The 72,089-nt window shown below is 33.8% G+C and overlaps 2 protein-coding genes across 25 annotated transcripts in view; both read left to right on the top strand.

The window, feature by feature from the left end:
- Positions 1 to 15,829, top strand: part of LOC131144184 (putative disease resistance protein At4g10780) — a 114,458-nt gene extending 98,629 nt beyond the window's left edge. Inside the window, exons 1-3 of one of the 7 annotated variants that reach the window (XM_058092691.1) lie at positions 2,450 to 2,699; positions 2,851 to 2,900; positions 12,491 to 15,829. In XM_058092691.1, the coding sequence (XP_057948674.1) occupies positions 12,508 to 15,654 (3,147 nt within the window). In that variant the 5' untranslated portion in view covers positions 2,450 to 2,699; positions 2,851 to 2,900; positions 12,491 to 12,507 and the 3' untranslated portion in view covers positions 15,655 to 15,829. Of the gene's footprint in view, positions 1 to 2,449; positions 2,750 to 2,850; positions 2,927 to 12,459 lie in introns of those variants that run through there. The other 6 variants (XM_058092674.1, XM_058092650.1, XM_058092667.1 and 3 more) reach the window with 6 other exon arrangements.
- Positions 15,830 to 43,094: 27,265 nt separating this feature from the next.
- LOC131144117 (disease resistance protein RFL1-like) lies at positions 43,095 to 71,698 on the top strand. 18 transcript variants are annotated; one of them, XM_058092516.1, is made up of 6 exons: positions 43,104 to 43,581; positions 43,676 to 43,751; positions 44,082 to 44,199; positions 66,722 to 66,805; positions 66,902 to 66,970; positions 68,373 to 71,698. In XM_058092516.1, exons 1-6 carry the CDS (start codon positions 43,488 to 43,490, stop codon positions 71,433 to 71,435), a joined length of 3,504 nt encoding a protein of 1,167 aa, XP_057948499.1. In that variant the 5' UTR covers positions 43,104 to 43,487; the 3' UTR covers positions 71,436 to 71,698. The 18 variants fall into 18 exon arrangements, with proteins under 18 accessions (XP_057948507.1, XP_057948499.1, XP_057948601.1 ...); XM_058092618.1 differs by lacking the exon at positions 43,104 to 43,581 and adding an exon at positions 63,959 to 64,062 and having other exon boundaries at positions 43,671 to 43,755; positions 44,082 to 44,195; XM_058092611.1 differs by lacking the exon at positions 43,104 to 43,581 and adding an exon at positions 63,965 to 64,062 and having other exon boundaries at positions 43,671 to 43,755.
- The last annotated feature ends 391 nt before the right edge of the window (positions 71,699 to 72,089 follow it).

Here is a 72,089-nt window from a genome sequence, read left to right as displayed (position 1 = left end):
TGTGGGTCTCACAGGGTCTTGTGAGCCCCACTCAACTTTGAGACTCAAAGTGGTTCCTACGTAATTTTATTAGTTCTCATACGATTTTATGAGTTTACATAATTTCAGGACTCATGTGAACCCCACACGACTTCAGGACTCATATGGGCCCCACATAGGAAACATTTATTATTTTACCATTATTTCTACAAATTATGTCTGTCAAAACATTATTTTATATATATGTACTTACTTACGTGTACAAACAATATTTATCCTGTTTATCTTATGAAATTTCATTTTAACCAGGTCGACTTCTAGGGAGTGACTGAGTCGCAATGGTCTCTAAGCACTCGCTAAGATAAGGTCTTATTTAGGCATCAAACGTGGAATCAATGATCCTATAGAAAAACACTTCTGTATTGATATTAATTTAATGACCATTTTTATTATTTTATTATTATTATTATTATTATTATTATTATGCTTTAATCGTATATATATTTTTGGGTCATCACGTGTTTGATTTTAACTATTTATTGTAATTTCAAAATCAATTATACGTTCAAACTGAACATTTAAATCAATTATTATTCATAATTAACAATTAATTTTATTTTGATAAAAATTAAGACATATTTTCATTTTTAAAATGTGGGATGATAATGTTTGGTAAATAGTTGAAAATGACTAAATTTAAGACGTACTAAAGCTTCTCTAATATTTAGAAATTTTGATTTATTTTAGGCTAAAATAAAGATGGTATGTTTTCTAAAATATGTGGAAACAAAAGTTAAAATAACAAATTTAATGCCATGTCCACAAGCAATTCTCATTATGTATACATATATTTTAATAGTGGATGAATATTTTGAATAAAACTTTTTGTACCTTGTATTCTAATGTGAAATATTTAAAATTGCAAAAATACTTAGCACATAATAATTCACTTAGATTGTATTAACTGGGTTGCGGAATATTTATTCTAAGAATAAAATGATAATAGTATAAAAGTTTATATATGTACAAAAAATAAAATATTGTAATTATAAAACAAGTAATATTGTAAAGGTTTCTATTATTCTATCATGAAATAGAATATGATAAAACCGATATTCCAATGGTGAAATTTGAGAATAATACTTTATTATTTATTTTAAGTTGTGGACTTGCATAATTTTATGTTGACAACACCTTTTGTTCAATTTCAAAGTATAAAATCCATGTATTATGATCATTTTGTACCCAACAAACAGATATTTTGTAGATTATTTTATGTCATAATTTTGTTTGTGGTGAATAAAATAACAAATATGGCAATATCTCAATCTGCTTATATAGTTACTAACCTATAAGTCTATTCATTATGAGCACAATCATGCTCATAAGATCCATTTATATCATTTAAATATCATAATGTTGAAGTACTTGCCAATTTTTATAATTTTTTTTTGTAGAAAATAATAATATGAACAAAATTGAAGGCTTTAATATAATGTTTTGTGATTAAAATTTAAAAATATTTCTAAAATTTTGTAATTTGTTCCATTAAATATTGAGGATTAATATATAAAGTTTTTGATTAACTTACTGAGTTTTTTTTTTTAATTAAAAATACATATGTTTTTAATGTTTATGTTGCGTTTACTCGCAAGTTCTTAATTGAATTTACTCTCTTAATGTTTAGGAAACTTATTTGTGGGTTGGGTTGGATTTGGTTGAACACAAATTTTTAACCAAACCAACTCACACTCAATTGTAAGTTATATTGTATTTGAAGAAATGTGTAGTGCACTAAAAAGGTACATAGGTTGGTAAGATTCAATTATTTGTATTTGAGAGAGATATTGGATTTGGATTCATGTGAGTTTGGATAGAATATAATATTAAATTTTATTTAAATTCATAAAAGAATAGACCAAAAATTCAAAATTTATGTAGATTTGTGGGTTTTGCTATTTTTTTTTATTACAATTTTTTCAGATAATATTTCATTTTTGAGACTTTATCCTGATTAGCGAGATCTAAGGGGAGGACGCTGATCCGCAGATTTAGTGCTACATCAAGGGGTCCGAAGGACTTGTTGGTGGTTGGAATTCTTATGTAATAAAAAAAAATCGATGTCTTTTAGATCTTGTACAAAATTTAGAAAATAATTAATAGGGAAGTAAAAGAAATATGAAAATTTTATTTCTTTATTTATTTTACCATGTTTGGCTATCAAAAAAAGTGAAAAACAAAATGAAATATATATTAAATCAATGGAAAGAAAATTTAATTATGCATATGATTGATATTTAATTTTATTAATTTTTAAGCATATAATATCAAGTTTTTAAAAAAAAATTATTTCTTGAAATAAAATCTTTATTTAAACAGGAATTTTAGGTTTTGTAAAAAAACGCAAAAATTTTTTAAGGTTCTAAAAATTCAATTCATACTTATTATTGTCCAGTAGTCATTGTCATGCATTTGACATGAAATTCAAATATAAGACCTTATCAAGAAGTCGGTGCTCACAAAGTGTGAGAGGCTCTTTCGACGCGCGCGCATCAGACCAGAGCTCTTTTCTCCTCTCTTGTTTGATTTTAGCATCGCTCTGTAATTTGAAATTAGCGATTCATTTTTAACTTAGATCTCATCCCTCACTGGCTTTAATTACTGCTTGCACTCAACAAGGGGCTCTGCCTACTCCCATCTTCTCGCTCGCTGATACATTGGTAATTCCTCTTGTATCGAGTTTTATATAAGCCCTACCTCAATTTCAGTTGTATGTCTGTATGATTAATTTGATCTATGCTGATTATTTTTACCTTTACATCCTCTTTTCAAATCAATTGACAATTTTCTTGCTTTGTTGTGCAAATTCAGCAAAGGTGCTCGACCTTCTTCTATCTGGCTGCCTCCTTGATACCTTGCTGGTAATTAGTTTCTCCTCTTTCGAGTTGTAAGCCCTAGTCAGCTTAATTCATTCCTGATATGTCTCTGTGTATTTTATTATTACTAATTTGATCCTGGCTGATCAATTCATTCCCACCTCTTGATCTACTTATCAAATAAATACCCTCGCTTAATTTACCCAAGTCTTCATGTGCACTTAGTTTAATATCATGCTTAATTCATTTTTTCTTAATTTTTTTAAAAATATGTTATCCAAATTGTGTGGACCTGCAGTATATTGAAATCAAATGCTCATGAGTCTAACAAAGTATATGTCGATTCTGTTCAAATAACAGATATTCAGATATAAACGTGAATAAAAAAGAACTCTTAAACTTCCAATTAAGATTGCCATGGTGGCTCCTCCTCCATCTCTCCTTTTCCCCGATGGAAGAGTTGCTTCTCATTGATGTTGGATCATGAATATTACTGACCCCTGCCTCACCAATCCAAGACAAGCTAGTGTCATGTTTGGTTTCAAAGATTAAAATTTCACCATGACCATATAAACATAAGTTATCTAGATTATTATTATTAACATGACCATATAAACATAAGGAATGGAGTTTGATAAGACTCTATACTTCTTTATAAACTGTGTGATTGTTGTCAACAGCTTTACCAGGCTTAGAATTTGGTGTATCAGAACCTGTATCGGTGGATTTAGTGTCAAGAGAGAGTTTGATCAGGCTAGCTTCTTTGCTGTCTGTTCAAAACATGTTACAGATCCAGTTTCTGATTTAGCCTTTGAAGTTTCTTTGAAATGAGTCACGGTCAAGGGCTCTTGCTAGGTTGAACATCAACAGAGGGAGTTTTAGGAGTGATCTGGAGGGATCTTGAGGGCACATCTCTAGAAATATCTCTCCTTCATTTCCAGTAGTTTTCAAAGGATCAATAGTTCTCAAAGGAATTTTTTTTTAATTTTTTTTTGTTTATTTGACAAGCATTGATAGTGATCTCTCAGCCTCTTGGTATCAGGTAGCAATGGATGTCCTAGAGTTGTGCTGAAGGGTTAGTCAAATGCATGAGCCTTGACAAAAGCATGCAAACTCTCAAAGGAAAGATGGGATTTGTTAGAAGTTCACAAGGCTGACAAGATTACAGAACTTCAAATTTTGGAGTTTTAAACAGGAAGAAAAAAAATTAAGAAGTTGGAAATTGGTTGAGAAATGTAAAAATAAAAATAATGTGAAGCTCAAAGTCTAAAACATGAATTTCAAAGGAGCAAATTACTTTCATACAAAGGAAAGATGGGATTTGTTAGAAGTTCACAAGGCTGACAAGATTACATAACTTCAAATTTTGGTGTTTTAAACAGGAAGAAAAAAAACTAAGAAGTTAGAAATTGGTTGAGAAACGTAAAAAGCAGAAAAGGTGAAGCTCAAAGTATAGAACATGAAGTTGAAAGGAGCAAATTACTTTCATGCTTAGGTGGAAGAACTTATTAAGGTAGGTTTCCTGGAAGGCATTTTATTGCTGGTGGACTCAGATAAAATGTATAGTAGGCCAGTAGATATTGACATGGGCCACTCTGTATTATTGATCTGGAAAACTCTTACTAGGAAGTATGACAAGGAGCTGTAATGTGAAATACTATTGAAGGTAGTTAAGACGCATGATTTGGTGAGAGACATGGTGCTACAAGTAAGTTCAAGGAGTTGTTGTATGATTGGAGCTGGTACTTGATTCGTGGTGAAAGCTAGCCTTGGATTGAGCGTGATAATACAGGAGGAAGAGTGGACAGAGGAAGAGTTTCCTTAATGAGGAACCATATTACAGAAATTGAGCCAGGGAGATCTCCAAGATGCTGTAGACTTCTACCCTTGTTGCTGCGGGAAAATTTTTTGAAAAAAATTCTGCAGTCTTTCTTTGTGCAGGTGTGTGCCTTAAAATTGTTGATTTATCCTTTGATGAGGGCATGGAGAAACTACCAAATTCCATATTAGACTTGGAGAACCTGACCACTTTATTGCTGAGAGGCTGTGAGAGATTAAAACATGTGCCCTCATTAGCAAAGCTTTCAGGCATTAAAGGAGTTAGACCTTGGAGGTAGTAATATAAAAGAAGCAATGGAATGCATAAATCTTCCCAGCCTATGTACTATTCATAACAGGTTTTATTGCCCATATAGATCTTCCTTTACTCTGTAAGTATGAATCAATATGACCCACAGAAAATTTTTAGAGTAGCAAATAAACCATAAAAAGCTATAAAGGTGTGATTTCCTTCCATTCAGAAAGATACTTCAGACCAAGGCCTCGTTCCCAGAGTTTACATACATCAGCTCAGTTCACCTTACGATAATGAGTATTCCAGTCATAGCCCTCTAGAGAAATGCTTTAAATTTTCCTTCCAAGTCCTGAATTATGGAATTTGGGAGGAAACGAGCAGAAGCCCAAAAACCTTGTATATTATTCAAGACATATTTGATGTGCTGCAGCCTAACTGAATAAGTAAGAATTTTGTTGGTCCAGGAAAAAATCTTTTTAGAAACATCTTCTAGTAGAATTATTATTATTATTATTATTATTATTTTGATAACAGAAGAAAGTATATTAGATAGAAAGAATAGAAGGCACAACGTGCGTGGACAAGGAGTCCACCAAACGAAAAAAGAAGAAAAATAAAATAAAAAAACACTAGATCCCATAAAAGAACTAAACAAAATTAACCGGGAAACCCCCTTTTCAAACCCTTTCCATCATAATTTTCTGAACTTTTCAGATTTGCTAATTCCCTTTGACCCTTCACCTTTCAAATTTTTCCACCATCCAAACGCACTACATTTCCTCCTATATAGCTCATCTTTAAGTCCATTTTATTCATAAGAATTTGGGAAAAGGAGTTGTAATACATTCCTTAATCCATTGAATAAACCGTTGAGTTCCAATGCATTTCAAATCTGAATAACAAACTCCCAGTTTACTGAATCAAAAGTTTTCTTCATATCCACCTTCAAGGCAAATCTTGCTGGTTTTTGATCAAGATGATAAAGATGAAGCAGTTCTTGAGCAACAAGAATTATTAATGATATTTTTCCCTTTTATAAATGCAGTTTGGTTCAAACTTATTAAAGAAGGCAGACAATGCTAAAGTCTGTTATCAAGTATCTTGGTAATACATTGAATAAACTGTTGAGCATCAATGCATTTCAAAATCTGAATAACAAACTCTCAGTTCACTGAATAAAAAGCTTTCTTCAAATCAACCTTCAAGGTAAATCTTGCTGGTTTTTTATCAAGATGATAAAGATGAAGCAGCTCTTGAGCAACAAGAATTATCAATGATATTTCTCCCTTTTATAAATGCAGTTTGGTTCAAACTTATAAAGGAAGGCAGACAACGCTAAAGTCTGTTATCAAGTATCTTGGTTGTACATTTATATACAATGTTGAAGCAAGCAATTGGCCTTAAATCACTTGGGTAAGCTGGATTTTTAACAATAGGAACTAACACCAAAAAAGTAGCAGTTTCTTTAGCAGTCTTGAGTCTCTAAAGGAAGATTTCACAGCATCACAGACATCCTTCCAGGCATTACCCCACAGTGTTTATAGAATTTTGTGTTAAATCCATCCGGCCCAGGGGATTCCCCATCCGAAAAGGGGAAAATAGATATCTTAACTTCATCATCATCAACAGTTTTGCTTAAAGCATTCCTAGCATTATTGTCCCAAGAGAAATTAAGAACATTTTCGAGATAATCAGAGTTGCAGGGAATTACTTGTTCCATTTACCCAATAAATTTGAGAAGAAAGCCAGCAATTATTTTGAAATATCATCAAAACCCAGAAGTCTCTTTCTGTTTGTATCAATAATGAATCTTATTTGACTCTTTACCCTTCTGGCCTGGCAGACTTTGGACAAAAGACAGTTATTTGTCCCCCAGACTCAGCTGGTCAGCCTTAGATTTTTGCTATAAAAACTCTTCCTCAGTCTACAACAACTCAAGATAGTAATGAAATTTAGAATTTAAAGCTTGAATATCCAAAGATCCTTCAGGAAAGTTAGAGTGAGCTGAAACTAAATCTGCCTTCTGATTTTTTAAGTATACTGTCCTTACCAGCAAAGTGCATCATATGAAACTCCTTTAAGGAGACTTGGAGAAGTTTCTACTTCTTGCAAAGGTTATACATGGAGATCCAAGAAAACTGCAATTCCAAACTTTAGACGCCAATCCCAAAAAAGCCTTGTGTTTGGTCCAGCAATTATGGAATCTAAAAGGCTTTTTAGGAAGCTTAGCCATTTCTTGAATCTGAATGTTAACAATACCAGCAGGTCCAGCACAGTAATCTGATATAGCTCGGCCAATGAATTCAGAGCTCAGATGAGAGAAGTTAAAGAAAATGAGACTAGAAGCAGGAGTTCTATCCAACTTTCTGGCTACGGAACCCTGATCTCTTTTCTTAGACCAGGAGAAAAGAGGGTCAATTCATGGGACATCTTCAAGGCCAGTTGATGACAAAAACTGATTGAAATCTTCAACCCTTAACCAATTACCAGCAGTAATTCCTATTGAACTTTCTGAATTTTTTTTATTGTGTTAAAATCTCAAAACCAACCACAACATATCCATGGTTCTGCTTCCCAAGGCAACTGATTCTGTCCGATCTACTCTCTCAGATTGAAAATTTGACCCATTGATGAACGAGAACCAAATTAGATATGAATTGAACCTTATGCTGAGTACTTGAGACTACCTCAACTACTGTTATAGTGTTTGTGTCATATCCAACCCATATTCTTCCAAACTCCATTGATCTACTGTAATTATGCAAAAAGCACCAGTCTTTTTGAACGATCCAAGTAACTTTAGAAAAATAATCAGCCTGAGTTTTATGTTCCAGCAAACCAACTGAATGTCAGCAGACTTAATAAAATTTCTTTCCTCTTTCTGCTTCAAAGGTCATTTAAGCCCTTAATATTCCATACTGCAACTTTGATTCTTTTGGTTCAGGCACATTTTGTCTGACCTTTAGCAGGTCTATCCTTCTTCTTACCTTTTTGATTTTCCTCTTTGACAGAATTCTTCCTCCCCATTTTAGAATCATATCTGGCATCCGCAGAAAATTCTTGGACTATCTCACTCTTGTCTTTAGTTTTCTAAATACAATTCATCCTTTTTGAATTGGAAGAAGACATTATAACCTCATGGTTTTCTTCATTTTCCTCCATTATTTCCTCAAGAATGGAAAAAGAGTTTTCACCATTTACTCTTAGCTGCTTCCATAATACATTTTCAGAAAAATTTGAACATTAATCTTCCTCATTATCTGCAGGTAAATCAGAGAATTATTTTTTCTTTTGATCTCCCAGTTTGATCTTCTTTGTCTTCTACTACTAGCTCTGTTTACTGTTATCAGCTTGTACATCTGTATTCATGCAATCTTTATTATCTACCTTGAGTTTCTCATTTCCATTTTTCATACTCTCTTCTCTCAATGTCTCCTGAGTAATAGTTGTTAGGAGTTTTCCTCATCCAAACATTTTTGGCTTTACAACTCTTCAAAGAATGCCAGGAATTAGAACAGTTTGAACATTTTTTAGGTTTCCAAGCATATTCTATATCAATCTTAACAAGTTGCCCTGATGGGACTCTAATTTCAACAAACTCAGGCTAGATCATCATTGAAATTTATCTCAATGCAAATTGTTGCATAAGAAAGATTTTTCATCTTTTTATTATTAGAATCCAAGAACAAAGGGATTCCCACTACATTTGCTATATAGCTCAATCTCACATTTGTCCCGAAAATAGCGGGTATATCAAAAAATTTTACACACATAAGAATTTTATTCAACTGAATTTTCTTGCCTTCAGCCGAAGGATCCCAAGGGCAAAGAAATAATTGCGAATGAAGCATGGACCATTCTCCAAAACCAATGATTTTCCTTCATTTCTGGGAAATTTAAACATGAAACCCCTGCTGCCAGAGAAAAGATTTCAATTTCACCTGCTTTCATCCAAATTTTTTCAATTATTGGTTTCACATAAGAATATGGATTGGATTTGCCCAAGAAACTTCCTTCCAACTAAATCTCCCCATTTTTCAGAACCCATCTTGTATAAAATCTATAGGAGGTTCAACAATGATTCTACCATTATACAAGAAGGCTTGAAATACTGAAGATTCAAATCATTCGAAGAAGATGTATCAAATAATTTCCTCCAACTTTCTTCCTTTAGTAGCAGTAGGACCAGAATTTTTTTTGCATCTTCTTTTGAGGTTGCCATCAGCTCACGTACATCAACACGAGTAAATTTCAACAAATCTTCACCAATATTTTCCAGTTGAGCATCCAAACAGATCATTCAGCTAGCAAAATGATCAAAGATCAGCAGACAAATATCAGAAACAGTGAGAAAAAATAATCAAGACCAAGATCGATATTCTCCGGCGCAAGTTAACTCAAGAACACTAGCACATGCGCTGAGAAAGAATTAGAACTCTTCCCGCACAGTTAATGATAAATTTTATTTGGTAGATTTCACTAATGGTAAATAAAATTTAGGTCATATTTATATTTTTAAAATGTAAGATAATAATGTTTGATAAATAGTCAAACTTGACCAAGTTCAAGACTAAAGCTTCTCCAATATTTCAAACTTTTGATTTATTGTAGGTAGACTTGTTAAATGGGTGGGTATGTTAAGATGGGTAGGATCATTTATGACCCATTGATCCATTTATGATCGATTTATATAAAATATTTGACTCATTTATGACCCATACCCATTTAGACATGGATAAACCCATTTAGAGACAGCTAAACTCATTTGCTCATTTAATTTTAAAGCATACGAAATCAATTGTTGAAATCTTTTGAAACTTATAATTATGTTCAAACATTATCATATGAATTAAGTACATGCATGCATTCATATGAATTGATTTGCATAATCGAATCAATCAATTGAGTATGCTCATAATTGCGTACATATTTGAAACAACATGTCAATAATTACGAACTTATGTAAAAATTTATGAGCTATAATTTAGGCAATAAATTATATAATTTAATTTCAAATGATAATTATAGAAAATACTATAATTACGTGTCAATATAATTATAGACATATCTTAACCAATGAGTTACGTAATTACGTATATGCATGCATGTATATTAATTGGTTGCATAACCGAACTCAACCAATTTTATATACTCATAATTGCATAATTACATAATGTATATTTAAATTGATGTATCCAGAATTACAAAATTATGTATATTGATTTCCAAAGTATAATATTGGTTTTGTAATCAATTATATAGTTTAATTTTAAGAGTTAGTTGTAACCAATACTAATAATTATGTACATATTTATAAATTATGGATATATCTTAATCAACTAATTATGTAATTACGTACATGCATGCATGCAACATGCATATTAGTTGGTTTCCATAAACAAATCAAACTGATTGTATACACTCATAATTGCATAATTACGTACACTTATAAGTGAAAAAAAACCAATTATGTGTATATAATTATGTAAGTACTTGCATATTTGGGCCAAACTATTACCATATTTCAAAATTATATACTTAGATATCTGAATTATAGAATTCATTATGCACTTATGAATATTAATTTCAAATGGTATGTGTAACTAATACTATAATTACATATTTATATAATCAAGGAGATATCTAAATTGTATCAATTACGTTATTACATACATACCTACATATTAATTGGTTTGGAAAACCAAACCAAATCAATTATGTATATACATAATTGTGCCATTACGTACATTTTCAAATAGAATTGTCCATGACTATAAACTTATGTTCATACATTTTCAAATTATAGTATTAATTAACAGTTTAATTGTGTTGTTTAATTACTTGACTACATAATTATGAACATATTTAAACCGAACCAGACATGCATGCGTATGAACCAAACTAATTGTATACATTTATAATTGCTCATAAATACAAAATTATGTACATAGATTTTTGAATAACGGTATTAATTACATAATTATGTGTTAAATTTCAAATAATAAGCATACTCAACAATTGATATAATTGCATACCAATAAACTTATGGACATTTAAATTTATTTTATTATGTAAACTACGTACATGCATGCATATTAATTGGTTTGAAAAATAAAAGTAAATCAAATTACTAACATATACCGATATACATAATTGTATACTTACGTACATATTGTAGCCGAGTTTTTCATAATTATAAATTTGCATGTAGATTTATTAATTATAATATTAACTACATAATTATATAATTTAATTATAAATAATTAATATAGACAATACCATAATCACATACTAATATAATTACGGACATGTATAAACCGAACTAGTTATGCAATTACGAACATTCATGAATATTAATTAGTTTGAAAACCAAGTTAAATTATGTACGTAACTATGTAAATATTCAAAGTGACCAATGCATAATTATGTTATGTACATAGAAATTCAAATTATAATATTAATTATTTACTTGTAGCATATTTTTAAATGTGATAAATTAAATAGATTAATTAGGGTTATAAATTTATATTGATTAATAGTTGGATATTTTTTACAGCTTGGATTCTAAAGTGAATTATTGAAAGTTGTAATATTACAGAAGAGATACAAATGCTAATATTGTAAAAATACCTTGGGCAAATTATTAAGGGTTGCACAATGTTTATTCTTAGAATAGAATGATAGCAATATAAAGATCTGATATCTTTATACAACAGAAAATATTGTAATCATAAAACAACTAACATTTGGTAAAATTTGATAATAGCAATTCATCCTCTATTCTAACTTATGAACTAACAAAAGATTTTGCACTGTTGCTTTATGATGACAACACTTTTTGTTTAATATAAGCTATCAAATCCATATGCTATGACCATTTTGTTCCTAATAATATTTTGCAGATTATTTCCATTAGGGTAATCTATACTTTCATGAGATAAGTTCATACTTTTTACTACATAATTCGTTAACTTGTTGTGAACAATATTACAAGTATTTAGCTTAATTTATTTAGATTGTTATACTACTATACTAGCATATAATTCTATTTATTTGGAGTACAATCATGCTGATAAAATCTATGTATTTATATCATTAAAATATTATAAATGTTGAAATACTTGAAAATTTTGACAATTTTATTTTGTTTTTTGTAGAAAATAATAGCATGAACAAAATTGAAGACTTTATAAAAATTATTTTTTGTAATTTTTTAAATTTTTTCGATTAAATATTTAATTATGATTTGTATTTAAATTTTATGAATAATTCATACTAAATATTATATTTTATTATAATGCATACATATTTATTTTTGTGTTGCATCTCCCACAATTATGAATCAAATTTGGTCATTTGATTTTTAGGCCGTCAAATTACTTAATTCTAACTCCGCTATTGTAATTCTATAACATGTATATATAACAAAATTTTCTAAATTTAAATGGTGTTAACTTATTAATAGTTCTTCATGGATTTTTTTTAGTTTATTTGATTAAATATGATAGTGCCTCACTCTTTTGTTGTCAGGTAGTAATGAATTTCTTATGGAGTTGTGCAGAAGGATTAGGCAACTACATGAGCCTTGGCAAGAGAATGCATACTCTCAAACGAAAGATTGAATTGTTGGAAGCTTGTGAGGCTGACAGAAAAACAGAACTTCGAAATTTGGAGTTTCAAATGGGAAGGAAGCGAAGGAAAGAAGTTGAAAATTGGTTGAGAAATGTACATACCAAAAAAGATGAATTTCAAAGAACAGAACAAGAAGTCCAAGGGAATGCATTTCTTTCACGCATACATCTTGGCATTGGGAATCAAATTGAGAAAATCAGTCGGGAGGTGGAAGAACTTATTGAGCAAAGTAAGTTTCCTGAAGGTCTCACACTTGACGGGGATGAACCGAAAGAACTGCTGACAATGAAATTAGTGGGTCGAAAAGCAGAAGAGAGCATGAAAAAACTCTGGGTATGCATAATGGATGATAGGGTATTCAGCCTTGGCATCTATGGAATGGGGGGTGTTGGGAAAACCACACTGGCAATGCATATCCACAATCAACTCTTAAAAAACCCTGGAACATATAATCATGTTTACTGGGTCACTGTATCCCAACAATTCAGCATTTACAAATTGCAAGGTGACATTGCAAAAGTAGTTGGCATTACAAATCTTCTTGTAGAAGAGAACGATGAGAGGAAAAGAGCAGCCATGTTGTTCAGAGCATTGGCGAATAGGAAGCGAGCTGTGCTCATTTTAGATGATATGTGGGAGCATTTTACTCTGGAAAAGGTTGGGATACCTATTGGGCCGGATGAATGTAAGTTGATTCTAACCACACGATCATTATCAGTATGTCTCAGGATGGGTTGCCAAAGAAAAATCAAAGTGGAGCCTTTAAGTGAGGATGAAGCTTGGGACTTATTTATGGAAAAGCTCAAGCCTTATGATGAGATTTCTCCTGATGTGGAAGTGGCTGCAAGGCATATAGCTGGGGAGTGTGGGGGTTTGCCACTTGGGATAATTACAATGGCCAGAAGCATGCGAGGAGTGGATGATATTCGTGAATGGAGTACTGTTTTGAAAGAACTTAGAGAGTCGAAGGCAGGGCGAACTGACATGGACGAGGAGGTCTTCTCTATACTGAGAATCAGCTATGGTCGCCTGAAGAATCTGATAATGCAGCAGTGTTTCTTATATTGCGCATTGTATCCCGAAGATCATGTAATCAGAAGGGAGGAAATAATTAGGCATTTTATTGCCGAGGGACTAATAAAGAATGGAAAGGACAGCAGGAAGGCAAAGTTTGACAAGGGTCACAACATATTAAATGAACTGGAAAATGTCTCATTACTAGAAAATCCGACAACAAATAGGGATAAACTTTGGGTGAAAATGCATGATTTGGTAAGAGATATGGCGCTATGGATAAGTGGAGAGAATAGTGGTACTGATGGAGCTGCAGGCCCTCGATTCATGGTAAAAGCTGGGCTTGGATTGAGAGAAATACCGGAGGAGCAGGAGTGGACAGAAGATCTTGAGAGAGTTTCCTTAATGAGGAATAGTATAACAGAGATTAAGGAAGGGAGATCGCCAAGATGTCCTAGACTTCTAACCTTGATGCTGGGGGAAAATCGTGGTTTGAAGAAAATTCCAGACTCTTTCTTCGCGCAGATGCGTGCCCTTAAAGTTCTGGATTTATCTTGTAATGTGTACATGGAGAAACTACCAAATTCCATTTCGGACTTGGAGAATCTGACTGCATTATTGCTGGAAGGCTGTAGGAGATTAAAACATGTTCCTTCATTAGCAAAGCTTCAGCCATTGAAGGAGTTGGACCTTGGAGGAACTGCGATAGAGAAAGCACCTGAAGGTATGGGGAAGTTGGTCAACCTTAGAAGGTTGTCAATGGCTGTTGACAATGAGAATGTAGTTGTAGAAGGAGAGACACTACATCAAATGAGGCATCTTGAAGAATTTTTTGGCCGATTCTACGATTCGAGCTGTTTTACTGGATTTCCTGAAGAGATGGATGTCTACTATATTGAAGTTGGATGCGTAAATTCTGGTAATTGGCGGCGACCTCCTCCATTTAGAATTAGAATTTTTTCTAAAGAGGTAAAATTAGATGGGTGTAGTGTGAATATGAGTGGGGATGGGGCAGAAGTCCTTGTTCATTCAATACTCCCCAATGTCGAGTGCCTAACGCTTAGCAAGTGGAGCAATTTATGTGCACTTTGGAGCAGTGTATGTGAACTTTGTCCACCATTGCTGCGAGTTGCTGGAAGCATTGCGCTTCGACATGGTACATTTTCCAGCCTCAAAGAGTTGTATATCATTGACTGCCCGACAATAAAGAACTTATTCCCACATTGGTTGGTTCAGCAGTATCTCTACAGTCCACTAACAGTTAGAGTCCGGGGCTGCAGGCAACTGGAGGAGATAATAGCGGGTGATGAAGGAGGAGGAGGAACCAGTACTATCCCAACTTTACACACACTGTTTCTGCAAGACCTACCAGAATTGAAGAGCATCTGCAGGAGAGCAATGTCTTGCCATTTTCTTGAAGTAGTCAGATGTCCAAAGCTAAAGAGGCTTCCTCATCTACCATGTATTAAGAACTTGCAACTTTATTCATTAGTGAATTTATCTGTCCTTTATGGGGAAGAAAAAGGAGGAGAAGTCGATGGCTTCACAACCACACATGTTTACTTTTCTGCTCTCAAGGTCTTAAGAATCGAAAATTGTTTGCAAATGAAAAACCTGTTCAGCGCCGGGTTAGTTCACCATCTCCAAAACCTGGAAGATCTTGTGATCGGCCATTCTATTCTAATGGAGGAGATAATAGTAGAAGCACAGGACGACGACAGAGGGACAACTGCTCAAACTGCCGACTCTAGTTCAACTTCAAACAATATCCATAATGATTCTAAAACAATCAGCCTCCAAAAATTAAAGACTTTAGAGTTGATGCACCTACCAGAATTGCAAATCATCTATGGGGGAAAGATGATATGTGATTCTCTTCAAATTGTTAAAATAATGCAGTGTCCGAAGCTGAAGATGCTTCCTCTCCATCTTCCTCTGCAGCTGGATGGGCAACCATCTCCTCCCTCAACTCTCAAAGAAATCAGTGTTGGAGAAAAAGAATGGTGGGAATCATTGGAGTGGGATCATCCCAATGCTAAAACTGTCCTTCAGCCCTTCCTTGCAATAGTCACTTGTTAAAAGAGTGAGAACTAAATTAAACCTGGGGAAACATTTTTATCATGTTGTATTTGTAGACATGCCTTTCCCTTCTCTTTTCTGTATACCTCTTTGAACTTAATTATGTATTCCACTGCATTCCTGTAATCAGCTGCCAAACAATATTGCATCAATAGATTATATATCATTTTCATAATCTTTTTTGGAATTTCACTTGACACCTCGTAATTATTTTTGTGGAAATGTAGTAGATATAGAGAGCAAAATCAGTTGCATTTCGGATTAAACATTCAGAGGAGCATGTCTGCATGAAGCAGAATAATATACCCAACTTTAATTTGTTTTCCTGTGGGAAAATCAATTTCCTCTGACTATCTTTTAAAGCTAATCTTGCTCATACCGTCAAGTGAAATTTTTTATTTTTGGTTATTAACGCGAAGATTGATTTCTGCCCCTATTTATTTCTAAGTTGGTCTTGAGGTTAATAATTAAGATATTTCCATTATGAAATTTAAGAATAGTCATTTTTTGCACATTCCTTGTTATTAATTTCGTAAGAAAAAAAATTGTATTATTGTTTGATTTTTTAGAGTAATATATTTTTCTATGTAAATTATTGATTTCTTTTATAATAATTACTCTATTTTCAGGATATTCTACCGATAATCTTGAGCTTGATAATCTGTGTAATTTAGTCTTCTGTGTTCGCCTCAATGGCGGTCAATTGGGCAAATAAATAAATAGTTAACAAACTGTTGAAATTAGAGGGAGAGAGCGAGAGAGAGAGAGAGAGAGAGAGAGAGAGAGAGAGAGAGAGCGGACAAGTGCAGATGTATCTGGCGTCGGAGAAGATGTAAGCTCCTCGCACGTGTAAATTGTAATGTTCCGTTGTCATTCAATTCCTATTTTTAGCTGTGAATTTTCCGCCTCCATTTTTTTTTGTAATTCTCAGGAAACGTTATTATTAGCGATTCAATTTGACTCAATTATTTCGGTTCTGATGAATCCTTGGTACGTTCCTCCTGTCTTCCACTATTCATTCCTTTTCCTTTTGATATTTATTCGTGTCAATGAATTAATTTCGTTATTTATTCAACAAACTGTTGAAATCTTCACCTCAATAAACTGAGTCACCTGTAAGAAAGAAGAATGATCTTTGTAGAACTTATTTCTAGATTACATTTTCATTGTATTTTGCTTTATTTTTAGTAATAGATATTTTGCGAAGGAATGTGCATCATGAATCTTTGATGTTGCCTGGTATGAATATGTATTTTAATTTGTTTTATTTAGAATGTCACCACATTGTGGACTTATCTATTGATAAGTATTTTCTTTTGCTTTTGAGGAGAAGTGAAATCAAAAGCATTTGATGCAATTGAAATTTCTGCAATATAATTAGAAGCCTTTGATGTGGAATTGACCCCCTACTTTTTGTTTTCAAGTGTTGGGGGTAAAGACACCTTGTTTTGCAATGGTGCCCTAGTCTTTGAATGCATAAGATTTTGATACCTAATGCATAAAGATGTAATTTAAATGGTTTTGCATAATTTAATTCATGTTAATATTGTAATATTATATATCAAAATCTTAAACCTGCAAAATACGAGAATACGGAGGATTTGTAGCAAAAGATTTTTTACTTGCCCTTTTGCATAGAGTATTTCCTTGCACGGTATAGGTACATGGATAAGTAAGATTCGTTTATCTTGTGTTTGGAAGATGTTTTGAGCTCAAAATTGCTTAAGTTTTATTCAAATTCATAAAAATTTAGATCCAAAACTTGAAATTCATGCTATCAAACAATGCAGACTTGTGGTGGTCGTTATTTTTTGGTTACAAAGATCTTGTAATTTTTTAAGATGAAATAACTATTATTTCATGTTTGAGAGTTTGGAATTTGAATTTGTGTCGATTTGAGAAAGAAAATGTGACATATATTAAATCATCAGACAACATTTGATTTTTTATATGATTAATATTTAATTTAATTTTTTTTAATCCTATAAGATTAATTTTTCTTTTTTTAATAATATTTTATATAGAGAGAATACAATGAACTTCTTATATTTCTTTCCTTTCATTTTTTGAAATAAAATCTCTTTAAATGAAATTTTAAGATTTTCTAAAATAGATGCCTATCTTTTTTAAAATTCTAATAATTTTACATGCATTGTTGAATATTTGATTTTTAAAAAACTAATGCCTCTAATAATTTGTTATCAAGTAGTTATTATCTTGCATTTGAGACTATAAAAAAAATTTGTGCCCTCAATATGAATTTGTATAGATTTAAATAAAATATATTACAAAATAATATTTATTGTTAAAAACAAAGTGTTGATTATAAAAAACTATTTGTGTATAAACTCTCTTGTAAATATTGTGTGAATACATTAAATTATAGTGAGTGCTGAGTTAGAAAAATATTGAAAGTCAAAAAACGTGTCGATCATAAATATTATTTGTGTATCACTTTTCTTGCAAGTATTGTATAAATAAATATATATATATATATTTATAATTATCGTATTAATAATACAGTATATTTCACGATATATTTAGTTTAATATAATACATAACAAAATAATATATAATTATTAAATTATTTTCACATTTTTAAGTAATATTTCCAACTAATATTTATTATAATTTCTAAAATATTTAATTAAAAATTAATTAACGTTTAAATATTTATTTAATTATTAAATTATGTTAACAATTTTAATGTTGTCTTCTAAATAATATTTGCAATTAAAATTTTAAATTTTTTCTAATTAATTAATTAAATAAGATTTATATTAGCTAAAATTTTAAATGGAAATTTAATATTATCTAATTAAAAAATTAACTAAAAATTTCAATGAACATTTTAAATATTTTCTAATAAAAATTAGTTAATTTTAATTACTAATTTCTAATGAATATTTTTATTAAAATTTTAGTATTTTTAAAACAAATTAATTAATATTTATGGCAATGAAAATCTTTTATTGAACTTTTTAATATTTTCTATTAATGAATTATTTGAAGTTCTAAATATCATCGAACTAACAAATTAATTGATTTTTAGTTAAAATTGTATAATTGAATATTAATTAAATATTTTTCTAATTAAAAATAATTTAACAATTAGTTTTAACATTTTTAATTGACATTTTAAATATATATGATGATTATTTTCTAGTTAACAATGATATTATTATTATTATTAATTTATGCATATAAAATTATTACCTTTTTTTAAAATAATTTGTCATTAATTCTTAATTAATAAAAAAAATGTCATGTCCATGAGTTGTTTAAATTTATAAGTATTCTACCATTATGAGCAGTGTCTACTTATTAGTAGACAGATTGTTTCTTAAAAAACATTCGTTTGGCTCCAAAAAAGTAATTCCACAAAAATAATTTTTGCAACCTGTATTTATTTAACTACAAACCGAATAATACTTATTTAATTATTTTTATAGAAATACTTGTTTTAAGTACTTTCTATAATAATAATAATAATAATTTATTTTCATTAAGCCGTTGCAAAGAGGGGCAAAGTCCATTAGATTGTAGGTTTGTAGGGCTTATAGGTTTCTCTACACACTAAAATCGGAGCTTGTGTTGATTGCATTATTTGTGTTATGTGATTTACAGAGCAAAGCACATACATTAAATAATTAATATTTCAAAATGATTTGTTAAGTTGGTGATGTTTGACTTATTAAGTTTTCAATAGTGGATTGAAAGATTAACACTATTCTCATATGTTGTATAGGTGAATCAAGCAAAAGATCAGAAATAAAAGATATAGGATAATAGATATTAGTTTTCCTTAAAATTTGATAAAAGGATATAAATCTCTCACAAGATATCAAAAATGTTACAGATTCTCGAAGTCTTTCAAAAAGTAAAGCTCCTATTAGATTTGACAAAAACAGATCAATTTGAGAACTATTGTCTTAAAAATTAAATGTCAGTAGTATGAGATTTATGAAATCTTAATATAATTTTGCATTATATCTTATTTAAATTTGATATACCCAAAATTGATAGAAACGCTTATAGGTTTGGACAGTTATAAGACTAACATTTAAGTCTCATATAACTATCCTTAAGTTATCTATAACCCCCTAAGCTTAATGGTATGGTTATAAGAGAGTTACTATTGATGTCTTGCACAACCTCCCCTAAGTTACCTATAACTCATTAGTATAATGACACACTCATAAATGTTAAGTTAAAGAAGGTTTTGTCTCCACCACTATAAAAAGAGATTTTATGAAGAGATAAACATTTCATTCTCACTCATTGACCCTTATTCACATTTACTATTATAATTTTAGTCTCTCATTAGTCTCTTACTTAGGCATCGGAGTGATTCTCAAGGGTATACTCCAAGTCTTCTAAGTCATTTTTTTTTTTTTTTTTTTTTTAAGATAGTCATGATTAAAGAACGGTTCGTGAAGGTCGTTCGATTTTCAAGCAACAATAAAATTTAAAGGAAAAGTATGAAAAATTTTATATCTTTTTTCTACATGCTTGCCTTTCCACCTTCTTCGAGTCTTAATTATTCACTACTGAACACAAGGGAAGAGAAAGTAAATTGTTTGTTGCTCTTTCATCTTCCTGAAAAGTGGAATTATGAATCCTCACCAACGAAGACTTTTGTGTTGACTATAAAAAGTAACTGCACAAATAGTTTCTCCTCAGCTTCTTGGGAAGCTCTAAAACTTCACGACATGCCGGGGAAGAAACTTGAAAGTCGTATAACTTTGTAACTCTATTTAGCCGAGGCAAATCTCGCTGGATGGTCCAACGATATTTGCTTGCCACGTGTCAAAATTTCAACTGCTTTGATCCTTTAAATCTTGTTACTTGGTCCAGCGAGATTACGTTAGAATCATTCTGAGAAATATTTTCTCAAATAGGATATTATTTAATATATTATTTTAAAATAAAGATCAACGAAAAAAAACTCCTTCGTTCCGTCTTCTAGATCAAAACTAAAACGGCTGCCTAGCTAGTGGCTACTTTGGGTGGCTTTAATTTAATTCAAAGTTAATTTCCACTCATTGGCCACGCTTTGGAGTTGGTGTATTTATATATAAAGAATTGAGAAAAGGTTGAGTGTGCTTTCTTAGGGTAAACATAGAATACTAAAAAGGAAAAAAAAAAAAAAGGGGAAGTGCACAAGTGTTTTGTTATGTATACTCCTCATCTCTTCAAATTTATTAAAGCCAACCTCACTCATCCAGGCCAAACACAAGGGAAGAAGAGAAGTAAATTGATTTATGCTCAAGTCAAAGTGGGTGCCATGATAAATGAATCCTCACCATTGAAGTCTTTTGCGTTGACTGTAAAAAGGAAGTGCACATATGGCTTTCTCTTAACTTCGTGGAAGCTTGCTTCTCTGGTATCGGTCCACTCCATTAAACCTCTCTCTCTCTCTCTCTCTCTCTATATATATATATATATATATATATATATGCATACTCTCAATGTTGGGGGTGGATCTAGAAGTAACAAATGGAACACCAGATTTACATGGTTTGGTCGAATCTACCTACATCCACGGAGCACACACCAATTCACTATAACCAGGAGAATAATACAAGGAGGAGGAAGCTACTGCTTTCAACTCAACTCTCTCTCTCTCTCTCAGACACACACACAACGCACACAACACATAGCTCATAGCTTTACTCATGTAAGAACCCGACCCGAGAATTTTGGATTAAATGAATGAGAAAAGGAAAGGGAAATTAAAAAGGTTAAAATAGCAGGGCTCGTCGACAAGGCTCCTTCACTCATTGACGAAGTCTCTTCTGTGGCTCATCAGCGAGATTCAGAAGATCGTCGACGAGAGGATACCGAGAGATTTCTAGAATTTTGGAATCTCGGGCTCGTCGATGATGCCAACTCCATCATTGACGAACGCCCTTCTTGTGCTCATCAACAAGCGTTCCAATTCATCGGCGAGTCTTGCCAGGTCAACTAAGTTATAAATATCTTATTAATTACTTAATGGAGAAGAAAACTCAAACTCTCTCTCTTTCTCTCTCTAGAACTTGAAGGAGACTGTAACGACCTGAAATTTCCATCCATTTTTTTTTCCTTTTTCTATATTAATAAATGAGCTCTGAAACCTTACATGAACATAGCTAACGTCATCATGGCCCGAAGTGGGACCGTGGTATCCTGTGCATTTCATATAACACCTAACCAGCAGAAGTACATACACATCCCACATATACCAAAGTACAATACCAGAGTACTATATACCTAGTTGTACACATACACTCATATATACATAACACTTCCCAAAAAGTCCCAAAAACATTGTAGGCTTCACAGACCAGCCCAAAACTCACCCCAAAAGCTATGCCGACTCAACACCACCTCTACCTCTGAGTTGGCCCTGCTCGCCTCTTTGGATTACCTGAAATGTTTAATAATTTTGGCGTGAGACACCTCTCAGTAAGGAGAGACATGTTATCACCAATGTATGGTATATGAGTTAGTTGGCAACATATCATTTAATTAATATTGTATACGATATACATCAAGAAAAACATATGTATAGTAACACATGCTTATGTTATATAGAATATGAAAATTTATGAGTTATCTATTCAAAAGAACTACTATCTATAATACATAATTTTTGCTTTCTGTGTGTACTATACATAACCATATATCTGTAAATTTTACCCTAAATTGCTATATGTCATGACTTACCCTCTCATGACTAGGTTGTGAGGCCCGTAGGTGGGGCTAAACACTGGTTGGCCCTCCAGTGTTAGCCTAACTATATGCCTATCTAGATGCCTATAGCACAAAAGGCCCGCTCCACATGGTCTAGACGCCAAGGAGCTCACAACTCTACTAGAGGGCACAATCGGTTGTACCATACTCTATTTGAGATGTATGGTTGCACTATTTATACTGTAATGCAACGGTACCATGCTCTATAAACTGCTATATTCCATCGGGGTCTGATACTGTATAATATTTCTATATAAATCTAGCAATTTTACCATGATTCTGTATTTCTGTATTAACCATGATCCTATATAAACTGTATAACCATGACGCTATAATAATTGTATATCTGTATATTCTGTAATTCTGTAATTGTAATTCTGTATGTCATGACTCTATATTCCGTATAATTTGTATTTTTGTATATCATGGTTCTATATTCTATATATCATGGTTCTATATTCTGTATATCATGGTTCTGTATATTTCTGTATGATCATGGTAAATAAAAACACTGTATAATCACTCTGTAAAATACTGTACAATTATGCTCTGAAATTTACTACGGAATCATAATTCTATAAAATACTATATAAGCATAATTCTGTAAAATACTGTATATCATATAAGTTGTATTTCTATATAATTATGTATAGTTGTAGCTCTGTATATAAAACTGCATAGGTTGTGTTTTATAATTCTATAGACTATATAATCATGCTTCTGTAAAATTGTATAACATATTCTATAATATACCAGTATTTCTTAAGCCACACAATTCAATAAAACTTTATACATATGTTATGTAAAACTGTATAATTTTCATGCTCTGATCAAATACTATATTATACTGATAAAATGTCTAATAATGTTGGCATAACATGTATTCCCCTTACTTGGTTATCTAGCTTTAAATACTACTCATAATTTCACATATGCGGCGTTCACAATTTTCAATTCCCTGAAATAACACTCATATAATTCCCAGTCAAACAACTGAATTTATCGTAATAACTATCACATTCTCATTTTCCCCAACTCCACATATTCAGTATTTCTAAACTATAATTTACCTGAGTTCCTAGGAATATACCCGCTGAGGTCCTCAACCCATATCTGTAAGGTCCCAAAAACACCCCATTCCTGAAAACATAATACCCTAGTTTTACTTCACAAAACACTAGTATCTTCTCATACAACATAGAATCTAAACTCAGATAAACTTGATAATTTTAAAAATACCCAATTAATCAACTTACCCTGATTTTGGGATGGTGTTCAAGTTGGCCTAACCAACAATCTACTCCAGCAGATTTGAAGAGAATCTTCCCAAGAGTAGCGTGGCGTCGAACCGATGAAGAATGAAGCCGGATTCGCAGAGAGAAGGAGGAAGAAATAAATTCTAGAGAGAGAGAGTAATTTTTTTTGCATGAATTTCTCGCTAAAAATTGAGTTAGGCCTATTTATAAAATGCGGATTCATCGACGAGACACGTCACCTCGTCGACGAGTCCATGAGAGAGTTTGTCGATGAACTTGAATCCTTTATTGACGAACATCAAGCTCTACTAAATCCCCTCTCAGTAAGTTCTCGTCAACGAGACACGTGTCCACATTGATGATTCGAAGAAGGTTGCTCGTCGACGAGCGCATCTTCTCAAAATTTTCCTTTTCCTCTCATTTCTTTTATTATTTAATTACTATAATTCTTCGGGTCTCTACATTCTTCCCTTTATAAAATTTCATCCTGAAAATTTACTATCTGTATTGAACATCATCCATTTGAGGAAAATAGACTACTTATTTTAGTAATTACCCTCACTTATAGCTGAGGAATATCGTGGTTACATTCAAGGTTCAGGGAGATTACAATTATACCCATAAAATAAAAATTCTCTCAAAACCAAAACACAACCTATCCTATAATCTAAAATACAACTATACATTTATCACTCTATACTGAAAAAAATAAAATTGTTGTTATTTGAACATTATTGACTATTATTGTATCTCACTAAATAAGTGTGGGTATTTTTGTCTGATTTCCTCCTCAAGCTATAATAACCTAGGAAAATTTACACAGGGTCTCGTCGACAAACACAGGGAGTTCGTTGATGAGCACATAAAGGGGCCTCATCGACAAAGTCATGTCTTGTCGATGAGAAGATACCGAGAAAGGTTTTTAGGCAATCTGAAATTCATCAACGAGGGAGGAAGTTTGTCGACAAAATTCCTTAAGGACTCGTCGATGAGATGACGTGTCTTGTCGACGAACTCGGGGCTATAAATTGCCAAAACCCAGATTTTTCATGCAAAACTTGCGCAGGAAACCCTCTATTTCTCTCTCTACGCCCCTCTATCCTTCTCTCTTCGATTCCCTTCCCGGCCCCGTTTCTCGTCGGATCGACGATCTGAGGCCACCACGATGCTCCTAAAGAAGTTCTCTACAAGTCTGCCGGAGTAGATCATTGGTGGAGTTGGTTTGAAATTCATCCCAAATTCAGGGTAAGGCGTTTTATTCAGAATATGCTATTCCTACAGTTATAAGAAATGTAGTATGCAAAGAAATACTGATGTTTGGTTTTGGGGGATGTTGTTTTCAGGAAGTTGAGCGAGGAACTCTACGGGTATAGAGTGAGAGTACAATAGGGACTTTTCAGAAATAAAGTAAGGGAGATATGCTATGCTAGGAGGTTTTAATTATATTATTTGAGATTTTATGTATATGCATGTATACCAGTTATTATGCAGTTTTGCCAGAATAAAAGTATTAAAGTATGTGTGGCTTGAGTAGATATTATCCGATATAGAATTTTATACAGTTTTCCATAATATCATGTTGAACAGCACATACAGATATACGTACATATGCAGTTTTATTCAGATCAGTATAATTAGATATTTACACCGACAAATATATATACATATACACAGATGTTTATTCAGATAGTATATACAGTGTTTACAGAATGTCATGTTTTTCCTAATGCCATAACACTCAGTTTATACAGACAGATTATATAGTTATAGCATCAAGATGTTACAGATATGTTATTCAGATATTCCAGTATTTATAGTACAAAATTATAGTGTTATGGTTATTTTTGGAAACATGATGAAAACAATAGAAATATTATGGTATTATATGTGTATATATATATATGATATCAGATCCCTATGAAAATATTTCAAACAGATACAGTTTATAGATCACGGTACCGATGCTATATACATAATATAATGCAACCACATATCTGAGATAGTGTGTGGGTATCGTCAAACCGTGCTCGAAGAGGATGACGCTCCCCAATTGGGTTGAGGGGGGCGATTTGATGAGGTAGTAGCCAATCCTGAGCTTAGGAGAGAATGTAGTTTGGTCGAACTGAGGTAGTGTACAGTATATTAACTTACCTGGAGGGCTGACCAGAGTTAAGTCCCGCCTACAGGCCGCACAACCCTGTCATGAGGGGTCAAATCATGACATACAGATTTTTAGGAAAAAACACAGATATATATATATGTGTGTGTGTGTGTGTGTGTGTGTGTGTGTGTGTGTACAGTTTTACAGCATTTGATGTATTTAACATGATATTAGCAGTATGAAAGATAGAAAGTTTTAATGATACAGTTATATTTTAAGCTACGATAAATGTAAAATAACATTTTACTAATTTTCCATCTTTACAGCTTCAAATGTTGATATTATCATTATACGACTTAGTTGCCACACACTATTAATAACATATTTCCACTTATTGAGTATCGACTCACCCCATTATTCTAATATTTTCAGGTGAACCAGTTAGGCGAGCTGATTAGGCTCATAAATAAAGAGAGACCCTTTTGTTGCCCTGTATATAGGGTATGTTTTTGTAGGAAGTTGGGTTTGGGGAAAAATGATACCTGTAAATGTAATGATGATATGGGATAAATACTAAATTATGGTATTGTATGTATATATTTGTGGTTACGTGATTTATGTTTTCCCACTGCATAGGCATGCTCACTATTTACAGAAATACTTCAGTGCCTATCTAAGGTATGAGAGACTATAGTAAGGGTATTAAAATATATAAATTAAAAAAAAAAAAAAAGAATTTTGGGTCTTTAAATTTGTGGTATCAGAGCCTAGGTTGTTAGGTTCTATAGACTCTAGAGTGCAGTAGGAAACAATACCAGAATATAGGAATAGAATTTGAGGTTTTGTCTTGTGATCTGAATACATGATTTTCATGGTGGTTTCTGTGTTTTCCTGGAGTGACGATTCCAAGAAATCCATGGTAAACTATCAACGAGTCATGTGTTTGGGTTGCAGGATTTGATTTGGGGATAGAAATAGGAGGGAATGTTAATAGAGAATCTGAAGTTTTAGTTGAATAGAAAAGTTAGGTTTGTATGGGAAATATGGTTCTGAAACGGTGTTCTATATATTTGCAGGATGGACCCAGGAGACAATAGCGCTCACACTAGTGGGACGATGGTGCTGGGCCTTCTGACGTAGGAGGGGCAGATTGAGATGCTGTGCTACGCAATGTGGCTCAGCAAGTTATGGCTGAGATAGCGCGGAGCTCTAGAGAACAATGAGGTCCATCTCCAGCTCATTGATGTACCATAGAGAAATTTATGAAGATGAACCCACCAACATTCTCTAAAGCAGCTGACCCTATAGTTATAGAGAATTGGATGTAGGATGTGGAGAAGATCTTGATAGTACTTCACTGCATAGATGAGCAGAGAGTTCTGTACGCTACGTATAGACTGGTAGGGAGGCTGAGAGATGGTGGACGACCACTAGGCTATTGGAGGAGCAGAGGATGACTCCAGTGCCGATGACCTGGACCCATTTCAGGGATATTTTCTTTGATAGGTACTATCCTGCCTCAGTCAAAGAGGTTTGAGTGCAAGACTTTCTAATCTTATCCCACGGATTATTGACCGTCCAGCAGTACATGACGAAATTCATTGAGACACCCAGGTGAGTGTCGACTAGGGGAGAATGTCTGTTATCGCTGCGAGAAGCTCGACCATATGGCTCGATCATGTCAAATGTCGTACGGTTATACACAGGCTCCTAGACCTTTTTGGGGTGGATATTAGGTGCCCCACGGAGGTCAGCAGAGGAATACGACACCAACGAGAGTCTATGCGTTGACGCCGGGTGATGCTGAGATGGCCGAAGATGTAAGTACAGGTACTCTTATTGCTTTACTATATAAAGTTATTGTTTTATTTGATACAGGTGTCACTCACTCCTTTATATCGGCGGGATATGTAAGAATAACTGGGATAGAGACACAACTGTTAGATGTAAAGTTGTCTATGGGTACACCGATGGGATCTGTAGTAAGATACAGGAAGGTGCTTTGAAATTTTTCAATAAGTATTCAGGAGAGAATACTACCAGCTGACCTCGTGGTCCTAGATATGTAAGGGTTTGATGTGATACTGGGTATGGACTGGCTAGCTACTCATCACGCCAGTATAGATTGCCATCAAAAGGAAGTGATTTTCAGAACCCCAAGTAAGCAAGAATACAGATTTATGGGGTCACGTGTACGTGCCTCACCACAGCTAGTGTCGACTATTTAGGTGAGGAGATTGTTACGAGGTGGTTGGAAGGGGTATGTCACATACATAAAAGAACTTCCAAAAGAAGAATTAAAACAAGCTGATATACCCGTGGTGAGAGAATTTTTATATATCTTTCCGGAGGAATTGCCTAGCTTGCCACCAGACCGAGAAATCAAGTTTACTATAGATCTGTTGCTAAGGTCAACACCGGTATCTAAAGCACCATACCGTATGACTCCAGTTGAGTTGAAAGAATTAAAAGATCAACTATAGGAATTGCTAGATAAGGGTTTTATCAAACCTAGTGTGTCGCCCTGGGGTGCACCAGTTCTATTCATGAAAAAGAAAGACGGGACCATGAAGTTATGTATCAATTATAGGAAAATAAATAAATTGACAGTCAAGAATAAATATCCTCTCCCTAGGATTGATGATTTATTTGATCAGCTCCAGGGGACCCAAATTTACTCTAAAATTGATCTGCGGTCGGGTTATCATCAAGTGAAAGTTAAAGCATAAGATATTTCGAAGACCGCGTTCCAAACCAGATATGGGCACTATGAGTTCTTAATAATGCCATTTGGGTTTACTAATGCACTAGCAATATTTATGGATCTAATGAATCGGGTGTTCCATCAGTATTTTGCCCAGTTCGTGGTTGTATTTATTGATGATATACTGGTCTACTCGAGGAGTTTTGAGGAGCACGGGGATCATTTGAGGCTGGTGTTACAGATATTGAAGGGAAGAAAATTGTATGCAAAATTAAAGAATTGTGAATTCTGGTTAAGGCAAGTTACTTTTCTCGGCTATGTGGTTTTTGAAGCAGGTATATCAGTTGATCCGAGTAAAATAAAGGTAGTGGTGAATTGGGAAAGACCAGACAGTGTTGAGGAGGTCAGGAGTTTTCTGAGGTTAGCAGGCTATTACCGGCGTTTCGTAGATGGCTTCTCCAGATTGTCAGGTCCATTAACATGACTTACAAGGAAAAATGTGAAGTTCAATTGGACAGTTGATTATGAGCAGAGTTTTCAGGAGTTAAAGCGGCGGCTAGTTTCAACTCCAGTATTAGTTATTCCATCAGGGGAGGATGAGTTTGTAATTTACAGTGATGCCTCTTTGAAAGGTCTTGGATGCGTGTTAATGCAGCATGGCAGGGTTACTGTGTATTCGTCCAGACAGCTTAAAGAGTATGAGAAGAACTATCCCGTTCATGATTTAGAGTTAGTTGCTATGGTGTACGCTTTTAAAATATGGAGACATTATTTATATGGTGGGAAGTGCGAGATTTTCACGAATCACAAGAGCCTGAAATATTTCTTTACCCAGAAAGAACTGAATATGAGACAAAGAAAGTGGCTAGAACTCATTAAAGATTATAACTGCACCATTAGTTACTACCTAGGAAAAGCAAATGTGGTAGTTGATACACTGAGCAGGAAATCCGTGAGACCAACACTGGCAGCCATGGAGATTCAGCACCCAATTTTGATGGATTTGGAAAGGCTCAGCATAGAATTAGTAGAGGATAGTCCTCGGGCATTTATTGCCAGTCTGGTGGTATAGCCTACACTATATGAGAAGATTAAGACAGCTTAAGGTGATGATGCGGAATTGGCAAAAGTGATGGCTAGAGTGTGGGATGGTCAAGGAGAGGAGTTTAACATATTAGATGACGGAGCCTTACGATTCCATACCAGGCTATATGTTCCTGCTGATACCGAGATCAGGAGAACTATATTAGAAGAAGCTCACAGATCCCTATTCACGATTCATCCCAGCAGTACTAAAATGTACAGAGATCTACGAGGGTATTTCTGGTGGCGTGGAATGAAGAGGGAGATAGCTGAGTTTGTGCAACAGTGCTTGACGTGTTAGTAGGTTAAAGCTGAACACTAGAGATCGACAAGACAGTTGCAGTCATTGTTCATTCAAAAGTGGAAATGGGATCACGTTTTGATGGATTTCATTATGGGGTTACCACTAGTACGACAGGGGTTGAATGCAATTTGGGTGGTTGTTGATCGTTTGACGAAGACGGCTCACTTCATCCATATCAAAGTCGGCTATTCCATGGACAAACTAGCAGAAATATATATTCAGGAGATAGTTCGTGTTCATAGAATACTAGTATCCATAGTCTCGGGCAGAGATCCTCGGTTTACTTTGCGATTTTGGAAAAGTTTTCAAGAGGCTATGGATAGACAATTAGCATTTAGCACTGCTTTCCACCCTCAAACAGATGGTTAGACGGAGAGGACGATCCATACACTAGAAGATATGCTTCATGCTTGTGTGCTTGACTTTGGGGGTAGGTAAGGTAATAAAATGAGTAGACCCTTTTTCCTAGTTAAAGGATGGCGAGTTACGGGAACAGTAAATTTCGAGGACGAAATTCTTTTAAGGGGGGAGGAATGTAGTAACCGGGAAAAATAAAATAAAATTTTAAAAAAATAAATAATAAATAATAATAAAATAATAAAAATAAATTAAATTAATTAAATTAACAAGTAAAATGAATAGTATGATAAGGAAAATATATATATATATATATATATATATATATAAGTAAGTTATTATGATATACATTTAATATATAAGTTAAAGGTATATATATATAAAGTGTAAAAGCTTCTCCAAGAAGCTTTACTTTAATTAATAGTTAGTATAATATTAATATATATATATACATAATAGTGCAAGATTCTCCAAGCAGCTTGCTTCAATTTTGAAAGTGCTCTCTCTCTCTCTCCTCTCTCTCTCCTACTATTCTCTCTCTCTCTCTCTCTCTTCGATTCCGGGCCAGTTTTACGCCAGATCGACAAACCGAAGCCACCACGACTCTTCTGATAAAGTTCTCTACAAATCTGCCGGAGTAGATCGTTGGAGAAAGCAATTTGGAAATCACCCCTAACTTGAGGTAAGGTTTTTTAAGTCAAATTTGAAGTTGTGTCAGTTGAGAAAAGTGTTATACGCGTTGAAATATTAAAGTTTAATACTGAGAGTTTTCGTTTCCAGGGGTGTTGATTGGAAACATTGAGAATCATACCTAAGTTGAGGTAAGACTTTTTAAGCCGAATTTGACTTAGTGGTAGTTATAAAAAATGTTGTACGTACGAAAATACTAAATTTTAATTTTGCAAGTTTTCATTTTCAGGGTGTTGAGTTAAGAACCCTGTGGGTACGAGGAAGATTTTCTTAGGGCTTTTCAGGAATCAGGTAAGGGGATAAACTAAACTAGTTTTGTTTTGAAAAAATGCATATATATATATATATATATATATATATATGTAGCATCTGGTTTCAGGAAAAATAAATATATTTATATATATGATTTATATTTGGAAAATACTGTTTAAATGATGATATGTTGAATACGTGGAAAATTTGTTCAGTGTGGCATGAGTATAAAAATGTTGTGAAATACTGTTTTCTGGGAATTGGGATGATATGGATTTCTATGATGGAAAACCGGCATACGGGCCGAGATATTTATATATATATATATATGTGATTTGCCGGCGTACGGGCCGTGCTATATGATTTGCCAACATACGAGCTGTGCTATGTGATTTGCCAGCGTACGGGCCGAGCTATGTGATTTGCCGGCGTACGGGCTGTGCTATGTGATTTGCCAGCGTACGGGCCAAGTTATGATAAAATGTGTAATTCCGGTGTACGGGCCGATGATTTTCATGAAATATGTATATGTGAAAAATGATATGATTGATTTGATAATTATTGATATGAGATATCCATGTATCACGGTTTTTAGTATATATATATGATATCAGCACCTGGTTTGCTTGGTCTAGGCTAGCACTTGCACGGTACCGTTGCTGTGTGTCCATGGTCCTCGTGATCATGATATCTGTGTTAACGCCGCTGTATGGAGTGGTGTGAGATTGGATGGTTGATGTGGTTATTTTCAAGAAGTGTGTTCTTATCGCCCCTGGTGTACGGACCAGTCTGGGTAGACCCATCGGACCTATAGACTACTGTTTGACTTGGCAGTGGTCGGCCAACCATTGTCAGGTCCCGCCTTCGGGCCACACAACCCAGTCATGTGGGGGTAATACATGACAACATCCAGCTAACCTACCAAGATTGTTTTATGTTATTATTATTATGAGATGAGATATGTTATGAAAATGCAGTATGTTCTACCATGTTTTGATTTATATATAAGTTTTCCCAGATTTGATAAAGAATACTGAACATGTTATGTATGAGATATGTTGAACACAGAATACTTATGTTGCCACACACTAGTATTAGTTTATTTCCTTTACTGAGAGGTGTCTCACCCCTAAATTTTACAAACTTTTTAGGAGCCCCTGATAAGCGAGCGGGAAAAGCCCCGCTGAACTAGTGTTGTGTATCTGCCCTTTTGAAGGGTAAGTTTTGTAGGGACAGTTAGATTTTTAGGAAAATGTCCCTAGATTTCATTTTTGGGATGTATGTATGGAAGTACAGCGATTGTAGTAACTCTGGTATATTGTGATATATGAAATGACGAGATGCATGTGATTGTATGTTTCCTGCTGTTTAGGGCTTCTGCTGTATGTTTTGATGTATCCCTAGTACCTATGGGTCTAGGTGGATTGTGACCTGCTGAGTTGAAATGTGAGATGTGTGGTATTAATGTTATGATGATATTATAAAAAAAAAATGTGGAAAATGAGCAAGTCGTGACAAGAGAGAATAGGGTCTGTTGCTTATAGGCTAGTTTTGCCGCCAGCTCTAGCTAGAATTCATGACGTGTTTCATATTATTATGTTAAGGAAATACGTCTGAGACCCATCCTACATAATAAGCTATGTAGAGATAGAACTTAAAGATTCACTAGTTTATGAGGAAACACCAGTATAGATTTTAGATTAGAAGACACAAAAACTGCGCACGAAAGGAATTCAATTAGTAAAAGTTTTGTGGAAGAATCATGCTATAGAGGAAGCTTCTTGAGAGCTTGAAAAATAGATAAAACAGAAATACCCGCAGTTATTTCAAGAGGTTTAGTTGTAACCATGTGATGCCTCGATTTTTCATACAATTTTTTTTTCTCAATATCAATAATAAATAAATAATCACGTCATAAATCCACAAGTCGGCCACATCAACAATCCTACTATCATTCATACGACCCAACCCGCATTAGGTACCGGGTCAAAATTCATTTTATTATACAACCTAATAGTGGAAGACAGTATATACATATCTATCAGAATACAATACCCAGAGTATCCATATACACATATATACAATACTATTTCATGTCCAAAAACAATACAACCCTAGGGAATCACACCTTCCTAGTCCAAACTCACCCTGTATATCAGGGTCCCAGCTCCCTATGATCATAGAGCTCTACCACCTGGCCTATCTCTGTATCCTTAAAAAATTAGATAATTTGGGTAAGACACATCTCAATAAGAAGGAATAAATTATTTACAATGTGTGGTCATATGAGTACAATTATAATACACTTTACTTTTCAAATCACCATTTCATCTAAGAAAATACACTGATATACACATTCTCATAGTCGTATAGATATACAACACAAGCTTTTATAAGCTTTAAAATCATTTCTCAAATTCAATAATTTTCAAACACATATTTACCGTGAAGTTCCTGAGAATAGGGAAGATTACCCGCCCATACAGGTAGCTTCCCTCTGCCCTAACACATTATGCAACCACGTATGACCACATCTGATACCTATCAGGGCACTCACCTTACTCAGTAAGCCCTCAGGCGGAGAGTTTCACTTCGCCTCAATTATATATATCATTAACTCACACAGTTCATTTATCATATTTAACATTCTTTATTTCTAAATTTCCATTCTTTCTTTCATTTCTCACTTTAGCCAATTTTATCATTCTTTTACTTTTGGTTTCTATTTTACTTTTCGGCTTATGAGTATCCTCGGTATCAAATACCAACATCGCGTCTGTAACTCATGGCCACCCTGAGAATCTTTCTATACACGCCATGCTTCCCCCCATAGTCAAGATTGTGTGGCCCAAAGGTTGGATCTAACAGTGGTTGGCCGACCTGGTTAGATCAAATATCATATCACATATCGCGTTTGTAGTGCGACTAGCCAGCCTATAACCCTGATCCGGACTCAGGGGGCCCAACAACCCTACACAATGGCACAGTCGACTGTCACGCCACACGCTCCAAGAGTCCATGTGGTTGCACTAACACCACTAGCAACGGTACCGTGCTTAGTATCATAACCATCCAACAGGGTTTACCACCACATACCCGCAATCATTATGCAGTATTGACATTTTATCATTCATATTTCACATATTTCTACATTTCTCATTTTTATATTGCAGAATTAACATTGCAATATTTCATTTCACATATTCACATTTCAATATCAGCATTCTCAACACATTTCATCATTTAAATGATATTTTCTCAGTTCATAATTCATCTCATCTCATACTATCATATACATATCTTATTTCATAATTACTCAATATTTCTCAAAACACATTTCCATATTTCACCTTTCTTCATTTTCTCAGAGAATACATTTCTTGCACATTTCACTTTCATCATTTTCCCACATTTCAATTCTTATATTAAAACACATTTCAGTATCACATTTTTCACAACGTAAATCATCTAACTCAGTTTAAACATTTCTCAATATAAATCATATGCCACACAAATTTCATCTGATATTTATATCATAATAAATTTCAGGTAAAATAACATATGCCATTTTTACATATTTCTCAATCCATAATTTTCATAAAAAGACTGTTATAATTTATTCCCCTTACCTGACTTACTGAGAGTCTCACTAGAACCCAAAATTTCACGCCCTTGGCGCCCGAAATTTAACTCCTGCAATTTACATTTTTCCCAGATTAATTAATCTATTTCTCCAAAATAATACTCATCTAGCCTTCCCTAAGCTCCATATATCTCAAATTAATATTTAAACTATTATTTAACACCCTTACCAAATTTTCTGAATTTTGTTTGCGGGTCCTAAAATTACACCCACGGTACTCACCCGGGCCCTAAATTCTAGAAATCTTACTTCAACCTCAGATGCTCAATATTTTAGCATTCCTAAATTAATGCTAATTAATTAAAAATAAACCCCTTAATAACCCCCGTACCCCAAATTTGAGGTTTTGGTCCGACACCCCCTACGAGAATTCCATTCCTCTAGACTTGTAGAGAATCATCCCTAAATTCTCGTGGTGGTGTCCGTTCATCAATTGGACTTATAATTTGCAAGAAATTAAAGAAAAAAAAGGGGAAAATGGCTTACCCTAGGGAATACGTCTATGCTGCTCCTACCACCGATTCGCTCCGGTAGAAATGACGGCAGTAGTGAATGGAGTCCAATGGTATCTTCAAATTTTTGATTGGACGAAAATCTGCCACGAAATCGAGGAGAGAGGGAGAGAGAATGAGAGGAGAGAGAGAGAGAGAGAGAGAGACTGTTCAGAGTTGCCCAAGAAACTAGAAAAAGAAGAAAGGAGAAGAAGAAAAATAAAAGGGGGGGGATTCTAAATGTTAAGATGCTTCCTGAAGGAAGCTTTAATTGTTTTGTTTTGTTTTTATTTTTTTATTTTTTATATACATATCTAATGTATATTATAGTATTATTATTTAATTAATAATAATAATTCATTTAATTAATAAAAATAAAAATAAAATGTAATTATTATTTTTTAAAAAAATTAATTTAATTAAAATTTTAATTTCTAATTAATTAATTAATTAATTAAATTTTATTATTTTATTTTTTTAGAATCACTCCACTAATCTTCTATATCCCTTTTTGGGATTATTACAAACCAGGTAAAGTATAGTAGTTAGATAGTGTTTTATTTGTAGGTACATGTATTGATTTAGTTAGTAGGTAGTCTTTTAAATTTTATATGTGTAATTTCCCAGAACTAAGAATGTAACCACGGTATTCTTCCGCCATACGTGAGGGTAAGTAAGAAAATAAGTAGACCATTTACCTCTTGGGATGATAGATTATATGAATGTTGTTCAACACAAATAGTAAATTTCGATGGCGAAATTTTATAAGGAGAGGAGAATGTAATAACCCAGGAAAATTTACACAAAGTCTCGTTGACAAACACATGGCGTTCGTTGACGAGCGCATAAGGGAGCCTCGTCCTCGTTGACGAAGTCATGTCTTGTCGACGAGAAGATACCGAGAAAGGTTTTTGAGTAGTCTGAAATTCGTCAAGGACGGAGGAAGTTCGTTGACGAAATTCCTTAAGGACTCGTCAATGAGATGACGTGTCTCGTTGACGAACCTGGGGCTATAAATTGCCAAAACCTAGATTTTTCACGCAAAACTTGCGCAGGAAACCCTCTATTTCTCTCTTTATGCCCCTCTCTCCTTCTCTTTTTGATATCGGCCCCGTTTCTCACCGGATTGATGATCTGAGGCCATCACAATGCTCCTAGGGAAGTTCTTTACAAGTCTGTCGGAACAGATCGTTGCTGGAGTTGGTTTGAAATTTTTCCCAAATTCAGGGTAAGGTGTTTTACTCAGAATATGCAATTCCTAAAGTTATAAGAAATGTAGTATGCAAAGAAATACTGATGTTTGGTTTTGGGGGATATTGTTTTCAGGAAGTTGAGGGAGGAACTCTGCGGGTATAGAGCGGGAGTACAGGAGGGACTTTTCAGAAATAAAGTAAGGGAGATATGCTATGCTAGAAGGTTTTAATTATATTATTTGAGATTTTATGTATATGCATGTATACCAATTATTATGCAATTTTTACAGAATAAAAGTATTAAAGTATGTGTGGCCTGAGTAGATATTATCCGATATAGAATTTTATATTGTTTTCCAAAATATCATGTTGAACAGTACATACAGATATACGTATATATGCAGTTTTATTCAGATTAGTATAATCAGATATTTACACCAACAAATATATATACATATACACAGATGTTCATTCAGATCAGTATATACATTGTTTACAGAATATCATGTTTTTCTTAATGCCATAACGCTCATTTTATACAGACAGATTATATAGTTATAGCATCAAGATGCTACAGATATGTTATTCAGATATTACAGTATTTACAGTACAGAATTATAATGTTATGATTATGTTTGGAAACATGATGAAAACAGTAGAAATATTATAGTATTATATATATATGATATCAGATCCCTATGAAAAGATTTCAGACAGATACAGTTTACAGAGCACGGTATCGATGCTATATACATAATATAATGCAACCGCATATCTCAGATAGTGTGTGGGTACCGTCAAACCGTGCTCGAAGAGGATGATGCTCCCCAATTGGGTTGAGGGGGCCGATTTGACGAAAGAGTAGCCACTCTCGAGCTTAGGAGAGGATGCAGTTTGGCCAGGCAGAGGTAGTGTAGAGTATATTGACTTACCTGGAGGACCGACCAATGTTAAGTGTCGCATTCGGGCCGCACAATCCAGTCATGAGGGGTCAAATCATAACATACAAATTTTTAGCGAAAAACACAGTTATATATATATATATATATATATATACAATTTTACAGCATTTGATGTATTTAGGATGATATTAGCAGTATGAAAAATAGAAAGTTCAGATGATAGAATTATATTTTAAGCTACGATAAATGTGAAATATATTTTTACTAATTTACCAGCTTTACAGTTTCAAATGTTGATATTATCATTATACGAATTAGTTGCCACACACTAGTAATAGCATATTTCCACTTACTGAGCGTCGACTCACCCCATTTTTCTAATATTTTCAGGTGAACCAATTAGGCGAGCTGATCAGGCTCGCAGATAGAGAGAGACCCCTTTTGTTGCCTGTATATAGGGTATGCTTTTTGTAGGAAGTTGGGTTTTGGGGAAAATGACACCTGTAAATGTAATGATGATATGGGTAAAATACTAAATTTGGGTATTGTATGTATATATTTGTGGTCACGTGATTTATGTTTTTCCATTGCATAGGTGTGCTCACTATTTACAAAAATGCTTTAGTGCCTATCTGAGGTATAAGAGACTATACTAAGGGTATTAAAATATATAAATAAATAAAAAAGAAATTTTGGGTCGTTACACAAGCTCCTATGAAGCTTCCTCTATGACATGATTCCTCCACAGGACTTTTACTAACTGAATTTTCTTGGTACACAATTCTTGTTCCTTCCTGTTTAGGATCTGTACTAGTGCTTCTTTATATGACAGTGATTCTTTAAGCTTTATCCCTGTATAACTGATCGCGTGTGATGGGTCTGGGACGTATTTCCTTAGCATGGAAACATGAAATACATCGTGTATTCTAGATAGAGCTGGTGGTAGAGCTAGCATGTAAGCAACTGACCCCACTCTTTCAAGTATCTCAAATGGGCCGACGTACTTAGGACTCAACTTACCCTTCTTCCTAAATCTCATAACTCCTCTCAGAGGGGCTACCTTAAAAAATACCTGATATCCCATGTCAAACTCTAACTCTCGGCGGTGAGTATTTGCGTAATTTTTCTATCGACTCTGAGCTGCACTGATTCTATTTTAATAAGCTAGACTTTATCGTATGCTTGCTGTACCAACTCTGGTCCCAATACTCGTCTTTCTCCCTTTTCATCCCAATATAATGGAGAACGACACCTCCTACCATATAAAGCCTCGTACGGTGCCATCCCAATGCTGGCCCGATAGCTGTATTGTACGCAAACTCGACCAGCAGCAAATACTGGGTCCAACTACTCCTAAAATCCAGCACGCACGCTCGCAACATATCCTCAAGTATTTGTATCGTCCTCTTTGTCTGCCCGTCTATATGTGGATGAAAAGTGATGTTGAATGCTAATTGCAACCCCATAGCCTCCTAAAAGTTCCTCCAAAATCGTGAAGTAAATTGGGGGTCTCGGTCTGAGACTATAGAGACCAGCACATCGTGAGAGCGCACTATCTCCTGAATGTATAATTCTGCCAGTCTGTCCACAGAATAGTTGACTTTGATAGGGATAAAGTGAGCAGTCTTCGTCAATCGATCTATGACCACCCATATAGCATTTTGTTCCTGCCGCGCTGGCGGTAATCCTGTCACAAAGTCCATGGAAACATGATCTCATTTCCACTCAGGGATGTAAAGTGGCTACAACTGCCCTGCTGATCTTTGGTGCTCAACCTTTATCTGTTGGCACTTCAAGCAATGTTTTATGAATTGAGCAATCTTCCTCTTCATGCCGCTCCACCAGAAGGATTCCTATAGATCCTGATACATTTTCATGCTACCCGTGTAAAAACCCCAAAAAGAGATATAAAAGATTAATAGAATGATTCCAATAAATAAATAAATAAATAAATAAAAATTAAAAAAATAAATTAAAATTTTAAAAAATATTAATCAATTAATTAATTAAATGAATTTTTTTAAAAAAATAAAAAAATTATTTAATTAAAATTAATTTTTATTTTATTAAAAAAATATTATTATTAATATTAATTAAATATTATTATTATTATTATTATTATTATTATCCTCCTAAAGCTTGTTGAAGCTTCAGGAGATTCAAACTTATATATATTTCTTTTCTTTTCTTCTCTGCAACTCTCTCTCTCTCCTCACGTTTTCTCTCCCTCTCTCCTCGATTTCGTGGCGAATTTTCGCCCGACCGAAAATCTGAAGATACCACTAGACTCCATTCGCTGCTACCGTCATTTCTATCGAAGTGGATCGGTGGTAGGAGCGGCGTAGGCATATTCCCTGGGGTAAACCATTTTTTCCTTTTTCTTTAATTTCTTACAAAATATAAGTCCAATTGACGAACGGACACCACCATGAGAATTTAGGGATGATTCTCTACAAGTCTAGTGGGACGGAATTCTTGTGGGGGTGTCGGACCGAAACCTCAAATGTGGGGTGCGGCGATTATTAAGAGGCTTATTTTTAATTAATTAGCATTAATTTAGAAATGCTAACATATTAAGCATTTAAGACTAAAGTAGGATTTCTGGAATTTAGGCCCCGGGTGAGCGCCACGGGTGTAATTTTGGGACCCGCAGGCAAAATTTAGAAAATTAAGTGGGGATGTTAAATAATAGTTTAAATGTTAGTTTGAAGTATATGGAGCCTAAGGAAGGTTAGATGAGTATTATTTTGGAGAAATAGATTAATTAATCTGGGGAAAAATGTAAATTGCAAGAGTTAAATTTCGGGCGCTAAGGGCGTGAAATTTTGGATCCTAATGAATTTCTCAGTAGACAGGTAAGGGAATAAACTAAAACAGTAATTTTCCATACAAATTATTATTGATTATGAGTAAATTTATTTTCAGAAAAGCATATGTTATATTGTGTATTATGAATGAAATGTACGATTGGGAAAATACTGCTATGATGATTAAAATGTATATGTATGTATGAGATGTAAGTAATTCACGATTTTAAAATATGAAGTATGACTTTTAATAGCATATGTGTGGCATGAATATTATTTTGTGTGAAATGTATTATGATGTGAAAGATTTTATGAACAAAGCATGATTTCAGGTATTATGAAAATATGAGTTATGTTGTGATGGTTTTGACGATTATGTGATAAATGATATATTTTCAGAATATATATACTTGAAACAATTTTGGCGCAAGGCCATATATTTATGTTATCGGCACGAGGCCGTATTTATGTTATTGGCGCGAGGCCATGTATTTATGTTATCGGCACAAGGCCGTATTTATGTTATCGGCACGAGGCTGTATTTATGTTATTGGCGCGAGGCCATGTATTTATGTTTTCGGAACGAGGCCGTAATTACTATATTTTCGGCACGAGGCCGTAATGATGTTATATATATGATCATGTATTATATGTTATCACCACTAGGATGTTAGTTTAGTTCAGTTCAGGGGCTCGGTACCGTAGCTATATGTGTAGATCAGATTTTTACGTCAGATTAGTGCTAACCATCCCATGAGGGGATGGGAGATGGATAGTCGATGTGGTTTTCAGTAGAGTGTGGACGTCCACCTGACAGTTCGGACCAGGGTGTGGCGGGCTCATTGTACTTACAGACATATTTGATTCGGTAGTGGTCGGCCAGCCATTGTCGGGTCCTGCCTTCGGGCTGCACAACCCCTCATCGGGGGTAATACATGACACCAGCTAGCTAGTCATCCTGGGTTTGTTTTCAGCACTACAGTTATAACAGATAATTTTATGTATGTTATGATTTATTAACAGATGTGAAAATATATGTTTACTCAGCACGATATGATGATGTTTATAGAATTATGAAATGTACTGTATACGTATAAATGCATTAAATATTTATGTTGCCACACAACTGTATTTAGTTTATTTTCCCTTACTGAGAAGTGTCTTTCCCCCAAGTTTAATTAATTTTTCAGGAGCCCCTGAGAGACCGGCGGGTCAGGGCCGCCGTTGAGCTAGTGAGATTACCCTGTAAGAAGGGTAAGATTTTGTAATAGCATCAAAGTTATTTTTTGTTTGACCCTAGAGATATTTTGATGTATGTGAGGATGTATAGAATGCTCTAGTATTATGTTTTATGATTGGATGTTTGAGATTTTATGTTTACTGCTGCTAGGTTTTCTGCTGTGTTTGACAGGTCTCCCCGCTACCCACAGGTTCGGGTTGACCATTTTATTTATTATGTGATATTTTATGTTAAGAAATTGAGGGACGTTACAACCCGGATGCACAGTGTAAAGTGATCTATGTGCCTCCTCTAAGATTGTTCTCTTGATCTCAGCGTTTGCACGAATGCATAGTCTGGCACGGAACCTCAGAGTTCCATCATCTGAAATATTGAATTTTTCCTCCTGTCCGTCCTGTACCTTCTCTATCAGTTTTGCTAATTCTGGATCACTTCTTTTGACAACTTTAATTTTTTCCTACCAAGTAGGTTGTACCACCAAGCTGGCAATGAATGCCTAGTGATCATCCTCTATTAGCTCCACGCCTAGCCTCTCCAAATCCATCTGAACAGGGTGCTGAATTTCCACTGCCGACAATGTTGCTCCCACTGACTTTCGGCTCAGTGCATCAGTTATAAACTTAGAGATTCTCTTCCTGATCCACGTGGTAACGTCAGATCGTTGATTCCAGTAGCTGACAGACTAAAATCCTAGAGAGAGAGAGAGAGAGAGAGAGAGAGAGAGAGAGGATTTTTGATTTCTTCCTCATTAAGCAAGTGAAAAGATATTTATAAGCCTTTGACCTGATTATCCTCGTCGACGAGTCGCAGAAGGAAGTTCATCGATACCAAGGTGGCCTCGTCAACGAGCCTGAGATTTTAGATTTTTCCCAAAATCTCTCGGCATCTCATCGTCGACAGGCTACTGAATCTCATCGCCGAGTTACACAAGAGACTTCGTCGACAAGCATGGAAGCCTCGTCGACGAGCCCTGCAGGTTTTACCTTTTAAACTTTTCTTCTCTTTTCCTCATTTATTTAATATACTTATCTCGGGTCGGGTTCTTACAACTAAAGAAAGATAATTTTTTTTTAATTTTTTTTATATTTTATATTACTTAAATTTTTATAATAATTTCTTCATAATTGTTAATTTAGACATAATAATCAAAGTAAAAGAAAAAATGTCAACATTTTACTACATTTATTTATTTATTTTTTTTAAAAAGATACACCTTATAATTATTCGCAACAAATTTTCATGTTTCCATAAATACTCTACAACCAAATTATTTGCAATGTTATTGAAATTTTAACGTTCACTTTAAATTTGAATCACAATAAAAATAATTAAATTGATAGATAAGCTAATCTTATTTGATTGAAAGAACAAAAATAAGAACCCTAAAAGCATGTGCTTGGACGACAATATATGTTATTATTTTTACAAATTTATTAATAATATATGCATAAAAATTCTTTTAGGATGGAATAGAGACATAATTAGGTAGTATAAGAAACTAATATACTTATAATTAGGAAATTTAGCAAACTAAATGTGACATTACTAAATACAGAAAAATGAGTTCTATTCTTCTACATTATATGCACACACAATTACGGCATAATTAAAAAATGCACTTGCACTTTATATTTATATTTAAATGTATTAAATGACAGTTTTACTTCTTATTGTGTGAGAAAAATTATCAAATATTAATTGACTGTGTTTTCTTGGGCGCCGCTTGCATTGCCGTCGGGGAGGGGAAAGGGTAAACACAAATTGGCGGTCGGATCGTCCACGACGGACCATGGGGGAACGTGAACGGTGGGATTAGGGCGGTTGGGTTCTCCGATCATCATCTTGGTAGTTGCAGTGTTACAGAGGTAGTGGGAGGGTCTCTCTGGTATATAAACTGCTCTTAACGTTCTCTTTTGGTATTGTATCTGGTAGCAAATGTTGCTGTTTGTGGAGAATAGAACATAAACGCTCCCGGTACTTCCAAAGGCGGTGGACTGGACCAAGGAAAGAAGAGAAGTAAATTGTTTTCTGCTCTTCATCTTCCTCGAAAGTGGAAAGCGGTGCCATGATAAATGGAATCCTCACCATCGAAGCCTTTTGCGTTGACTGTAAAAAGGCAGTGCACATATGGCTTTCTCCTCAGCTTCCTGGAAGCTTCCTTCTCTGGTATTGCTCCACTCCATTAAACCTTTCTCTATAGCATACTCCTCATCTCTTCAAATAAATTGAAGTAATTTTGTTTCCCGTTTGACCTGATCAGATCTGGATCCAGATCTCAACCTCATCCAGGCCATTCTCAGTCCCTGCGTAGATCCATCCAACTCGCTGCTTGATTTGTGGGTAATTCATTCCTCTTCTTTAATTCCAGTTTCATAAATCCCTGTGTACTTGCTTTAGCTTTTTCCTAATTTCGAGTATGTATATTTATATATGGAAATATATTTATATGCATCCGCGTGTAATCAATTCAATTTTATTGCAGAGTTATTTTATGTACAAAATGTATAATTATTCGTTTAATTTGTCCATCTTTACATGCACTTCAATACTAAAATATTATTACTTGAAAATTAAGAAATGCTTTCTTTTTGTTGCATTTCTATAATTATTATTATTATTATTGTTAATTTTTTTTTTTACACTGAAAGCAATTTTGTTTCCCCTAGTCTGATTGGATCCGGATATGAATCAGTATCAAGATCTGGATCTGGATCTCTCCCTTTGACTCAATCTCCACCGACTGCCTGCATAGATCCCTCTGTCTTGCTGCAGCTTGATTCGTGGGTAATTCATTCATTCTTCCTCTTTCCAGTTTTCATAAATTCCAGCCTGTGTACTTACTTTAGCTTCCTTTATTTTAAGTATTTATTCGTTTAGCTTATTAATATTAAAATATCATGCTTAGAAATGATGAAGTATTTCTTTCTTGCCATATTTGTATTATTATTTTTAATTTTTGGACAATTTCTTGTCTAAATTATATAAATATGTGATGTGATGTGTAGAACCACCTACTAATTATCAAAGTACCCATTTGATCCTCATACTTTCACACAATACGACCATAAATCAACAACTCCCCCAGAAAAGAAAATTTATTTCCCTATATTTAGAAATGCCTTAAATTTTAAGTTGTATTAGATTTGGATATATAAGACGATGCATAAAATTGTATTCAAATTTGTCTAAATCCACCCAAATCAAAATCCAAAGTCCAAAATCTAAGGTCTGAAACACTACATTCGATTACTTGTTTACTCAAGGTTTTAAATTTTGATTTTGACAAAATTTTGAAATTCTAAAAGTAGAACAAATATGGTGGAATACCTATAATACAATAAGGGAAGCTTGTTTTTGTTTCAAAGAAATAAGTGTTGTGTCGGGCACCCCACTTATGACAAACACCAATAATACAACTAATGCTATTAAATATATAAAAACTAAGGCAATGCAGAAACTAATAATAAAAGACATCAATAAAGAACAACACAAGAATTTAACGAGGTTCGGTACAAAATTGTCTACATCCTCGGGCGCCGACGATTTATCCACTACTTTCAGACAAATTACAACTGTGAGGTGTGAGTACAAATGGAGAAGAGAGCTCTTTATATGGCTTTAACCTCAAGTTCAAAAAACATTTACAAACAAAAAAATTTCAAACAACCTTCCCACCGATGTGGGACAAGCAAAAACCAACAAATCTCCACCTTGACGATAAATTCAACAAATTTTTCAGTTATCAACACTCACTGGAGTTCCACATCATCAGTGCCTTCCAAAAATATTCAGATTTGCAGGATATTGAGGTGTGATTACAAATGGAGAGGGGAGCTCTTTATATAGCTTTAACCTCAAGTTCAAAATACATTTACAAACAAAAAAACTTCAAGCAACCTTCCCACTGATGTGGGATAAGCAAAAATCAACAAATCTCCACCTTGACGACAAATTCAACAAAATTTTCAGTCATCAACACTCTTTGGAGTTCCACATCATCAACGACTTTCAAAAATATTCAAACTTGCAAGATATTGATCAAGAAAAAATAATGTTTAAACTTGATTGTTGTTACAATCTTGGTCAACATATCAGCGGGATTTTCAGTTGTAGCAATCTTTTAAAGAAGTATTTTTACTTTCATCAATTATATCTCGTATAAAGTGAAACCGAATGTCGATGTGCTTCATTCGTGCATGGTAGACTTGGTTCTTTGCCAAATGAATAGCACTCTGGCTATCACATATCACAACAACATGGTTCTGAACAACTCCCAAATTTTCAAGTAAATCCTGCAACCAAACAAGATATTGATAAAGTCAAAACAATATTTAAACTTGATTGTTGTCACAATCTTTGGTCAACATATCTGCGGGATTTTCAGCTGTAGCGATCCTTTGAAGAAGTATTTTTACCTTCATCAATTATATACCGTATAAAGTGAACCGAACGTCGATGTGCTTCGTTTGTGCATGGTAGACTTGGTTTTTTGCCAAATGAATAGCACTCTGACTATCATAGAACACAACAATATGCTTTTGAATAACTCCCAAATTTTCAAGTATACCTTGCAACCAAATAGGATACTGATCAAGTCAAAACAATATTTGACTTGATTGTTGTCACAATCTTGGTCAATATATTTGCGGTATTTTCAGCTGTGGCAATTTTTTAAGAAGTATTTTTACCTTCATCAATTATATCCCGTATAAAGTGAAACCGAACGTCGATGTGCTCTATTCGTGCATGGTAGACTTGGTTCTTTGCCAAATGAATAGTACTCTGGCTATCACAAAACACAGCAATATGCTTCTAAACAACTCCTAAATTTTCAAGTAAACCCTGCAACTAAATAGCTTCCTTAACAGCCTTTGAAGCTGCAACTCTGCTTCTGTTGTAGGCAAAGCAATGATAGACTATAAGGTAGACCTCCAACTCACTGGACCATTAGCAAATGTAAAAACATATCCAGTAGTTGATCGACATTTATCCAGATCACCTACAAAATCAGAATCCACATATCCATCAACACTTTGATCAATAGTATTATTTTTCTCAAATACTTTACCAACATCAATAGTGTCCCTAATGTATCGTAAAATCCATTTCATAGCTTGCCAATGTTCTTTACTCGGATCATGCATATTCCTTCTCACCATATTAACAGTTTGTGAAATATTAGGTCTTATACAAATCATTGCATACATTACACTACCAATTGCATTTGTATAAAGAACTTGTGACATATACTTATATTCCTCGTCTAAATTAGGCGATAAATATGCATTAAGTTTGAAGTGAGGAGCAAGTGGAGTGCTAGTTGGTTTTGAATGCTCAAACATGTCAAAACTTTGTACTACCTTATTCAAATTCTGTTTCTGAGACAAACTAACTCTTTCTTTCATTCTGTCTCTACATATCTCCATGTCAAGTATCTTCTTTTCTTCACTAAGATCTTTCATCTCAAACTTTTGATTTAACTGACTTTTCAGTTTGTTGATTTCTTCCCTGTTTTTTGAAGCAATCAACATATCATCAACATACAAGAGTAAATATATAAAAGATCCATTTTGTAGTTTGCGAATATTTCTAATGTACTTGTGACCAATCATGAACTGATGAAATCGTTTGTATCATTGTCTTGGAGATTGTTTTAAACCATACAACAATTTTCCCAGTTTGCACACAATTTTCTTTTCCAGCAATCTTAAATCCATCTGACTAAGTCATATAGATTTTCTCTTCCAAATCACTATGTAAAAATGCAGTTTTTACATCGAGCTGATATAATTCAAGATCAAATTGTGCTACCAAAGCCAACAAAATTCGAATGGAAGAATGTTTAACAACTGGAGAAAATAACTCGTTATAATCAATATCTTCCTTCTGTGCGTAGAGCCCTTAGCTACCAATCTAGCTTTGAAGCGAATATTATTTGCATCTGGAAATCCTTCTTTCTTTACATAGACTCATTTGCAATCAATTGTTTTCTTACCCCTGGGCAATTGGACTAGCTCCTAACTTTGATTCTGATGAAGAGAGTATTTCTTCGTTCATCGTTCTTTTCCACTTATTTGATTCAGTGCAAGGAACATCACCATCTACAACTGGAAGTGCATAGACCACCATGTCAGTATACCGAGCAAGTTTTCGAATTTCTCGTTTTGGCCTTTGAGAAACAATTGATTGTTGTTCCCTACTGTAATAGGAGAGTTATATTGTGTAGTTTAATTTCTCACTAGGTTTCCCAAAATTGTCTCAACCTTCACCTGTTGTTGATTGCCACTGGTCTTTTCTTCAACTGGTGACTCCTTGCGTATTGTTTTCTTCATTATTGCAAGTTCATCAAAAGTCACATCTTTGCTTAAAATCATTTTTTTCGTCTCTAGACACCAAAGACGATATCCTTCGACTCCTACACTAATCCCCAAGAATATTGCTTTCTTGGCTCTAGGATCCAACTTAGATTCTTTAATATGATAATAAGCAATTGTACCAAATACATGTAAAGAATCATAATCATTAGCAGGTTCTCTAGACCATACCTCATAGGGTATTTTTCCCCCAATAGTAGATGATGGTAGGCGGTTAATGAGATGACACACATACCTAACAGCCTCAGCCCAAAACCTTTTGTCCAACTTAGCTTTAGAAAATATATATCGAACTTTCTCCAGCAAAGTCCAATTCATGTGCTTTGCCACCCCATTCTGTTGTGGTGTATTTCTAATTGTGAAGTGTCGTGCAATACCTTCGTCTTGACATACCTTCACAAACGGATCACTCATGTATTCACCACCATTATTTGATCTGAGCCGTTTGATCTTTCTGTCAATTTGAGTTTCAACTAATTTTTTTTCACTTAAAGAAAATATCACATACTTTATTTTTATGTTTCATAGAATACACCCAAACGCTTCTAAAAAAATAATCAACAAAAGTAACAAAATAATACATACCACCCAATGAAACAGTTTTGGTAGGCCCCCATACATTTGTGTAGATGTAGTCTAAGATACCTTCAATCTGGTGGGTCGCAGTGCCAAATTTCACTCTTGCCTGTTTTCCCAGAATACAATGTTCACAAAACTCAAGCTTACATACCTTTGTACCCTTCAACAAGCCTCGCTTAGCCAATTGTTGTTTTTCACCTGCATGTGCCAATCGCATATGCCATAACTTGGTTATATCTAAACCTGCATCTTTCTCAGAAACAACAGCTGTTGAGCCAATAACTGTACTACCTTGAAAATAATACAAGTTATTTTTCCTAATACCTTTCATCACCACAAGCGCACCTGATTTAATCTTTAAGGTTTCATCTTTCAAAGTGATAGTGAATCCTTTAGATTTTAAGGCACCCAATGAAATCATAGTTTTTTTTTTTTTAGATTTGGAACATACCTAACATCAGTCAAGGTGTTAACAGTTCTATCTTGACATTTCAACTGTATTGAACTTATTATAGTTGTTTTACAGGTATTATCATTTTCCATAAAAAAAACCCCACCATCTAATTCTTCAAAATTAGAAAATCATTCTCTATTGGTACACATGTGATAGGAGTAACCAAAATCCAAAATCCACTCACCAAAGTAATGTGTCGAAAATGGTCAAACAAGAGAAAAATCTGACTCACTTCCATCACACTTGGCTATCTTGGCATTAGAATGTGCTTTGCCCTTATTCTTCGGGTGCAATTTAGGGTAATATTTCTTCGAATGTCCTTTCTCATGACAATATGCGCATTCATATTTAGCAGGGCTCGTATGAGATTTACTTCTTCCAAGTTTACGGCTCTGAGAATGTCCCCTTATTGTTAGTGTTTCTGTTGTTTCTTTATGGACCCTCTGATCCTTCTTTTTGCATTCAGTATTAATCAATGCAGTACAAATAGCATCAAAAGTAACTTTATCTTTCCCATACAATAAAGTGGTGGTCAGATGTTCATAATAATCAGGGAGAGAATTTAGTAACAATAAGGCTTTATCCTCATCTTTCATCTTTTCATTCAAATTTAACAAATTAGTCAAAATTGAAAATTAAGATGTAGTCCCAAAAGAGAGGGGGGGTGAATTGGGTTATTAAAATTTCTTTCAAATCTTTTTAATGAATTTTTAAGCCTTTTAATTCTTTCAAAGATTTCAATCCACAACCACACAATTCAAGTAAACAATCAAACAAAACTCAATCAAACAAGATGCAACACTTTGATAGATTCAGCTTTGTCGTAGGTAGCCCTGAGTACATGATTTATATTCAAGCCCAGTATATATGAAGTCGTTCCTTCAATGCAAACCACAACTCAATTCTCAAAAAACTTAGAATTTAAATAAACTCTTTAGTTAATTTGTCTTTGGGTGTTAACCAACCAACGTACTTCCTTTTGAGGTTTCCGCAAAGTTTTGATCAACCAACGTACTCCCTTTCGGTTTCCGTAATCCCAAATCAAAATTAAACTTTAAGTTTATTTAACTTCCAGATTACGTAGTTTGTATAATTAAGAAAATTAAATTATCCACATAGTTTATATGTGCTGAATGTAAAAAGAGTAAGGGAAAGAGAGAGTGAAACCGAGTTTTTTACGAGGTTCAGCTTATCCCCAGCCTAAGTCCTTGCCTTTGGCAAGCTACCAAAGGATTCACTAAACTAGTTCCTTTGCCGGGTGGAACAACACCATTACACACTCCTTCAATAGGCAAGAGCACTGCCTCTCCAAGTGATATCCCCTCACTCGGTCACTTTTTCAATAGGCTAGAGCTACACCTCTCTAAGTAATACCCCACACTTAGCCAACGATCCAAACAATTATGGGAGTCGTCAATCTACAAGAAAATAAAAAAGAATTTCTGTGTACAAGAAACTCAGAGTAGTAAGGATCAGCACTTCAGAATATTTTAGCAAAAGAGTTTTGCAATGAGTGAGCAAGAGAACTTTGTAAGAACAAGAGTGCTTCGGCTTATCAATCAGATTTTTCAATTCTTGTTGTGTTTTGATTTGCAAAACCATATATATATACGCTTTCAAAAATGTTTTTGTGTTGCCCAAGATTACTTGGAGTATCTTCCAAGTTTTAAGAAAATTTGGAGCATAGGAAACCAATTTAAAACATTTAAAATATTTAAAAAATTTGACCGTTAATAGTGTTTAGACGTCTGAGGTATCGGGTTCAGACGACTGAAGTTCCTTAATGCTTTGAAAATAATGAACTGGACATAGGTTCAGACTTCTGAAGTCCTAGGTTCAGACGTCTGAAGTCAGGGTTTAGTCTTTTGATGTGCTTCTGCCTGTTTCTGAGTTTCACCAATAAATCTTCAAATGACTGGACTTAATTTTTGGTCTTCTGAAGTTGACTCTTCAGTCTTCTGGGCAGTGACCTCGGTCTTCTAAATAGTTCATTTTCTAGTTTTTTATTTTTAGTTTCCAAAATTTGTTTTGCTCTCTTTCTTTGCTCTTTTATAAAACATTTTTCGGAGTTTTAAAATAGGTCTCTAAGTCCATGCATTTCCCCTAAAGAGTTTCAAAATATTTCAAACGATATTTAAACATTAAAGTACTTACATAAGGACTTTTAAGACTTTTCACATTCTAGGTACTCGAGTCTTCATGCTTTGTCTTTCTTTGAGCTCTCTTGTTTTGCTTTTCTTTTGCTTTTTTGTTTTGCTTTTCTCTGGCTCTCAACAAATCATCCATGTCCTCATTTTCTTTAAGTTTTAATATATCATCTTTAAAACCATGCTTTTGATCATTTAAGCTTCATTTGATCCTTGTGAGCACTTTGACCTTGCTTTCACATATGTGAGCCTTGAAATAGCATCACTTAACCAAATATGTTAAGTTCCACTTGTTTGTTAGCATCAAAACAAGATTTTAAGCTTTGTAAGGCCAACAAAAATTTTATTGAAAGCATTTATGTGGTCATTTATCGAAATACCTAGATGATACTGGAAGCGAAACAATTTCTTTTTCAAATATAGCTGATTTTCCAGACCTTTGGTCATAAATGTATCTTCCAATGCCTTCGACAATTTCTTTGCATATGTCTCCCTCATAACGCAATATTTCTGATTTTTAGCGAGACACAGATGAATTATACCACATGCCTGATGATTGATATTTCCCCAATCTTTGTCACTCATATCCTCTGGTACAGGATGCCCATCACCTCACATTGCCACATAATAAAATTATTGGTACCATCAAATTTCTCCACCTCAAACCAAGCATTAGCTATCGTCTTTGACGATGATGTCAAAGTTGTTGGGGTTGGAGTTCATGTGGACAAAGTTTCTTCTACTGTTGCACGCATAGTTTTTGTCATCTTCTATATAGTCTACTTTGTATATTCTATGAAATTTCACTTTGACCAGGTTGACCTCCAGGGAATGACTGACCCGCAATGGTCTCTGAGTACTTGCTTAGACAAGGTCTTTCTTAGACATCAAAAATGAAATCAAGGATCTTAACCAAGAAATACCTCCGTATTGGCACTATTCAACTTGGCTGTGATACCAATTGTAGTGTCGGGCACTCCACTTGTGCGAAACACTAATACTACAACTAATGCTATTGAATATAAAAAACTAAAGGAATGTCGAAACTAATAATAAAAGATAGCAATAAAGAACAACACAAGAATTTAACGAGGTTCGTTACAGAATTACCTACGTCCTCGGGCGCCAAAGATCAATCCATTACTTCCACACAAATTGCAACTGTGAGGTGTGTTTACAAATAAAGAGGGAAACTCTTTATATCGCTTCAACCTCAAGTTCAAAGAACATTTCTCACCAATGTGGGACAAACAAAAAAGCTTCAAACAACCTTTGCACCGATGTGGGACAAACAAAACCCAACAATAAGGAAATATTTGTTTGATATGAACGAACTCTAAATAGAGGTTACCTTTGAATTGGTTCAATAAATAAGTGAACCAATTAGACATATGAGTTTTTGATAATAGTTTTGAATTTTTTTAAAAAAATTTCTCTAATGGAATTAGACATGGAAAAAACAAAATGACAAAAAAAAAAAATGAAAGTGACTAAAAACTCAGTACTCAAGTAATTATAATTAAAATAATAAAAAAACCTCTATTTCATATTTAAATGTCTCTTTTCCAATTATATCTTAAAAAAAAAAAAACAATAAAAAACTCAATAGATTAAAATCAAAATAATAAAATTTATTTTTGTACAATATAAAAATTATGTTATTTTTATTTTTAATTATTAAATAAATATATGATAAAATTTTTTTTTATGTTAAATTAAAATATCGAATAAAAATATTATAACTGACTAGTATCTAAGCTCGATTAATTTGCATTTATATTCACAAAGTAATTAATTTATTCGATGGATAATCTTAAGGTTATATTTGATTTGCGAAATGCCTATTTCCAAGAATATATTAGTTTTAATTGGTTAGTTACAATTAGTTATACAAAAAATTATGTTGTTACGATAAAACGAATAATAATGTGAAAATTTTTATGAATCCATAATAAAGAATAAATAAAAAACAGCAATTTCCAAATTTAACCATGAGAATGTCTATTCATTTTTTATTATATATATGTTAAATGAAATAATTAGAAATATAAAAAGAATAGCTATTCTTTTGATTCAAGCTTTAAACTATATTTTATCTTATTTTAAAGAGTACCTACTCTGCTGAACCAAATGAAAGATATATATATATATATATATATATATATAGTTATAATAATTAACAAATCTAATATAAACATATAAATTATAATAGACATAAATTATTTACAACTATAAAAATAGAGTAGATTAAAGTTAAGATTTGCTTTAATTTCCTTGACTTGAATCAAAATCTCAAATTCTCTCACATATTGGCGAAGGGAGGTACGAGGATGATAGTCAAAAGTCAACACACAATAGTACATACTATAGAAAATGCAGAATACTTTCATTGATGTAGAGATGTTCTATAGGACTTGAACAAGATATAGTTTTTACAAATTCAAAAGTATTTAAATACCAAATCAAGAAGATCCTATACTATTAAATGTAAGCAAATATTTAAGTAATATAGCTAAAGAATCTCATATTATCGTAGACTATTGGATATCAGTCAATCTTCAACTGTTAGGATTCTCGGCAATTTAGCAATTGACAAAACCGTCGACAGTTTTCTGAAATCATCAACGGTTTGCAGTAGTCTGTTGACGGTTTCACCAAACCATCAATGGTTTTCTCCTAAAAAACATTCTGTTTGAAACTGTTGAAGCAACTAGGGGTGGCAAAACGGGTCATACCCTGTTGGGTCACCCAGACCCGTCTGTTTTAAACGGGCTCGGGTTTAAGAAAGTCAACCCATTTAATAAATGGGCGGGTCACGGGTTGACCTGTTTATAACTGGGTCAACCGGGTTTGGGCCGGGTCACCCAACTATTTGGCTCCTATTCCTATATATATATATATATATATATATATATATTACACATTAACCTTAAACCCTAAATTTCCTTGTGGCCGTGGCTGCCTCTTGCTGGCTTTCACTACCCTCGTCCCTTCTGCTTCGTCGCGTGGGAGATGGGCGGCCATCTTCATCAATCATCGTCCGGTTGTAGACTTGCAGAGTTACAGTATTTTTCCCTCTCCCACAAAATCCCAATCCCGACTCCACGGCTTCGCCTCTCTCTCACAGGTAGTCTCCTCTCCTATGGCATATCCTCTCTGCCTCTCAAGCCCTCGACTCTCGCTCTTTACTCTCGAACTTTGACTTCGCAGTTCTCCACTCATGTCTGGTCTAATCTGTCAGAACAGATTTGGTCATTCTTAGGGCTCGCCGTCATCTCTATCCCAGTTTTTGTCTCCGTCTCTAGCTGACTCATGGTCATTCAGGTTTTACTGGCTTAGTGGTTTACTGATTTTGTTTGAACCTGATAAGTGAGGAAGCTGAGAGAGAGAGAGAGAGAGAGAGAGAGAGAGAGAGACTCTGAGAGAGAGAGAGTGAGGAAGCTTGATTCCCTTTCAACCGTGAGAGAGAGATGTGCTGTAATTTGGGACTTTAATTTTTTAAATAAATAAGAGTGAGATGTGCCATAATTTGGGGTTTTAAAATTTTAAAATAATATATTTTTTTAAAATGGGTAACCTGCGACCCGCCCGTTTATTAAACGGGTGGGTTAGGGTTTATATGATTGGCACCCGTTTAACCTCGACTCGTTAAAGACCTGATCCGTTTACGACCCAGCCCGTTGACAACCCGTCCGCACCCGGCCCACCCCCCCGTTTTGCCACCCCTAGAAGCAACCATTGAAGGGTATATAGAAACCATCGACGGTTTGCTGGAAAACTACACAATTTCCTTTATACATACAATATAATCCTTTTTCGAATTCAATTCAAAATTTAGTATTATAATTAATTAAATGCAATCAGCACTCGATAACACAAACCAATCACTCACACACACACACACACACACACACACACAAACCAAGATAAAATTGCTTAAAACACGTTAATCAAATACTACATCTAACCATTGACCAAATGTTGTAACTCCTTCACATTTTATTGACACTTTAGACATCCATTACTTTTTTTAGGATAAGAATTTTAAAAATTGGTACCCATTTTTTAAATTTCAAAACTAAGGAAACTAGTTTAGGGATTTTGTGGGATCCATGCATGGAAATTAATTCCACGTAGGTTTCATTACTTCCTCGAGGACAAAAAAATTAAAAAGTGGTATCCATTTTTCAAATTTCAAAACCAAGGGAATGAGTTCGGAGGATTTCATGGGATCCATGTGAGAAAATTAATCTCACGGGTTCCCATTACTTTCTTAAGGATAAAAAAGTTTAAAAAATGACGCTTATTTTCCAATTTCAAAACTAAGAAAATGAGTTCCACCCCCTTTTTTTTAGAGAGGCTTTTGTGGGCACTCATGTGGGGAAAATAATCCCATAAGGGTCCCTCTACTTCCTCAAAATAAACTTATTGAAATCAACTGTCCCAATTTTGAAGTACCCATACTGTGAGAGAATATGACTTGATCTTACACGGAAAGATAAATCATCGATTTTCAAAAGATTGTAAATTTCATCAATGTAAAATGGTTCATTTAAAAAAAAAAAAATGGGTGCTTTGCAAAAGGAGAACATGCAAGACCACACATGAACATCCATATGAAGCGACCACACATGAACATCCATATGAAGCGACCACACATGAACATCCATTTGAAGCCCTAAGAATTTTTTTTTTTTTTCTTTCTAAAGAAAATGTGAATCGCAGGGGTGCTTTGCAAAATTTTGTACAAAAGATTATTTTTTCTTTCCAAAATGTACCACCAATCCCCACATATAAGATATGAAAAAAATTATTTTTTTAAGAAAGAAAAAAAATCAATTAGACATTATATATATGCAAGATGTACGTATAGTAAAAAAGAAAATTTTTTTCATGTAAAATAATAAAATATAAATAAAACTTCATGTTATGGAAAGTACACAAGAGCGGAGAAAAATGCATTTATCAGGCTGTGTCTGTTTTCCGAAAGAGCCTATAGGAGAAGATGGGTTAATTCAAGCTAGGGTGTGAGGATAGTGGGAGAAATATGAAGAGAGAGTTTGGTGAGGGGGAGATAAGGAGAGGGAGAAAGAGAGAGAGAGAAATAAGAGAGAGATAATGAGAGGGATAGAGAGATCCCCCCAATCATGTAGTCCCCCATGGGGTTTTATAGAACAGAGGAGATAGGGGAGAGTGGAAATGAAAAGAGGAGAGAAAGTGGGGAAGTGGGAAGTTAAATATTTTTAAAATTTTTTAAAACATTTTTAGGAATTTTTAGGAGAGTGGGGTAGTGGGAGAGTTAAAATAAGGGGCGGGAGGTTGGGAAGTTACAAAAATATTTTTTCAGATTTTTTTTGTCACAAAAAAATGGAGAAAATTCGAATAAAAACCAGCCAAAAACGACACCATTATGTTTTTCTTTTACATATATTTTTTTTCAAAAAAAAAAACAGCACTTTTGAATTAAAAAGCGCGAGTGCGTGCATGCACGCGTGACCCCATTTTTTTTTTTTTTTTAATTTAAATGCATAGTAAAATGGCACCGTTTCTGGTGTTTAGCGCATGTCTGCATGCATGCGTGCGCATGGTCCGCCAAATATGTGCGTGTGCAGCCACACGCCAACTACCTCTTTTGTGTTTTTAAATCATTTAATTATCTTTTTGGAAAGTGGAAAGCGTTTCCATGATATAAAATTCTCATCATTGAAAACTTTTGTGTTTACTAGAAAAGGCTAGAAAAAGGTTTACAATTATTTATGATATAAATATGTTTTGGTACATTTTAATGATTATTTTTTTATATTTTTGGTGGTAATTTTTATTTTAAATTATAAAAGAGATAAGCAGGGATATATATATATATATATATATATATATATATAAGAGTTACGATCATCAGAAACTAAAGAATGATACAATTGTTTTTTAAAATTTTGTTTTTATTATTTTATATTACTTAAATTTTATAATAATTTCTTCATAATCACAAAGAATATAAAAGTAAAAATTTCTAAGTTTGGGGGCCAAGCAATCAAATTTGGAAAGTTTCCCTCGCTTTTATAAATTTAAAATCACAAAGGTCAATCGCCTGTGCCTTTTAAATTTCATCGTATTTTTGAAACACAGTACAGGGTTAGTCGCTTGAGCCTGGGAGTTCAGTCGCCTGACTCGGTTCTGTCTGCTTTCTTAAAATGCTCATAAAATGTCAGTCGCCTGTCTTGCTGTTAGCTTCAACCACCCATCAGTATTTTGGGTATAACTTACACTAAAAAACTCCAAATAAGATGATCTTGGTATCAAAAGAAAGTTAAGAAAAAAATCCTATAATTTTCATGTTGAACATTTTTTAAGATAGAAAGTCATTGATAGATAAAATTGCACATTAATGCAGATATAGAAAAAAAAAAAGAAGAGAGAATTTGGAGAATCCTGTTTTGGTGTTTTTCATTCCAAAAATAATTTGTACCCTTTTGAAATAAATTTTGACCTTCTAAAAATATTTTTCAAATATTTTACAAGGTATCTAGGTCCAAGTAATTAACCTAAGAGCTTCATGCATTCATTTTGAAATCGTTTGAAGTACTTACATGAGACTTATTTAAAATAAGACTATCCTAAACACTAAGTCTTCATGCTTTAACTTTCATTCATCATAATTAGCTTGTCTTCCAATCTTCAACAGTCTTGAGCTTCATAAGATCTTGAATTATTAAGTTTGAGCTTTCATCAGACTTGTCAAGCACTTTGATATTGATCACTTGAGTCACTTGATCTTTGATCTAAAAATACTTGAGTCTTGAAACATCATCACTTAACCAAATATGTTAAGTTCCTTTGATTTGTTATCATCAAAATAAGATTCTTAAGTCTTTCCCCCTTTTTGATGATGACAAATAATGAGCAAAAATGAGTAAGCCTTAAAAAAGGTTTCCCCTTATAGTAAGCATATTCTTAACAATATTTGAAAAGTATGTTAGTATTTAAACGTATAGATCATGAATGTATACTAACTCAGTGTATATTTCAAGGATCAATATCAATATCATGCCAATATTTCAAGATCATATCATATCAGAATTCGTAAACAGGCTAAAAAATATCATGTTCAAAATTTCAATTTATAGTGAGCCAATATTCAGCCATTCATATTAATTCATTGTTAGCAATATTCATGCTTAGGCCAGTGTCCTGCTCAATTTTTGCCCAAAAATTCTCACTTTTTTGACATCAATCAAAAAGAGTAAGATATTAAAAAAAAAAAAAAAAAAAAACATATAAATACCAAGGCAATGAACAGCCATAAGTAAAAGTATAGATCCAGTGAAGACACAAAACAAAACTTTGCATTCATTATGCATAAAAAGATAGACATTGAGTCTCAAGATAACATGAGAAAATACAAACGATTGTATATTAGAATTTTCAATAATTTTATAAAATCATGATATCATTACTTAACAAGTCTAACTCCCCCTAAATGAAATGTATTTCATATTCAATAGATTTAAAATTTCATTCATGAAGTATAAACTATGTATCCATGAAGGTGTCAAGATTATCAATCATGCTTTTAATTTTATCATGTCATGCTCATGCTCATGCTCAGTTTGCTCACATTCAGTTTTGCTAAATTTTCTCCCCCTTTTGATATTAACAAAAGGATAAACCGAAGAAAATATTATGCAAAGGTACTAAGGACCAAAAAATTTCGCATTTAAATCTTAATAACAAGGTCCATAAGCCAGCATATAATTCAATCATAACCTAGTCATCCATCATTCAACATGCAAAAAATATAACATGATCCAACATCAAAATGTGAACTAAGATGGGCAAGAGAAACAAATAAAATAGCTAGACAAAACTAATTAGCAATGTCAAATATTATAACCCAAATTTGTGTTTGGTATTAAGAAAATATTGATGCATTTGTAGTTCCATCAGATTTGTATGCTCATGCTCATGCTTGCATGCTAGAGTTATTCATGCTCAGAGTCATATGTCTTCGCTTAAAATGTCTTCCTCTTTTTTTTTGTCATCAATAAAAAGAGAAGGTCATCTCTAAGCATATGCAGACAAATGCAAGGAGTAGCATAAACACAAGATAGATAAATGACTATTCATCATGCTTAAGAAGATAATCAAGAATTCCAAAGTGGCATGAGAAAGTAAAAAGAGCATGAAACAAAACTCTACAGTAGTACTATGCTCGAAAGGTCAGTTGGCTGACCTGTATATTTCCCTAAAATTTCACAAGTCAGTGGCAAGTCTGTCGACTATGCTTAAGGAGTCAGTCGCCTGACTAATGAAATCTTGCAGAATTTTCTCAAATAGAGGCTAGTCAATCGACTGAGCCACATGGGTCAGTTGCCTAATGAGCCTTATACTGAAAAGTTTAGTAAGTCAGAGAGCAATCAGTTGACTGAGGGCCAGTTTTTTTTGACTTACTTGCTTTCTTCAAGCACTTATGCTTAATACTTATTCAAAATACTTTTCTACTATGAAATAGTCCTAATTCTTTCTTTTGATTACAGATTATTCTTTACCATTTTACCCAGCTTCAAATGACTTTCCAAATTGGCTTATTGAAGCATGTGACTTCTTTGATTTCGAAGATAAGCCTTGGACAATCCATCCATTGATTTTGGCCAACAATGCCATGAACATGTTTTATATTCATTTGATTCAATATAATAGTTATCAAATAAGCTCAGACACTTATTCTTTAAGATTTTCATATTTTATTTCAATTTTGGTACCCATACTTCCTTGGATCTTAATGGTTTGACAAGTGATGTTTTTTTTACTCTCCAAACTTGTCTGATTTTTACACCCTTTCTTTTTAATAGACATTCAAACTTAATGCGTCATTTCTCCTTACATAGAAAACATGTGGTGTGTGTGTAAGCATTTGAGGAGGTGCTAGCATAGTCTTTGGAAGTTTTTATAAAATACCCCATGTAGAGGTTGTTTTTCTTTGTGTTCTCAATTCCATTGAATCCTATGCCTTCTTTATCCAAAGACATTCTTTGTGATCCAACTAGTTTCTCAAAGTGCTCTTTTCCTCTAGTAAAATTATAAATTATTTTATTTTGAGCCCCAATTTTACTTTCAAGGCAAAGTATTTTCGAATCTTTTATTCCTTTACAGTTAGCTTGCATCCTTACAAGTTCTTTAGTCATTTGATTTATTTTGCTTTCAAGTTCTGAATGACTAGGTCCTTTTCTTTTTCAATCGATGTTTGAGATCTTAAATCTTCCAGCTCTTTCATCACTTTATCATTCTTGCTTTCTAATTTCTTGATTTTTAAATCCTTTTCTCTTTTAGCAAGATTTTTGGATTCCAATTCTTTCATTACAACGTCATTCTTATTTTTCAAAGAAGTGTATCGTTTAGTTACATTAATTAGAATCTTATGAATCTTGAAAAGTTTTCTTTGTAGTTCTTCATAAGATGGCATACTCTCATCATTAGATTCATCAGATGAATTTTCACAAGATTCACTACATGATTCATTAAATGATTTGGATGAGGAACTTTGTACTTCATCATCGTCCCATGCCATAAGACAACCATTAGCAACCTCTTGGTCACTTCATTCACTTTTTGAACTACTGGAACTCACATAGTCCCATGTAGTGGCTTTCATTACATTTTTCTTTGTTGTCTTAGTATTCTTCTTAAGCTGTGGACAATCCAGTTTTATGTGGCCTACTTTTCTTACAATTATAACGCGTTGGAAGTTCAGCCTTTGTTTTCTTCTTACTGATTTCTCCTTCATCTGAACTTGAATCCCGGAGATTTCTTATAAATTTATTCTTTTTTCTATGGTATTTTGCAAATTTCTTAGTTATGAAGGCTATATCATCAACATCCACTTCATCTTCATCACTAGAGCTTTCATCTAAGGCTTTAAATGCAATGGATTCCTTGTTTTTAGATTCTCCTCTTGTTCTTTTGTCATAGCCATCTCATAGGGAGGTATTTTTCAAATTTTTACATTCAGCTATTGCAGTGGCCTTAGGTTCCCAAATAGGTGGGAGTGCTTTAAGTATTTTTCGAATCATCTCATATGTAGAGTAGTTTTTCCCTAAGGCATTGAGAGAATTTATAATATGGGTGAACCTAGTGTACATACTAGTGATGGTCTCATCACGGTTCATCCTAAAAGCTTCATACTCGCTAGTGAGCATGTCAATTCTACTATCTTTTACGTCAATCGTGCCTTCATAGGTTACTTCAAGCTTATCCCAAATTTCTTTAGCTGATTTGCATTCTATAATCCTATTGAACTCATTCACATCTAGAGCACAATATAGTGCATTCATAGCACTAGAATTTACTTGCAGCATCTTTAAATCATTATCAGTCATCTCTTTTTCTTCCTTTGGTATATCTTTATTGTTTATAGTTTTAGTGGGAATAAGGTCACCATGTGTGATTACTTTCCAAGCTTTCCAATCCATAGTTTGCAAGTATATTTTCATTCGTTGTTTCCAGAAGATGTAATTTACACCGCAAAAGATAGGAGGTCTATAAGAGGATTGACCCTCAGCAAAAGGAGATACACCTAGGTGTGTCGTAGGGATCTTTATGTAGCTTCTAGTTTAAGATCTACTACAACCCCACTCTGATACCAATTGAGAAGTAAGGTGTACTCCCAAGAAAAAAGGGGGGGGGGGGTGTGGTGAATCGGGTTTTTGAATTTTTCTTTTTAACCTTTTGATTTTTAACCCAACAATTTAAAATTCAGCAATCACACAAGTACTTGATTTGCAATAACCAATACTCAATCTAAGATTTAAGATTTAATATGAATGATGATAGCGATAAAAACTTCAGTATTTAGAATTCAATTCTTCAATATATCAATCCAATCAACAATGAAAGCTTGATTTCACAATATGAATCAAAAATAGAACTTCAACAAGCTTCCACAATTAGATTACAATATCAATTAATTTACTTGGATTTAAGTATGTGACCAATTAATATGTTAATGAGCCTTTGATATTTATAAACGTACTCCCTTTAAGGTTTCCGCAACTTATTAATCAACGTACTCCCTTTAATTAAGGTTTTCGCAATGCTCGATAACAAATTAATTCTCAAAAATTTAAATGAGCATCCATGCAGTTTATATATGTAGAAAATTAAAAAGATTTAGGGAAGAAGATAGAGACACCGGATTTTTACGAGGTTCGGTTATTCCCGCCTACGTCCACGCCTTAGGCAATCTACCCAAGGATTTCACTATATCACTCCTTTAACTGGGCGGAGCAAACCATTTACACACTCCTTCAAGTAGGATGGAGCTATCCTCTCCAAGCGATACCCTAGTCCCCACGCTCGGTAACCAACGATTCAACAACCCTGAATCGTCAAACAATAACCAAAGATACAAGAAACAATCTTGTGTACAATGAGAACTCTTTACAAGAGCAGATTAGTACAATTGAAATCACAATATACTTCAATTCAAATCAATATAGAAAGATGAAGCTCAGATGATTGTTATCGGATTTCTGATTTAGGATTGAAATTCTCAATGTAAATAGATCAGAAAAACCTTGGCTTTTTTAGCAATAGCACATCAATAGCTTTCAGAAAATTTCTGTAGCAGTATTCTAGAATTTGTATTATGTGCTTGCTAGTTATTGTTTTATTCTTGAAATCAACATGTATTTATAGAGTTAAAAAGTAATTTTTCGTGTTGCCCAAGTTGCTTGGAGTGTTTCCCAAGTTTTCACAAAGTTTTGGGGTCAAGCAATCAAATTTGGAAAGTTTCCCTTGTTGTTATAAATTTAAAATCACGAAGGTCAGTCGCCTGACTCGGTTCTGTCTCCTTAAAAAAAACTCATAAAATGTCAGTCGCCTGTCCTGCTGTCAGCTTCAACCACCCTTCAGTATTTTGGGTATAATTTTCACTATAAAACTCCAAATAAGATGATCTTGGAATCAAAAGAAAGTTAAGAAAAAATTCTACAACTTTTATGTTGAACATTTTTTAAGAAAAGAAGCCATTGATAGAGAAAATTGCACATTAATGCAGATATAGAAAAAAAAAAAAAAAAAAGAGAATTTGGAGAATCCTATTTTGGTGATTTTCATTCCAAAAATAATTTGAACCCTTTTGAAATAACTTTTGACCTTATAAAAATATTTTTCAAGTATTTTAAAAGGTATCTAGGTCCAAGTAATTAACCTAAGAGTTCCATGCATCCATATTGAAATCGTTTCAAGTACTTACATAAGACTTGTATAAAATAAGACTATCTTAAACACTAAGTTTTCATGCTTTAACTTTGATTCATCATAATCAGCTTGTCTTCCAATCTTCAACAGTCTTAAGCTTCATAAGATCTTGAAGTATTAAGTTCGAGCTTTCTTCAGGCTTGTCAAGCACTTTGATATTGATCACTTGAGTCACTCGATATTTGATCTAAAAATACTTGAGTCTTGAAATATCATCACTTAACCAAATATGTTAAGTTCCTTTGATTTGTTATCATCAAAATAAGATTCTTAAGCCTTGTTATGCCAACATTTCCTAATTTCGAGTATATATATCTAACAGGGATTAAGAATCTTATTTAGATGATAATATTGATCACTTGAGTCACTTGATCTTTGATCTAAAAATACTTGAGTCCTGAAACATCATCACTTAACCAAATATGTTAAGTTCCTTTGATTGTTATCATCAAAAGAAGATTCTTAAGCCTTGTTAGGCCAATATTTCCTAATTGCAAGTATATATATATATATATGCCTATAATTAATTCAATTTTATTGTAGAGTACAAAATGTATAATTATTTGTTTAATTTGTCGATCTTTACATGCATTTCAACACTAAAATATTATTACTTGAAAATTAAGAAATGTTCTCCTTTTGTTGCATTTCTATAAAAATTTTTTTAATTTTATTTTTTTACAATTAAAGCAATTTTGTTTCCCCTGGTCTGGTCGGATGCGGATATGGATTAGGATCAGGATCAGGATCAAGACCTGGATCTGGATCTCTTCCATTGACTCACTCTCCATCGAGTTCCTGCATAAATCCCTCTGTCTCGCTGTAGCTTGATTCATGGGTAATTCATTCATTCCTCCTCTTTCCAGTTTTCATAAATTCCAGCCTGCCTATTTGCTTTAGCTTCCCTCATTTCAAGTATTTCCTGCATTTATGCATTTCATAGTTTTATAATTATTCGTTTAGCTTATTTTAGTCATGTCGTTCAACACTTGTGCTTTAATATTAGAATATCATGCTTAGAAATTATGAAGTGTTTCTTTAATCAAACACTACCTTTGATTACTCGTATACTCAAGGTTTTAGATTTTGATTTTGATAAAATTTTGAAACTCTAAAAGTAAAGCAACTAAGTATGCGGTGTATAAGGTAGAATACCCATAATACAATAACTCAATAAGGGGATATGTATTTTCATTTTAAAGAAATAAGGAAACGTTTGTTTGGTCTGAACGAACTCTGAATAGAGAATAGAGGTTACCTTTGAATTGGTTCAATAAATAAGTAAATCAATTAGACGTTTGAGTGTTTGATAATAGTTTTGAATTTTTTTTTAAAATTCCTCTAATAGAATCAGACTAAAAACTTAGTACTCAAGTGATTAAAATTAAAATGATAAAAAAATCCTCTATTTCATATTTAAATGTCTCTTTTCCAATTATATCTTATATAAAAAAAAATGAAATCAACAAAAAACTTAATAGATTAAAATCAAAATAATAAAATTTATTTTTGTACAATATAAAAATTATGTTATTTTTATTTTTAATTATTAATTAAGTATATGATAAGAAAATATTTTTTATGCTAAATTAACATATCAAATAAAAATATTATAACTCACTAGTATCTAAGCTTGATTAATTTACATTTATATTCACAAAGTAATTAATTCATTCAATGGATCATCTTAAGGTTATATTTGATTCACAGAATGCCTATTACTAGGAATATATTAGTTTTAATTGGTTATACAAAAATTTATGTTGTTACTATAAAACGAATAATAATGTGAAAATTTTTATGAATAATAATAAAGAATAAATAAGAAAGAATTATTTTCAATTTTAACCATGAAAATGTATATTCTTTTTTTATTATATGTTAAATGACATAATTAGCAATATAAGAGGTAAAACTATTCTTTTGATTCAAACTTTAAACTATATTTTCTCTTATTATATATAGTTATAATAATTAGCAAATCTAATATAAACAAATAGATTATAATAGACATAAATTATTTACAACTATAAAAATATAGTTGATTAAAGTTAAGATTTGCTTTAATTTCCTTAACACCTTAAGGCTTATGCCTTGTCTCACAGAGGGTGAAATGCCTCGCCTTACACCTTACGCCTTCGCCTTATGCATTCCATGAATTATGTTTTTGTGTCCTAAATTGCCTTAGTTATGGAATTCATACATAATCACACACACAAATATTGGTTGGATAGTAAAGTTTATATGTGTGTGTGTGTGTGTGATTATGTATGAATACCATAACTAATGCATCATTAATAGGTGATTCAAACTAACAAATAAACATTTTATAACTAAGACAACTAATATGTTGTTTCAATTCTTTCTATATATTTTTTAACATCCTAAAATATCTTTAGAAAATAGTACTAATAAAAATGAAGGCTTTGATGAAGTTTTTTATCATTTAATATTTTAAGATATTTTTTTGCCTTTGCGGTTTTCATTAAATATTTGCAATTACTATATACAATTTTTTCGCCAAATTATGCTCAATTTTATATTTTATTTTAATACACATTTTTATCTCAAGTATTGCAGGTATCTATTAAGTTATGAATTAAATTTATTTACTTGAATGTTTAGATATTTCGGCTTTTAATTTTTCTGCCATACTGGAATTCTATTGCATATGTAAGTATATAAGAATTCTTGAAATTAAATCAGTGATTCTTAAAGGAAACTTGTGCTTCTTCGAAATGGGTGGGATGATAAGATTGGGGTTAATTTCACCTATTCCAGTCATTGGAAATGCATGTATGAAATTCACCTTTTGTTTTTCCGTCATGTTGGGTTCTGTGATGGTAATGGGGAGATAATCCAATTTTGGGAGGGTCATCGGATTGGGGTGGCTCCTTTGGCTTTTATGTCCCCTTGTCTCTTTCAGTTATCTTCTCTTAATGACTTTCCTATATATGCTTTCTTCTACTTGAAAGAGAGTGTTACTTCCTTGGGATTTTCATTTTGCAAGGAGACCTTACGAGAGAGATGGATGTAGTTAGGGAGTATAACAAACTAATATACTTATGACATAATTAGAAAATATAGCAAACTAATGTACTTCCGCATCTTTCAAAGACAAAAATGTTACATGATTAAAGACAGAACAGTAAGTTTATTCTTCTACGTTTATACCCACACTATTACATATTATTAAAAAAAAAAAAGACTAATTATTTGAAAAAATTTGAAAGTGGTTGATCCACATTGAAAAATGACTAATTATTTTGAAAGATGATAAAAGTGTTGGCCTATTACTTTAAAAAATAGAATAAAATGACCATTTATGAAGTGATTTAAAGGTAGTGGTTGATCCGCTACCTTTTAAAAAATTGGTTAATTTATATATAAAGAATTGAGAAGGTTGACTGTTTTTTCTTGGGCAGCCCAAAGTAGAAATAGAATACTAAAAAGGAAAAAAGAAAAAGAAAAAAGGTTGAGTGTTTTTTCTTGGGCAGCCCAAAGGTAGAAATAAAAAGAGAAGGGAAGTGCAAAAATGGTTTCTCCTCACCTTCCTGGCTGGTGTCCTCACTCCTTATCTGGTACTGGTTCACTCCATTAAACCTTTCTCTATGTACATATGCATACTCCTCATCTCTTCAAATTAATTAAAGCAATATTATTTCCCATTTGACCAGATCAGATCTCAGCCTTATCCAGGCCATCCTCAGTCCCTGCGTACATCCGACTCACTGCTTGATTTGTGGGTAATTCGTTCCTCTTCTTTAATTCCACTTTCATAAATCCCTGTGCTCTTACTTTAGTTTTTTCCTAATTTTGAGTCTATATATATATAGATATATATTTACATGCATCTGCCTATAATTAATTTAATTTTATTGCAGAGTTATTTTATGTACAAAATGTATAATTTTTTTTTATTTTTAAAATTAAAGCAATTTTGTTTCCCCTGATCTGATTGGATCCGGATATGGATCAGGATCTGGATCTAGATCTCTTACACTTTATGCCTTGCCTCGGTGAGGGTAAAATGCCTCGCCTTATGCTTTACGCCTCCGCCTTACTCATTTTTTGTTCCTAAAATACCCTTGCACAAATATTTGGTTGGATAGTAAAGTTTGTGTGTGTATGTGCACGCACACACATCATTAATAGGTGATTAAAACTAACAAATAAACATTTTTTAACTAAGACAACTAATCTGCAGTTTCAAAATGGGTGGGATGATAAGATTTGGGGTTAATTTCACCTATTCCTATCATTGGAAATGCATGTATGAAATGCACCTTTCGTGTTTTTTTTTTTTTTTTTTGGAGTCATCGGATTGGGGTGGCTCTTTGGCTTTTATGTCCCCTTGTCTCTTTCAATTATCTTCTCTTAATGACTTTGCTATATATGCTTTCTTCTACTTGAAAGAGAGTGTACTTCCTGGGGATTTTCATTTGCAAGGAAACCTTACGAGAGAGATGGATATATGTGCCTCATTCTTTTTAATTCCAGTTTGGGAGTGACAAAAGAGTTTGGGATTTAGATTCTTTTGGGGTTTTTTCTTGTAATTCTTTCTTTTCTTTTGACTCTCGCCCCCAATGCTTCTCCTTTTGCTCATTACTCCCTCGTTGGAAAGTTGAAGTTCCCTCCAAGGTTAAGGCCTTTTTGTGGACAACGATCTTGGAAAAAATAAATACCAATAATGCTCCTAAGTTGAAGTTCACTTGTTCTTTCATTTTCACTTCACTTGTTCCCTTTGGAGAGAACTGGATTTGCCCTTGCTCTTGCTCTTGTTCTTGCTCTTGCTCTTGCTCTTGCTCTTCGACTTTTAAGGGGTTTGGGAATGGCATGGAGAGAGGCTTTTTGGCAGTTCTTAGTTATGGTTTTCTTTTGGTGTATTTGGCTAGAGAGGAATGCCAGAATTTTAAAGAACTTGAACACCCCTCTTAACTTGCTTTGGATTAGAGTGGTGTTTTTAGTGTTGCTCCTTTTTCTTTTGTTTCTAGTGGATTTCTTATCCTCCCTTTTTTTTTCTCCTCTTTTTTCTTTGTGTAATATTTTCCTCTCTCTAATAAATTTCTTTGTTTATTAAAAAATGATTATTTTTTTTTTCCCGTTTATTTGGTGAAACATGACTTTGTCTCACCTCTTTGGTGTTAGGTGGCAATGAATAATATCTTAAGGAGTTGCACAGAAGGGTTAGGCAAGTATGTTAACCTTGATGAAAAAATGCAGAATTTGAAACGGAAGTTGGAATTATTGGAAGCTCGTAAGGCTGACAAAAGCATAGAATTTAAAATTTTGGAGTTTCAGACAGGAAGGAAACGAAAGAGGGAATTCGAAAATTGGTTGACAAATGTACAAAGAATAAAAGATGAGGTACGAAGTATAGAACAAGAAGTCCCCGGGGGCATAAATCTTTCACGCATACATCTTGGGAATCAAATTGAGAAAATGACCAAGGAGGTGGAAGAACTTTTAGAACAAGGTAAATTTGCTGAAGGGCTCACAGTAGATGTGCAAGATCCCTTAGAATTATTGACAGTGAAATTAGTGGGCCAAAAAGCAGAAGAGAGCATGAAAAAACTCTTGGCATGCGTAATGGATGACAGGGTGTTCAGCCTTGGCATCTATGGAATGGGGGGAGTTGGGAAAACCACACTTGCAATGCATATCCACGATGAACTCATAAAGAATCGTTATGGTTATGTTTATTGGATTACCGTATCGCAACAATCCAGTATTTACAAATTGCAGGATGACATTGCCAAAGTACTATGCCTAGAAAATCTTCCTTCGGGGGAGAAGGAGAGGCAAAAAAGGGCTGCCATTTTGTTAAGAGCATTGGAAAACAAGAAGAAAACGGTGCTAATTTTTGATGATGTGTGGGAGCATTTTAACCTGAAAAATATCGGGATACCTAATGGGCCAGATGGGCCTAAGTTGATTCTAACCACTCGATCATTATCAGTGTGTCGCCAGATGGGTTCCCAACAAACAATCAAAGTGGAGCCTCTTTCAAATGAGGAAGCTTGGGAGCTATTTATGGAAGAACTAAAGCCTTATGACAAACTATCACCGGATGTGAAAGTTGCTGCTATGTCCATGGCTAAAGAATGTAGGGGTTTGCCACTTGGGATTATCACAATGGCAAGAAGCATGCGAGGAGTCAATGACATTCATGAATGGAGGACTGTTGTGAAGGAATTGAGAGAATCAAAGTCAGGGAGACCTGATATGGAAGAGGAGGTCTTCTCTATATTGAGAATCAGCTATGGTCGCCTGAAGGATCCAATAGTGCAGCAGTGTTTCTTATATTGCGCACTGTTTCCCGAAGACAGTGTAATGAAAAGAGAGAAATTGATAAGGTACTTTATTGCAGAGGGACTGATAGACAGAATGGACAGTAGGCAGGCTGAGTTTGACAAGGGTCACACCATATTAAATGAACTGGAAAACTCTTGCTTGCTAGAAAATGCAATGAGGGGTGAAAACTCAACAAATGTGAAGATGCATGATTTGGTAAGAGACATGGCGCTACAAATAAGTGGTCCTGGTTTCTTGATTAAAGCTGGACTTGAATTGAGAGAAATACCGGAGGACTGGGCACAGGATCTGGAGAGAGTTTCCTTAATGCGTAATGATATGACAGAAATTAAGGCAGGGATATCACCAAGATGTCCTAAACTCTCAACCTTGATGCTACAGGAAAATCGTTTGAAGAAAATTCCAGGCTCTTTCTTTTTGCAGATGTGTGCCCTTAAAGTTCTTGATTTATCTAGAAATGAGGTTCTACAGAGGCTACCAAATACCATATCAGATTTGGAGAATCTTACTGCATTATTGCTCAGAGATTGTCGGAGTCTAAAATATGTGCCTTCACTAGCAAAGCTTCAGGCATTAAAGGAGTTGGACCTTGGAGGGACTGGTATAGAAGAAGCACCTGAAAGTATGGCGAATTTGGTCAACCTGGAAGTCTTGTATATGGATTGTCTAAAGGAGAATGTAGTTGTAGGAGAAGAGATGCTGCATCAAATGAGGGATCTCGAAAAATTTGTTGGCCGATTTGGGGATGTGACAAGATTTCCCCCACGGCTGAATGCCTACTCTATAATAGTTGGATCCGGAAATGTTGATGATTTTGAAGAAATGCAGCTGTATTCTTCTAGAGCAGTAATTTTAAAGGGGTGTAGTGTGAATACAGAGATCCTTGTTCATTTACCTCCTAACATTGAGTACCTAAATTTTCATAGGTGTCATGATTTAAGGGCACTTCCATGTGGCCTATTTTCAAGTCTCAAAGTGTTGAAAATATTTGGGTGCCCAAAAATCAAGAAGCTGTTCACACGTGGGTTGCTTCAGCAATATCTTTGTAGCCTGGTAAAAATCAGAGTCTGGGACTGCAAGCAAATGGAGGAGATAGTAGCAGGTGAAGAAGAAAGAGAGGTCAATGGCACATTTTCAAGTCTGAAAGTGTTGGGAATATATGGGTGCCCAAAAATCAAGAAGCTGTTCACACGGCAATATCTTCGTAGCCTGGAAACAATCAGTGTCTGGAGATGCGAGCAAATGGAGGAGATAGTAGCAGGTGTAGAAGAAGGAGAAATCAATGGCACATTTTCAAGTCTCAAAGAGTTGGAAATATTTGGGTGCCCAAAAATCAAGACGCTGTTCACACGTGGGTTGGTGCAGCAATGTCTTCCTAGGCTGGAAACAATTAGAGTCATGGAATGCGAGCAAATGGAGGAGATAGTAGCAGGTGAAGAAGAAAGAGAAGTCAATGGCACATTTTCAAGTCTCAGAGAGTTGTTCATAGGTGGGTGCCCAAAAATTAAGAACCTGTTCACACCTGGATTGCTGCAGCAGTATCTTGGTAGCCTGGAAACAATCAGTGTCCAGAACTGCGAGCAAATGGAGGAGATAATAGCAGGTGAAGAAGAAAATGACGACTGGGCAACTGCTGATCTAAGTATTACCTGTTCAGCCTCAAACAATGACAAAATCGGCATAAAAACAATCCACCTTCCAAAATTGAGGATATTACGGTTGTGGAATCTACCAGAATTGAAAAGCATTTATAGGGGAAAGATGGTTTGTGATACTCTTCATACTGTTGATATAATAAGGAAGTGCCCGAAGCTAAAGAGGCTCCCTCTAGCTCCCCCTGCATCTCATGGATGGACAACCATCTCCTCCCCTTGCTCTCCTGGAAATCATTGCTGATGATGATGAGTGGTGGGAACTGTCGGTCTGGGACCATCGTGCTGCTAAACCTGCCCTGCAACCCTTCCCCAGGAGAATTAGATACTAAGCTATTTTAAGAAATGCCTGCGAAGAAGAGACGCCTTCATATTCTCACATTATTTACTGTATGTCACCGAAAATCGATAGTAGCACACTTGTGAGCCATGAAGTTATGAATGGTCTGAAACGTGTACATTTTTGCTCTGAAATGCTAAATCTAGCGATCTGAAGTTAAATTTAAATTTTTTCGCATAACATATTTTTTTAGTAGTTAAAGTGGAATTGCATTATAATTCTATTTTCTGAAATTATTAATCTATTCTAGACTCAGAAACACCTCAGCATGTTTTATTTCTTTTGTTAAAATTGTGGACTTTATCATCATTGCTGGCCTTAGTATATACAAACCCTCTTGAGAGGATTCCATAAGACTGTTTCTGTGTGAATCAGTCCATTTGTGAGGATTGATTTTCTATATTTTTTGGACATTGCCACTGACCACGATTGTTCGAAAAATTATGTTATTTTTTAAAAAATAAAAATTGGCCATATAATTTTTTATGATGCTGCTATGTAGAGGTGGTCATGAAAAAACTGAAAAATTGAAGCTAATTGCAAAATCGAACAAACCAA

The sequence above is a fragment of the Malania oleifera genome, chromosome 1 (genome assembly GCF_029873635.1).
Source record: "Malania oleifera isolate guangnan ecotype guangnan chromosome 1, ASM2987363v1, whole genome shotgun sequence".
Taxonomy (NCBI): Eukaryota; Viridiplantae; Streptophyta; class Magnoliopsida; order Santalales; family Ximeniaceae; genus Malania; species Malania oleifera.
This window is presented reverse-complemented; position numbering and strand designations above follow the sequence as displayed.

Excerpts from the sequence above, each read along its gene's own strand:
- LOC131144117 (XM_058092516.1), top strand. The coding sequence starts at position 43,488 with ATGGAATCCTCACCATCGAAGCCTTTTGCGTTGACTGTAAAAAGGCAG. Across the intron at positions 66,806-66,901 it reads GTGTCCTCACTCCTTATCTG|ATCAGATCTCAGCCTTATCC; the intron begins GTACTGGTTCAC and ends CCATTTGACCAG. Across the intron at positions 66,971-68,372 it reads ACTCACTGCTTGATTTGTGG|GTGGCAATGAATAATATCTT; the intron begins GTAATTCGTTCC and ends CTTTGGTGTTAG.